Consider the following 72,089-nt stretch of genomic DNA (forward strand, 5'->3'; position numbering starts at 1 on the left):
AGCCAGGAAGACCTACCTCTGCCTCCATAGAATGGGTCAGTACGTGATCCAGTTTCAAACCCTGGCATTGGAGTTACGTTGGAATATTGAGTCTCTTGTAGTCGCCTTCTGGAGTGGTCCATCAGACAAAATCAAGGACGAGTTAGGAGCTGCAAGTTTCCACCAGAATACCATCTAAAATAGTGTTTACATACACAGAGCTGATGAGGCTGAAAAGGAAATACCTGATTATCTTGTTTAATCTATGTTATGGTTAGAAAGTAGTTTAAGTTATAAACAGTCTAGGAATGCACAATATGCATTCTGTGAGCAATCTCATTTGCTTAGTTTTTACTTTGGAGATATCTATATCATCTCGCCAAACTACAGTAGACTCTCAAGTCTCTGTTTTCCAGTTGTTCATATGAATCAAATAAATAACACACATAGGAACTTATATAATAAATAATGTACTATGCACAAGTTTGCTGTAACCCATAAAACTGGGTAGGTGGGTAAAAATTAGGGATGTGCGCCGACCCCCTTGTTTTGGTTTTGGTTTTGGAACTGTATCTCCTTCAAGGTTTGTGATCTGGATTTGATTTTGCAAACCACCTTCAAGTGTTTTGGTTTTGGTTTTAGATCGGATTTTTTTAAATAAAAAATAGATAAAATCTTAAAAATCAGCTAAGATCATGTCATTTATGCAATCCAAAACCCGAAATTCGGATTTAAAATCCGAATTCCGAACCACAAAAAGATCAGAACTGCGACCCAGATTTACCCGGAACTCCTCAGGATTCACGAAATTTGGGTGGATTCGGATTCCTGGAGAACCAAGCCGCACATCTCTAGTAAAAATCATGTAAGTACATAGGTGGGGTGCTCACAACACCCCCCAAAAAACAAATAGTTGCACGTGATACGTCTGAAAATAGATTAACTGTACATAATCTACAGATTCACTAGACCTTTACCAACAAGAAAACAAAATCTTATAATATTAAATTTTGTGAAATACTAAAGTCTAAGAAATTACAACATTTTTGAAATTATAAATCACTCAACATAAATAGAAAATTGAAAATAAAGTTTGAAACTGAAAATAACATTTATAAAACAATAAAATAGTAAAAAAAATCAACCAAATGACATAAGAACATCAAATATATAGCACAAAAACATCAAATATTTGGCACAAATACATCAAGTAAATGGCACTATTACAATCACACCTCTTCAGTTGAGCTACTTCCTTCCTCATTTTGCAAACAAGAGTCACAAAGCTGTTTTATGTGAGACATACACATGAATTATTCACATTTGCAAAAAAAAAAAAATCTATTTTTTTTTTTGTCAAATTACACATTGTCCAAAAGAGAGAGCTGGACGAGGAATTGGAGGTCTTGGGGGAGGCTGTCTGTCCGTCTCTGAAATTTTGGCATACTTGGTTGCCCTCTCCTTCAGCAATCTGGGAATATTTGTCATTGAAGCGCTTTTCCTCACTTAAGGTGTCAAATGTTCTAGTCCCAATCCCCTCAGAAATTTTCTACAATTCACTTTTGTATCATGATTATTTTGCCAAGAAGATAACTTGAGCATTGACACCTGCAATGTCCAAAATTCTGAAAAATATAGTCAGTGGCCAACGCTTGGTCCTTCTTGCAACGGAATAAGTTGCGCACATCTCGTCAAACGTATCAACTTTGCCTTTAGTTGTATTGTAAAATGTGATATTTGGCTTTTCGTCATCACCAGTAGTCGGATCATTATAATCAGAGCCACGACGCATAGTGGAGAAGAGTAACACGTTCCTAACCTTTTTTTTGGCACGTACAACAAAGCCATGATTTGGTTATTGTAAGCAAAAATTGTACTTTTCACTTCTCTTCTTTTCACATCAATCGTTGAGGCAACTGAGGCATGTTTTTTATGTAAAGTCCCAACCAGGTATAGCTTGTTTTGCAAAATCTCCTCTGTAATGCTACTGAACCAATTATCTACTGTCATATTTCTACCGATTTCACTGCTTGCGATGAGGTTAGCAATTTCTGAGTAAGGTCAGACCTTGTGCAAGTGTGCGTGAGGCTCCAATTGTACTCGATGTTACAGATGGTTTTGCAGTCTCGCTAAGCATTACGGATGTGTGTAAGGTAAGGTGGGCGTCCTTATGTTAGGCTGCGATGGCATACCAATCGCAATGGATTAGCGTATCATCGCAGTGAGACTGCGTGCATAATCGCAGCCGCAGTTGCGATCTGTACTGAATCAGGCCCAATGTTTTGTCTTCCTGTCTTGACGATTTAGGACCCGAAGTTTTATTCCACATTGTTTTCTTGTTTTTACCTATCATGAAGCCTTGGACTGATGTGTCAGACCATTGCTCATTGTCTGAGCTATCAGATTGTTCACCTTCACTCCTTTCATGGTCCTCTCCACCAGTATCAAGATCATTTGAGCCACCAGACCTGTCGCCTTCACTTCCATGGCCTTCTTCACCATAATGTAGATCAGTGGTCTCCAACCTTAACTGGGGCGTGAGCTACTTGAGAAAAATGAGACGTCTTGAAGAGCCACATTAACACAGTGATAAAGGGTACTATTTACTAAGCTTGATCCCACACCCCCTTCAAAGTGCCCGATCTCTACTGTGATGCTCATGGAGAGTGGTCAGTGGGGAACAGGGTGCTGCTGGATGGTTTGTGCAGGCAGAACACAGTGTTTGAACAAGTCCCACAACCCCTTTCAAAGTGGCCGATCTGTAAAGTACCTCTGATGCCTGTTGAAAGCTGTAAGGGTGGGCAGGGTGCTGCTGGATAGATTATGCTGGTGGGACAGTGGATGGTCTGGTCCCACACCCCCTTTTCAAAGTGCCTAATCTGTACCTCTGATGCCTGTTGAGAGCTGTTAGTGGGGAGCAGGGTGCTGCTGGATGTATTATACTGGTAGGACAGTGGATGGCCTGGTCCCACACTCCCATCAAACAGTGCCCGGTCAGCGCTTAACGTCGTCAGCGGCGAGCCTGCTGGCAGGGTCTGTCATGCAGTGCGCCACGTGACAAGCACATTATATGCGCAGCTTGCGCGGCATGAGGTTAGCGCCATAAGGCAGCTACCCTGTCGTGCTACCGCCATCGCCATAAGGCGAGCTACCCAGATTGTGGCAGCAAGTGATGGGTTGGCGACCGCTGATCTAGATTATTTTCAGATCCATCAGACTGCTGGTTTTCCCTCACATGGGTAGCTTCATCATGTGAGACTTTATCTGGTTCATCGTCATCCGTTGAGTCTACATAAATGTCACCATCTTCTTCGCAGACTTCCATAATTTACTTCCTCAGCTTTTTCTGTTCTTGTTTGTATGACAGGTTACTGTAAAGGGAGCTGTCATGCAAAAACATCAACACATTACACCGAATTATAATAATCAGAAAATTGCAATACCAAAAAAGCATAATGAAACTATGTACCTGGGATGTTCACAGCACCCTGCTCCTAATTTCAATTCACAGAGAAAAAAGTATAGCAAGTGGAATGGCTTTGGGTACAATGACATATACTATAACCACTAATTGATAAATAGACAGTAACATGGCAGTGTTGCCACCCACATTTCAGAATTACCTACAATTTATGACCATGGAGTGCTGTGACCACCCAGCATACCCAGATAACAAAGAATTGGACATTGCTTCATTTCCTAAATTGTACCAAATAAATGACAACTAGCGTCCGATTCTTTGCCAAGCTTGGGAAGTAGATGCTTATTATACAATACACCGGGGTGGGCTGGGCAAGTGGGTAGGGAGGCATCTGCCCCCAGGGTCAGTACACTTTTAAGCATTTGAGCCCACAGCCAGGAAGCAGGCAGAGAATGATCCCCAGCCAGCATTCTTACCAAAAAAATCAACCTTTTGTGTGTCGATCTTTTGAACCTGTCAACCATTTGACACTGTCAAACTTAGTCCATGACGACCTTTTAACTGTCGACCATGTCGACCTTAAGACCCTGACTACCTATTGCCTGTCGACCATCTGGTGTCGACCTATTAGCTGTCTATCTATACACTGTTGATCTTTTATACTACACCCCTGTAATTTATACCATATGTTCGGATGTTACTAATCATCCTCATCATTGCCCAACAACCTATGCACCTGGAAACACAGTGTATTTACGCTTACGACCATCTCTGTGGCTTGTAGTTCCGTCAGCGCATCCTCACTGAGCGTTATCTACGTACGACTCTGCCTATTTTGTACTTGTGTGCACTTGATTTACGCCCATTGTGCTGTTGCTCTGCACATGTAGAAATGCTTAGGCCGTTTGCATGCATTTGCACCCAGGCTAAAAGTTACCAGCCAGCCCCTGTTATACACTGACTTTGTGGTCACTTTCTTCTCAAAATCATTATAAAGTACTTAGGCCCTGATTCAGAGCCGCTCGCTCTGACCAGAGCGCTCGCTCTGAATCAGGGCCCTCCTCCATTAAAATGGAGCGTCCTTCTGGACGCTCGTATAGCTGTGGGTGACCACCCACAGCATATACGAGCGTCCAAAAAGATGGTTCTGTTCTTGGACTCTCCTTTTCTCCCTATATACATCCTCTTTAGGTGAACTCATTAACTCCTTTGACCTCCAATATCATCTGTATGCAGATGATACTCAAATTTACCTTTCCACCCCTGAGCTCCTTACCCGTATCTCCAACTGTCTCTCTGCTGTCTCTTCATGGATGTCCCAGCGCTTTCTTAAACTTAACATGTCTAAGACTGAGCTGATCATCTTCCCACCCTCTTCCACTACATCACTTTCCACAATTTCATTATCTATTGATGGCACAACTATTTCCTCTAGCCCCAAAGTGCGCTGTCTTGGAGTTATCCTAGACTCCTCCCTCTCCTTTAAACCGCACATTCAGCACCTCTCGCAGTCCTGCCGTTTTCACCTAAAAAATATCTCCAGGATTAGACCCTTCCTCACCCAGGATGCCACTAAAACCCTCATCCACTCACTGGTCATATCCAGATTGGACTACTGTAACCTTCTCCTAGCTGGCCTCCCAGTCTCTCACCTCTCTCCACTACAATCTGTTCTCAATGCTGCTGCTCGGCTCATCTTCCTCTCCAGACGTTCTACATCTGCTTCCCCTCTCCTTCAAGCCCTACACTGGCTCCCCTTCCCCTTCAGATGCCACTTTAAGGTTCTTACATTCGCCTACAAAGCCCTCACCAAATCCTCTCCCGCATACATTTCTGACCTTCTCTCCCTTCACACTCCCGCCCGCCCACTTCGCTCAACTTATGCATGCCGCCTCTCTTGCCAACTGATTACTTCCTCCCACTCCCGCATCCGAGATTTTGCCCGTGCTGCTCCCTACCTTTGGAATGCTCTCCCCATCAGACTCTCCACCTCTCTACAAATCTTCAAACGGGCTCTCAAGACCCACTACTTCATCAAGGCCTTCCAGCACTCATCCTAACCCACCTCATGCTCTTTCCTTCCTATCTTCCCCTTCTGTGTCACGCCTGTCTGTCTGCCCCTCCCCTTAGAATGTAAGTTCTTACGAGCAGGGACCTCTTCCCTCATGTGCTTCTCTTTACATTTTCTTCTACTCTCTACTCCCCATAGGGCACCTAACACGTGACTGCCAACTCCCGGCAGCTTATTGTGAGTGCTTTAATCACTATTTCAGCAATGTATATAAGTTGTGTCCTTGTCCTGCACTGTAATGTACTGTAAGTTACTTGTTTCTTGTTCACCTATTAGTTCTATGTACTATGTAAGGCGCTGCGGAACACTTGTGGCGCCATATAAATAAAGGATAATAATAACAATAATAATGGTCGCGATGGTCTTGACCATCGCGACCATCGGACTTGCGAGGGAAACCCTGCGGTCGGGTTTCCCAGCCACAAGCCCTGGAGTGATTTTGGCTCTATCAGAGCCAAAATCACTCCCACTGACATCACTAGTGATGTCAGTGGGGCCGGCTTCAGACGGTAGGCGTTCCCATGGGAACGCCTCCATCTGGCCGCCACGCCCCCGGCACGCCCACCAAAGGGGGCGTGCTATCAGTCACCATCGACAGCACGCCCCCTTTGGTGCGAGACCAGCTTGGCTGTCGCAGTCCGGGTCTCGCGCATGCGCACGACGGAGCTCCCGCCGTCGTGCGCATGCGCAGTGGGGACCATCGACCCACTTGCGAGCGTGCTGCCGCTTGCGAGTGGGTCTGAATGACCCCCTTAATGCTGTAATCCTGATTATCTTGTACAATCTATGTAATGGTGTGCAGTGCTTAATCTATAATCTGTCCAGGCAGGAATACTACTCCGGTCTCTATCAGGGAGCTATCCTCCTTTACTATTTGTGTTTTGTAAAATCTGATCACTAATGTGTTTATATTTAGATGGATCTGAGATTTAATATTTATGCTGTTTCTTTAAATGCAATTTTTACCTGTTCTGGTCACTTTAACTCAATGTGATTTACCTAATAAAATATATTTATTTAAAAAAAAATAAACAGTCCAGGCACGCACAATACGCCTGCTGTCATTTCCTTAGGGCTGGAGGTATTTATATCAACTCACCAAACTGCACTAGACTCTTGTAGGGTTGGGCAATAAGCGACCCCCCCAGCTGTAGTAGAACTACACATCTCAGCATGCCATGCCACAGTTTTGCTATTTGGCCATGCTAAAATTGTTGCAAGGCATGCTGGGATTTGTAGTTCAACACCAGATGAAGGCCCGCTTATTGCCCAACCCTGTATCTAATGTCTGTTTTGCAATTGTTCATACGAAGCAAATAAATTACAGTTAAAAGAAATTATATTAAAAAAATGTTGTAATATGAACAGGTTTGCTGTAACCTGTAGCAACTAATCTGACATTTCCTTAATTTCCTAAATTGCACCATAATAATGACAGCTAGGTTCTGATTGGATGCCGCAGCTTACAGCACATTCATTAAAGGCAGAGTTGTATACATTCTGTGGTGCACATGTCCCCTATACCGTATATGTTCAGTTGCTTATAATCATCATCATCAGTGCACATCAGCCTACACTTTTTGCAGAAGGTGCACCTGGAAACACGGCATACGTCCAACGCTGTGGCCCATAGTTCCGTCAATACATCCTCACAGAACTTTATCTACGTGAAACTCAGTGTAGACAGAGATATGTGGAGAAGCCAAGAGAAAATACAGATAGGAGCCATCCGAAATCATGCACGGCAGCAGGGTTGGTACACAGGGGGTCAGTGGCTCCCATGACTGCCCCTCACCGCTCCTCCCATATGTGCTATAAGACTTTGTGACATTACAGAAGAGGATGACGAAAGCTGGGTGCAGCGCGCAACTCCAAGCAGCAGGTTGCCCTCCCAGGTACCCCACAAAGTGGAGGCAGGTTCCCCCAGGTGGTTGGATATGATATGCGGACAAACATGTCAACATTCATCATCTGTAGACAGTGATGAAATTTCAACATGTTAGAATGTTGACATATCGTCCTTGGTGGCCCAGCAGTGACTTACCTGCTCTCGATGGCTGCAGCAGCTTCAGCAGCGTCTTCCAGGTCTCGGTGATCAAGTGACTGTGACTTCCGGGTTAGTCCTTCAATGTACGGGTGAGTATTCCTCCTCTATCCCTAACTCCAACCCTTCCTCCCCCCCGCAGCCTATCCCAAACCTTAATGGCCACAGCCTACACTAACCCTAACTATCTGACGATGACACGTTGCCTATCAATATTTTAACAATGTCAACATCATAATTGTCGACATTGTGGTGTTGACATTATGAATGTCGACATTGTCATTGTCAACCTTTTGAAAAAAAGATGTTAATTTTGTTTTAATAAATTGGTAAGCAGGGGTTTGAGAAGATTTTCTTTCAATAAAAGTTTATTTAATAATAGTATCTCTGTGTGTGATTCCATACATTAAATTCCTGGAGTGAACCCATATCACCCAGCTAGTCACCTTTAATGGCCCCTTTTTCCTTAGAGCGAAAGGTGCACACTGGCGGCACTCGTTTGGTGTTAGACCTGTAGTCCTGGAGGCATCAGTACAAAGACGTTTTAACAAAGCAACATCAAAAGTCATGTGAATCCCCATGGATACCAAAAACCTAACCGAAAGTAAACTTGATTTATCTCATATTTACCTATCCTCACATAACATGCGGGAGACTCACGATTTTTCATGTAGTCCCTCGGACCCACGGAAGAGAATGAGGATCTCCCCATTCCTTCCTAGGGAATTTTGCATCTGAGTGTGTGTGGGGGGGGGGAGGGGGGAGTACGGGGCCAATATGAGACAATTCTATGAGGATCACAGGGCTCAATGACAAAAAGCACCTGGCTGCATCCCTCAGTGCCCAGCTGCATCTCCTCCAGGCTTCTCACAGAGAGGAGTTAAAAAGTAGGCAAGTAAAATGTATCTTCTAAATAATCTTTTAAGTTCCTATGTACCTAAATCCTAATTTTCCCAAGAGTTGCCGCAACCTGATATTTTTGGTTTATTTCACCAATCTTAAACTAAATATGCCTACAATGGCAATCAGCAAAAACATTAAATTGAGCAACAGAGAGTGCCAAAGATAACATAATCTTTTTTTCATATAGCCTCGTGAACATCAGACAATAGCATAGAGAATGAGGAAACAGTCCATTAATACGGTAGAGAGGTGAACTATAAGTCTACCACTAGAAGAAATATGAGAGGATTTATTGCGAGCAAACTCCGTCCATGGCAAAAATTTCACCCAATCATTCTGTGAATCAAAAATATAACAACTCAAGTACTGTTCTAAATCTGATTGGTTCATCCGGTTTGACAAGAGGCCTGTGGATGACACGTGCAAGAGAATGATAGATTAATGTCTACATTTAAATAAAGCACACTCCAAAATCTGGAAATAACCTAGGTACCTCCATCTAAAACACTATTCTCTAAATGCTATGTAGTCTGACTATGAATATATTTCTGTGAACCGGCATTAGCTCGGCAATTAAGCCTGTAGATTTAATTTTAAAGCAGAGATCATTTAAATCATTTCCGCTTTCGATCTAAATGTAATTTGCACTCTTTTACATTTACCCCAATATGTTTTAGAAAAAGTGAAGCCAGAGTTTTAGTAGAATGTAATTCAGTGAGAAGCACAAAATTTGATTTTTTTGCAAAATTGTTGTAGCACTACCCAATGGTATTAAGTTCTACAATACAGTCCATGGATATATGTGTCCATGGCCTATGGTTATTGGTAAAGGTATCAAGGGAATAACCTAGAGTTTTTATTCCTTACATTGTCCTCAGAAACAGTGAGAAACTTCATAGTATTATATATAAAATAGGGCCAACATAGCACTCAGGGCAATAATGTAATAGCCTTGAAAATACTAGGTTGACCCAGGAGTTGACTTTCATGAGCCTCAGACAACACTGCCTGAGGGATGTCTATTGAAATAAAAAGAAGGTCTGAGTCACAGTTTTTACTTTATTGAAGAACCAGTCCTGTTGTTTTGCTGGACTGACCATCGCACAGCTGTCAAACTCATTGCTGAAGTATTTTCTATATTTACAGACCGAAGTATTTTCTATATTTACAGACCGATTCTCAGCTTCATTCTTGTGTATCTGTTAATGTATTTCTATAAACCAATAAAAATGTACTCAATTTAAAAAAGTGTATCTGCTGATAAGCGACCTCCTGACACTTTACACCTCATTGTGTTGTAGTCAATGTGTGAAATTTGTACAAATCACCAATTATTATTACTACTATTATTTCATCATCATCATCATAGTAGTACTTCCACACTCATTTTTTTTCTAAGAACACCAAAATTATTGTTGGATCATTGTAACTGCAGTAGCTGCACTTAATTTTTTTATTTTACCTGTCAGTTTATGCCTTTAAGTAATGAGGCATTATTACTCTACCAGGGACGTTTAGGAGCCTGTCCTTTGAGCTCGTAGAATCTGACCAGAAAGATCCCTAGTTAGAGTGGGCCGAATCTGGGAACGAGGAACAATTGGAATTATTATTTCATGGACTGAACCGTGTTCTTTAGCATCAGTTCGGTGTTCCTAGACCCTGGTCTGTATGTAATTATGAAGTCAACTCTCGAAAAAGAAAAGAACCCAAACTGCCTGCCTAGAATTCAACCTTCTAAGTATACGTATATTGCAGACTGTTATGGTCAGATCACAATAAGATTTAAAAAAAAAACTTGAACCAGTGTCTGCACTCTTCAGAGGCCCATTTATTACACAAAAGTTTTTGATTCCGGCAACAAAAGTATTCTCTGCTGGAGAAAAGATTATTGAAGAGACAGTACAAGAATGTAATTTATTATTCTTACAACTATTCGGTTGGAAGAAGGGCTCAAAGCCCCAATGTCTGATTCACATACCTCAACAGTGAAAAGTAACTTTATGTCAGGATGCTGAAGAACAGGGGCTGTACTGAAGGCTGTTTTGAAGGAACTGAAGGTGGACTAGGCCTTAGGTGACCATTCTGCGAGATCAGCTCCTCTCCTAGAAAACTCACTAATAGGAGCTACACTACTAGAAATGCATTTAAAAATGCCTCTAGTAATGAGCAAAACATAAAAATATTTCAGTCGTTTTAAAATTGGTAGGAAGGGCCCAATCCATGATTGCTTGTAGCTTTGGATGGTCCATGGTAAAGCCAGTCTGGGAAATACTATACCCATGAAAAGAATAATCTTTTACTGCAAACTCACATTTCTCCAGTTTAGCAAACGTCTGGTCTTTCTTGGACTTCTGTAAAAACAAGAATATCATCAAGGTATATGACTAACCCCCAGAAAATCCCTAAAATCTCAGTAATAACAGTACAAAAAATACTGCTGAAGCATTATGTCATCCGAAAAGCCTAACTATTCATAATGGCCATTATAGGTTTAAAGTCAGTTTTCCATTCATCATCTTCATTGATGCGAATTACATTATATGCACCTCAGATCAGTCTTAGAAATGACACTAGCCGGTTTGGTATGATCAAACAAATGTGAAATCAGAAGTTATATATTTATTTTTAATCGTATTCTAATTTAGACCTCTGCAATCAATGTAGGAGGCCATGCCCATATCGTCTACTATAGACAATAAAGAACTCAGCATCTGTAAGGGATGTAGAGGTTCTAACAGATGTATTTCCCAATTTTTCCATGATAAGCATCTCTCCTTGTCCTACAGTCAGGGCTGGGAGAGAGTGGGTACAATTCTTCTCAGTTTATCCTCCTTAATTAATTACTGATAATTCACAACACCATGTTCTCTCAACAATATTAATTTCTACTAGATGTCATCTACTAGATGACACACTAGATGTGTGTCAGCACTAGGGAGTGAGGGCACATGTTCAGCACCAGGGAGTGAGGGCACATGTTCAGCACCAAGGACAACAGCCTAAGCAGCCACCGGAAGTGCGCCATCTTACTACTCCTCCAGCATGAAGCCACCGGAAGCTGTCTTGCATAGACACACTACGTCCCAGCCTCACTCCGCCAGCTGGGGCTGTGCCCGGACCAGTCACAGTCCGGTTATTCCAAGCTCACGCGGCCACTCTGATCCGGGTACTAGCGGGCGTGCTGACGTCACGGAGTTTATAAGTAGGCGTGTCCTGCCCTGTCCCAGCGACTCATCTGTCACACAGCCGGAGCTGCAAAGAAGATGGCGGTGCGAGTGATGCGCGGAGCGGACACCGGGGACAGGGGCGGCCCGGGGAACCCCGCAGCCAGGGAGCACGTCCAGGCCGTCAGCAGGGATTACTTGTCCCAGCCCAGGCTCAGTAAGTGTCACCGGGAGGTGTAACGTGGGCTCAGCTCCGGTGCTCCCCTAGCAGAGGTGCAGGGAGAGTGGGAGCAGGCACTACAGGGGGTGGAACAGCAGGGTAACCTGCTATAAGGACTGACAGGGAATATAACACCAGATGCAGTGCCCAGCATCTATCTAGATCGGTCTGTCTATATATGTGTGTATGTATATATATATATATATATATATATATGTTTTGCACAGTCTAATATCCACTCTATGCATGCAATATCTATTTAGATCTGCTGTGTACAGAGCTGGCTGGCCCTTGGCATAGGGTTGCCGCTCGATGCCCGTTACCAAACGGACCTTGACGTCATCCGTTACTATCCAAATGGACATAGCAACCTGTGGCGAGCGAAGCGAGCCACCATGCCCGAAGTGTGGCGGCCGAAGCAAGTTTCTACTATTGGCGGCCAGATACTACAGTTGAGACAAAATAATAGCGCTGTCAGGGCATGGAACCGCATTTCTGCCCTCACAGACGTCACGTCTGAGTCCTTAGCTGAAGGGGAAATAAACTCAACCCTTGGCATAGGCCATATAGTCAATTTCTTAGGGCGCCATTGCTCCAGGGGGTGCTCAGCAAGCATAGCTGCCGCCCCCGAATTGTTCAAGGTTCTCTGGCTAAAATCTTGTTTATGGCACCAAATTGGTCAGGGGCAACTCTGGCTATGTATCTCCTATCTGTTTAATGTATGCTATGTGTATGTAACTAGGGGTGTATGTGGCTATTGTATTGTGTAGTCTCCGGGAGTGGAAGAGGGGGGCTGAATCTTAATTTGTGCACGTTGGGAGCAGGCTAATGCTGTGCAGTAAATGGCCTGCACCTATTGTTATCTCCATAATAAGGTTGAATATTTTTGTTACGCAATCCTGAATTCCCCAGTCTCTTGCTTGGTAGATGTGTTTTACACTGTTTAGTATCACAACACACAGTATCACTTTTATGTTTATACTAAGTTGTGTTTCATGCTCCACCGTTTTATGACTCTGAGTAGTATACACATGAGCGGTGTAAGTTTATAGAGGGTAAATACAATGCTACATGTTTCATTTGTCTAACTGTATATTAGTTGTAACATTCAGTGTACAGCTGGGAATGTATCCTTAGGTATAGCATGTAGTTGGGAATATATCCTTGGGCATAGCATGTAGTAGTGTGTAGCAATGTATAGCTGGTAATCTATCCTTAGTTATAGCATGTAGGGTATAGCTGGTAATGTATGCATAAGGGGCCTATCCATTTAACAACATGAAAGTCTGAATGTCCAGCGTTGAGGTGCGGGCACCGCACTGAAAGACGTTCACTGAACGTCTTCAGTGCAGGAGCCCAACCTCCCTATCTATTAACATGTGGAACCTGACGATCGTTCTCAGGTTGACCAGCATGTTCGATAGTCGGGGTCGGCAAGGACCCAGCGTGCACGCGCATCGCTGGTCCTTGCCGGCTATCCACTTGCAGACTTTCTGTATGATCCGACTAAAACCTCCTGGTTTTGGTCGCATCGTGCAGAAAGTCGGCAAATGGATAGCGTGTAGGGTATAGCTGGTAATGTATGCTTAGTTATAGCATGTAGGGTATAGCTGGTAATGTATGCTTAGTTATAGCATGTAGGGTATAGCTGGTAATGTATGCTTAGTTATAGCATGTAGGGTATAGCTGGTAATGTATGCTTAGTTATAGCATGTAGGGTATAGCTGGTAATGTATGCTTAGTTATAGCATGTAGGGTATAGCTGGTAATGTATGCTTAGTTATAGCATGTAGGGTATAGCTGGTAATGTATGCTTAGTTATAGCATGTAGGGTATAGCTGGTAATGTATGCTTAGTTATAGCATGTAGGGTATAGCTGGTAATGTATGCTTAGTTATAGCATGTAGGGTATAGCTGGTAATGTATGCTTAGTTATAGCATGTAGGGTATAGCTGGTAATGTATGCTTAGTTATAGCATGTAGGGTATAGCTGGTAATGTATGCTTAGTTATAGCATGTAGGGTATAGCTGGTAATGTATGCTTAGTTATAGCATGTAGGGTATAGCTGGTAATGTATGCTTAGTTATAGCATGTAGGGTATAGCTGGTAATGTATGCTTAGTTATAGCATGTAGGGTATAGCTGGTAATGTATCCTTAGTTTTAGCATGTAGGGTATAGCTGGTAATGTATGCTTAGTTTTAGCATGTAGGGTATAGCTGGTAATGTATGCTTAGTTATAGCATGTAGGGTATAGCTGGTAATGTATGCTTAGTTATAGCATGTAGGGTATAGCTGGTAATGTATGCTTAGTTATAGCATGTAGGGTATAGCGGGTAATGTATGCTTAGTTATAGCATGTAGGGCATAGCTGGTAATGTATGAAGCTTAGTTACACTGGAATTCATTGTGAAAGCTTTCTAACATCATGTGATCAGCTGTATCACATGTCTTCCTCGTCATGTGACCTCCCAGCTCACCCTCATGTCTACAATTCTATGGGCAGCTTATTGTGAAATTCTGTATGCTGTGACAAGTTACATTTTCAGATATTTCTTTTTTTTTTTTTTTTTCTTATAAAATTATTAGGTAAATATTTGTGCCTCTGATGTTTAAGCAGTTGAATAGTTTTTCCCATTCTTTTCTGCAGTATTAAGTTAAGGCGGCCTAGTTAACAAATGTTTTATTTTCTGTATTTTATCCATAGAATGCACAACCTATGTTTGCTACGGGTAGCAGTCCCGAAGCCGTTGGACGTAATCCCGACCGCCGGCTCCCCGAATGTCTAATCCCGGCAGGGAGCATGACACCCGGCTTACCCATCGGACAGCCACCGGGGGGGGGGGGGGGGTGTTAGGTTAGGGGATCCCGGGAGGGGAGGCTTAGGGTTAGGCATGTATGTATCCATATTGCTGGGTATATTTTTGTCTTTAATGAAAATATCCCAGCTATGTACAAAGGGGAACTCGCAGGGACAGAGGTTGCGGTAACCGCTGTCCCAGCAAGTTATATTCCCGGCGTTTAGTAGAAATCTTTCACAGAAGTGAGAGACTCCTCTGGGGGAAGCTGACACTGTGCACGCACACAGTCAGCTTCCGGAGCCAGTTGGGAGCTGCAGGGGAGAGATTAAAAGATCTCTCTCCTGCAGCTGGATCCTCCATAGGCTTACATTAGTTTACATCTGAAGATCATGTAAACTACTGTGGCTAAACTCCAAAAAGCTTCGCTTTTTGGAGTTTATTACATACGATTCAGTTCATAGTCCCCATTGATAATAATGGGTACTGCGATCTGCAGTGCTAATTAGCACTCTGCCAGAGATTTCTGTGAAATCTGTATTGTGACATTAGTACATAGGAACAATACATAAAATTATGCAGAAACTGCAGTTCCTGCATAATTCTTTGTAAAATCACCTCGATACATAGGCCCCTAAATGTATAAAGCATAATATTAAAATAGCAAATTACATCAATCGTGTGGTAATCTGTCTAATGATCAGATAATGGCACCTGCTGTGGATAACTATTAATGGGCTCGATTCAATTGGACGCAAATTAAATAGTGTCGTGAGTGAGCTCCTGGAGCTATACAATTCAGCGCCCTGTTAAGGATTACTTCTCGCACCGAGCAGAAATCCGACAAAAGTACAGGCACGATGCTGTTTTCTTCCCTTAGCGCCGCGAAAACAGCATCGCACTGGACAGTTTAGTCGGAGAATGGCCATTCTCACGACTAAACGCCCTGTTTAAGGCGTGAGGGGTGGGAGAACGGGCATTCTCCGTCCTAACAGCGCACAGAATTGAATAGCTCCTGGAGCGCCCTCCCGGCGCTATTTAATTTGCGTTCATATGAATCAAGCCTAATGAATCTCTTAAGATAATTAAGGTGGTTGTCAGTTCTTAAACAATTTGGCACAGAATGTCACTTTTTCATGCATGCACAGTTCAATCCAAATGATGGGCAGTGTCCCGTTATTGGCATAGCCTGGTGGAACTATGTGAATGAAGATATACTGTAGTCAAAGTAAATGTAAACAGTGGTGTCCCGCTTGGCTGCAATGATTCCTAAATGTTTTTGCACCTTGGTCGTTTCTCAAACCTCCTTTTGTTGTTAATACCGTACCTGGGTTTTTCTTCTTGTGGCTTAGTGATTGGAGCTGGGCTACAGGAGTGGTATAAGTACATTACTCAGTGTGGGCAGTGTGTAAGTGGGCACAGTGTAATGTCTGTACACACAATGGGGCAAGCAGAGACAATGACATGCATGGGGCAGTGTAATCTCAGTGTGGCTGAGGCAGAACTGGGGTATTATATGTATATAATGTCACTGGGGGGTCATACAGATCAATGGGAAGCAGCAGAGGAGTAGAACTTGGGGCACTATATATATATATATTGTTGTGTTAAAGGGATTAACAATTTGGAATGGTGTGATGGCATGTAAGTGATCTGAGGGACTTATGGGGATGTCTGAGGGCATGTGGGGGGATCTGATGGGCGTTTTAGGGATATGTAAGGTGATCTTATGCCATGTAGGGTGGTCTGAGGGACCTTCAAAGACATGGCGGGGTCTTGGTGTATTTAAGGGGCATGTGGAGAGGTCTGATGGCTATTTAATAGATGAAATAACAATAAATAATAATGGGACCCAGAAACAATAGCGTAGGACCCCACATTTTTTAAATGTTGGGTCCCTGGGACCCTCATAATTTGTGTCTCCGCACGATCACTGCTCTTAACTCCCCTTACACTGGTTCACTCCTTGGAGCCCATTAATCATTGTTTATTTGCGGCTTAACCCCCGAAAACACCAGTTTTCGGGGGGTAACCGCAAATATTAAGTTTCCGCCAGATGTATCACAGAGGGACCGCAGCAGATAACTCTGATACCTGCTGCAATCCCTCCATTCCTGCTGGCAGCCGCTTCCCCCATAGGTTTCTATGGGGGATGTGATGCTGCCATATTTACCAACTTCTGAAATGTGATGTATTCCAGAGTTTGGTCCCCGCAGCTAGCGCCATCTGATGGTGTTAGCCCATTGTAGCCAATGGGTTACACATGGCGAAACTTACCGGGAGAGGGTTCCTTAGGAACTCTCCCCCCGGCGATGGTGGCCACACGTCTGCAGTCAGCAGGACTGCGCATGCGCTGCAACTCCCACAGCAGCCCGGGCACATCGCAGGGACGGGCTCCTTTGCTATTTGTACTGTATTGTCTTATTGTTTTGCTCTCTCTACGGCGCTGCGGAACACTTGTGGCGTCCTATACATAAAATGTAATCTATATTGTAAGATCTTTACTCTACTGTGGCTTTGTCTCAGGATAAATAAAGTAAAGGGGGGTATCCACTTAGCGATTTAACCAAGCGATTGCACGATAACGACGTCATTATCGGGCAGTCGTTTGCAAATCGCGCATGCATCGGGCATGTTTTGGTCGGAAGCGACCAGCAATGCGCGTGCCCGCTGGTCGCTTCCGACATTGCCCGTTCATGCTGGTAAACCTGACGATCTGGTCAGGTTCAGCATGTGCGGGGATGAGGGATGTGCCTGGACTGAACAAGTGAACGTTCAGTCTAGGCACATCACTAGATATACAAACGAGAGCACAATTGCAATGTCGTAATCGTGCTCTCGTTTGTATATCTATAAGTGGATACCCGCCTTAACACACAGTGCAAAGTAAAAATAAGTTCCAAGTACTTGATGCATCAGGTGGTTTTTATTCTAGTCAGAGCATCACCCCAAAAACAGAAACTTTGTATGACCTGTGATCCGTTGTAGTCACTGACTAGTCTGCCTGTAAAATACTGAGCACTGGTTTGTGCCTACTTAGGCTTGCCTGTCTCATGTACAGGACTGTTTACTCCAGTAATGTAGAGGAATGTATGCTAACATCGGCTGTGATGTCCTCTGTTACTGCAGGATCCTGTATTATAGATAAATGGGTGACCTGCTGCAAGAGAGGCAGGTGGGGGTCTCTGTACCGTGCACGGTTTATGTATAGGGAGGGTTAGTGGTCAAAGTCCCATGACCAGTTTCCTGGAAAAATGAGGATTTCATCTGTGGGTGACACAACAATTAGAGAAGAGGAAATGAAATCTCTGCTGGGGAGGAGGGGATGTTACATCCAGAAGCACAAAGATGTGTAATACACTGAAGTGCCAAAAGTCATGGGATAGCAGTATGTAAAGGTAGGCGGCGTCACTGTACTGTGGCATCTTGGAAATGCCCAGACCTGCATGAGTTGTAACCTGACATCTCATGAGTCAGTTTGAACACCGGCTAGGCTGCTCATGGCAAGTTGATGTGAATTATCGCAGTTGAATGGGGCATGATAGTGGGTGCCCGACGGATGTGACATTCCATTTCCGAAGTTGTGCGGACATTCAGCATTCCTTGATTGACGGTGTCACATGTGTACTGGGAGTACTTTATGGGAGGCATTACCACCCACAGTGGAGTGGCCGACCACGGGTGCTTAGTGATCGTGACCAGCGGCGTCTGGCCAGAATTGTCCATGGTAACAGGCAAGCGACACTGGCTCAAATCACTTCGACATTCAATGCAATAGGTACTGGACGCATATCCAGCAGGTCAGTGCAGTTGTGTTTAGCTTCCATGGGATATAGGAGTAGAAGACCCCACCAGAGTGCTGCTGTTAACACTGACACCGGACACATCGCCTCACACAGGCTCATGAAGTCGCTAATTGGACCCTGGAGGACTGGCAACCTGTGGCGTGGTCCGATGAGTCACAGTTCCAGTTGTTTTGTGCTGATGGTAGAGTTCGGGTGTGGTGCAGATCCCATGAGGCCAAGGACCCCAGTTGTCGTCATGGCACTGTGCAGACTGGTGGTGGTTCCATAATTGTATGGGGGTGTGTTCACGTGACATGGGTTGGGTCCGCTGATCCACCTGAACAAGTCATTGACCGCTAAACGCTACGTTGCATTGCTTGATGACCATTTGCAGCCCACCATGAACTTCATTTACTCCCACAACGATGGAATATTTCAGCAGGATAATGCACCGTGTCATCCAGAATTGGTTAGAGAAGCATTCTAGAGACTTCTGACGAATGGTGTGGCCACAACGTTTATCCCACATGAACCCAATCGAGTGTTTTCGGGGCATGGTGGAGAGGTTTATTCGCATCCAAGATCCTGTACCAACAAATATTAGGGAGCTGTGGAAGCTATTCAGGATGCATGGGTCATTATCTCTCCGGAGGTCATTAGTCCATTGTGGAATAGATGCCAGGGGCTCCTATACGATACTAGGCGTCTATCCCATTACTTTTTGTCACTGCAGTGTGTGTGTGCGTGTGTATGTATGTATGTATATATGTGTGTGTGTGTGTGTGTGTGTGTATATATATATATATATATATATATATATATATATATATATATATATATACACACACACACACACACAAAATGAACCCTTATATCGCGCGTACACTGGTTCAGCTGCACCAATTAGGTGGACCTCTGCTGGTAGAGGACATAGAAATGGAGGAGAAGGAGTACCTTTGGTGCGCTACAACTTTGAGTATTAATTGAATAGAAGAAATTTCCACCACTTAAAGGGATTTATTGCAATATTAGCTGTTGGTCAAACACAACCTTCTAGTTAGTCTTGAAATCACCATGAGTTTATGTTTTGGATATTGTTCCTAAAATAAAAGCCCTATGGTAGCCCATAATTCTTATTCCTGAATATTTTATTCTTGGTATATCAACAGAGGTAAAAATATAAACAATTTACAAAACAAATAAATACATAAATAGCATAAAACAACTTTTAGTAAACCTGCCCCAGTACAGAAGGATAGATGTTATCTGCCACCTACACCTTTACAGGTGTGAGCTCTTAGGTGGACTTCTTATGTGGTAGGTGCAGGTTTTTCAAAGCATTGACCCTACGCGTTTCGTCCACCTATGGGACTTCATCAGGGGTAAACACAAAAATGGAACTGGTCTGAACAAACACTTGATGATATGGAACTGGTTAGAACACTCAGTAGTATAAGCTTATTTTCTGTCCCTTGATAGGGAGAAATTCCTAGAAAGGCTTTTAAAAGCCAAGTAGTTCTCATAAAGATTTACTGGAACGATTAGATGGATGTTTCTCAACCAATAAATGTAACCAGATTCCTTAATAGCAATTTAAATTTGAAGATGCATCATATACTCCCAGTGTGTAAAAATGATGAGACCCAGTGCCAAGCAAGTGGTAAAACTCTATTCAGTCCAATGAAGTGTATGTCTCCCTCTGTTAGCAGTAAATGTGCGCTCAGGCAGCCATAAGGTTGTATTAGGTTTTGACTCCTAGTGGTTATTTTCTTATATGCAGCAATGAAGTAGACCGGGTTGAAGGAGATGCAGTTGCGTAGGGTGTCCACTGGGGCTGAGTTGTCAGAGCGCTGTGGCTGTGCAACACATGGCCGGGCAGTGGAACGCATAGTTGGAACGCATGACGTCATCAGATGCATCCGGAGCATAAGATGCTACTGGATGCACCCGGAAGTATGAGAGCCCCGGCGTGGTCCGTGGGGGGCACACGTCGAGGTGGAACGCATGACGTCATCAGATGCACCCGGAGCACATGGTGTTTCCGGATGCACCTGGAAGTATGAGAGCCCCGGCGTGGTTTGCTTGGGACACACGTGGAGAGCACCTGGCTGCGGAATATGTAAATTGATTGCGTTGTTGAGCGCGCATTTAAAGTGGTTTGAGGTGAGTGACACTTTTAGTTTACTCGGGGTGTTACAGGTGGAGATGCTGTGTTGGTATGCTGCAAGTCTCTAACGGCCCAATAACAAAGGGACCGAGGTCGACAGACTAAAATGAGTATTCCTACACTGATTTTTTCATTATGATGGATTGCTTATGGAAGTTTTTTGGTTGAGTAGCGTTTTACCTACTTGTGCCAGAAGTTTAGACTTTTCCTACACTGGGTGGTGATGAAGATATTTTCTGCATTTTTTAAACAATTAATGTGGATTTAGGCTTTTCAATATTGCATCTTAGCATCAGTTTTTTCTGGAAAAAGTGTGCCCTCTTTTCTTGGAAAATATATATATATATATATATATATATATATATATATATATATATATGTATATATTTAATGTTGTTTTTTTTTTTTTTACTAAACTGAATAACTACAACAGTATCTGTGTTCAAGCATTGAAGACTCCTGAGTACATGTGTTGTGATTTCTTGATATGACAAAATGGGGATACTGGTATAGTGTTCACTCTAGCTCCGGCGGCAGGCAGGGCGCCGGAGCTAGAGAGGGCAACCTTGTGCGCGCGCCCGAAAAGGGGGTGTGGTCATGAAAAGGGGGCGTGTCTATAAGACGCGTCCCCTTTTCATCATACTTGGGGGCGTGCCCGGCACTTACGGACACGCCGGGCAGCCCCCAAGAGCTGCAGAAAGGGAGAATAGATGCCCGGGCGCATGCGCCCGTCACCGCACGTTTCTCCACCCTCCGGACACTGCGTCCCGCGGGTGAGGGCAGGGCGCTTTTTGCCCTCCTCCTGGAGGGCAGGGTGCTTTTTGCCCTCCAGAAGGAGGGCAGGGCGCCGCGCCCCGCTAAAACAGCTTAGTGGGAACGCTATGGTATCTAAAAGACTGATAATACTTTGGACAAATTTTTATGCTGACTGTACCCAGCCCTCCCTAACCCTATACCCTATTTCCCTATTGGCTTCACCTACACTGCTCCTAAGTTCTCTGAGAATATTACCTGTTGCTTTATTATCGATACCTGGTATAATATTGATTGTACCGGTCTCCCACTCATACACCTGTAGTAATATACACTACGGTAGCACTGCATTGACTACATACCATTACCTTGCTATGGTTAATATAACAGTGCTTCCTTTATGACCACTGCTATATTAACATTAGAGATTGTTTACATGGATTCATATTTGTGCTTCTCGATGTCTCTTGATTTAAAAATAAAAAAATAAGTCTGAAACAAATCAGTCACTCCTGGATCTTTAATGGTGTTAGTTGGAGGAGGTGTGTAAGTAGATTAAAGCCTTTCTGTACTGAGCACTGGGAAAACTTGTTTAAAAAAATTACATTAGTAATAAAGACAAAATCCTTTAATGCAAAACACCTTTAGGTTTTATTCAGGTAGCAGCAATGGCCACAAGGTGCGACCTACGACATAGGGGATCGCAGGAAGATCTGGGATGTTGCTGTACTGTAATTATCAGTGGTGTACACGGCCCCACGTCATCAGTAATTGTATACCCTGCTTCATTATTTTGCCTCCTGAGCAGTACTGGAAATAAAAGTTCTGTAGTTTGTGCATTCCGCCAGGAAAGTGTTCCCATATGTAATGAGCAAATGCATAGCAAGTCATTCTGAATGCGTCCATTGTTACAGCATCAGCAGATCATATGTAGATAATGATGAGCTGGGAAGTTGTCTCTCAGAGAAGCTGCAATCATTTCTGGCCAGCGCCGTCCCCCATCTGGGAATATACTTCTCTGGATCAGTCATTAGCTGAATTTCAGCATTCTAGTCTGATGCAGGACATACACCAGTGGTCCCCAAACTTGCTCCTCAGGGCACCCCAACAGTCCAAGTTTTAAGGATATCCATGGTGGAGCACAGTTAGAAACATAGGAACATAGAATTTGACGGCATGTAAGAACCACTTGGCCCATCTTGTCTGCCCCATTTTTAAACATATTGTTACCTCAACCCTTATTGATCCTTACTTCTTCTGAAGGATATCTAGCGTTCCCGCTAGGCTGTTTTAGCGGGGCGCGGTGCGGCGCCCTGCCCTCCAGAAGGAGGGCAGAAAGCGCCCTGCCCTAACAGCCTGCGGGAGCCGTCTTCACCCGCGGGTCGCAGTGTCCCACGGGTGAAGAAATATGCGGTGACCCGGTCACCGCTGGAGAATAGACGCTGGGCGCATGCGCCCGGCATCTATTCTCCCTGTCTGCTAGGCTTGGGGGCTGCCCGGCGTGTCCGTAAGTGCCGGGCACGCCCCCAAGAGTGACGAAAAGGGGACGCGTCTTATAGACACACCCCCTTTTCAATGACCACGCCCCCTTCCCGGTCGCGCGCGCCTTCGGCACGCACACGAACATGCCCTCTCTAGCTCTAACTCTAGCTAGAGTGAACACTAGATATCCTTATGTCTGTCCCATGCATGTTTAAATTGCTCTACTGTCTTCGCCTCTACCATCTCTGACTATTCCACTTGTCCACTACCCTTTCTGTGAAGTAATTTTTCCTCAAATTTCCCCTGAACCTACCACCCTCCAGTTTCAGAACATGTCCTCTTGTTCTAATACTTCTCTTTCTTTGAAGAATGTCTCCTTCCTTTACCTTGTTATAACCCTTTATATATTTGAATGTTTGTCATGTCCCACCTTTCCCTTCTCTGCTCCAAACTATACATATTAAGATCTTTTAGTCTTTCCTGGTACGTTTTGTGGTGTAGACCTTGCACCATTTTAGTTGCCCTTCTTTGTACTGTCTCTAATGTAGTAATATCCTTCTGGAGATAGGGCAGTTGGTGTAATCAAAATGAATGAGGTATTAAGTCACCTGTGTTCAATCATGGATATCCTTAAACCCTGTACTGTTAGGGTTCCTTGTGAATAGAGCTTGGTGCTATATATCTGTTATCCTATGTGTTTGTAGATTATGTTGATGCTATGTGACATGTATCTCTGTAATGTACTTTTTTTTTTTAGCTTGAATCGGATGTCACGCAAAATTTAAGCTGGCACAAGTAGTTTCCCCCTCCCCCACTCCCTACCAAGTAGCCCAAACCTTGCTCTGTGAGAGCTTAAAATAGCCAGCAATCCTCATTAAAGTACCTATTGGCTGCTGTATGTGTAAATCTGATTCACTGGATGGTCCCATGTGATTCTCGCATGTGTCCTGGCCACCAAGTACCTGGCTCCTTTCAAATTGACCACAGTTCTGCCGTTGGGGCCCAAAGAATAAACCCAACCACTTGGGCAACTTTATGACGTCTGTTTCTCAAGACCATTGGATACTGTAGATTACAATGTGCGTATTGTCTTTGTGCTGACCTGCCTGTCTTTGTTTTACAGCTTATCGCACAGTGTCTGGAGTCAATGGGCCTCTCGTCATCTTGGACAATGTCAAGGTAGCTATTGTTTTGTCCTATTTTATAACACAGGAAATCTGAAACTCATTTAAGCTGCCCATATATGCAGTGCTCTGATCACCAGTTAGGTTGTGTCAGACTAAACCTTCCCACAGCGTATATATGTACCCTAAGCATATACGAAAACTATATTTTTACTCCCTTTCTGGATGTTACCTTGGAGGCACCATTTCTTCCCCAATGCATCCACCTGCAGTAAATGTATGTAAATAATGCAGGTAGGGTTGGGGGGGGGTTTAGTTTCTTGCATTGTATTCATATAACATGCTAGTGTGAGGCATGACCGTGCTGCCGGTGGATGAGACCTACTGTAGTTTTGACAAATGCATGTTATGAATGAGTACAGAAGTTTAGTTTGCAGAACATAACGTATTTGAAGCCAGTGGACGGGGCCTCCTTGATTAAATAGTTGACCCGTTCCTATTCTCTTTGCCTCTCCCTTTGTCTCTGCCGACAATAAAAATGTCACCAACGTTTGATTAGACTTCACGCATGGTCACCCCAAGTGTGGAAAATGTAGTTCTCTTTATGTAAGAGTTTGGAAAATGTTTCTAAATATACAATAGTTTCCAGTGTTCTAAGGCATCTTGCAAATATGTGTGACATGCCTCATGCAATGTGCAGATTAATGCAGAGCGATTCTGTATGTACACATAGGTGGTGCGAGAATTTCAGGCAATGCTCCAGCTGTTCCCTCTACTGGGCCTAATACAGAGTTCCATTTATTTTTACAAAACGACGATCAGAATCAATCAACGTGGATGTTGTGTTTCTGTGGCTTAAATCACACATTTACTAACAGACATTTTGATTTTGTTTATTATTAAATGTGATTTAGCCCCAGATACACAACATCCATGTTGTTCGATTTCTGTTTATTTGTTTTTTAAATTGATTTTAAATTTATTAAAATCGAGCGTTGATAAATATACCCCATAGAGTTCCTTTTACAAAAATAAGTAAGCATTATAAAAAGCCGTAAAATGAGATTGTTCTCTCCCTTTTTTTTTTATTTTTATACAGACTTCTATACTTCACATCCACATTTAATTCCCCTTAAGCCATAACGTCATTCATTTCTCTCCCCCGTTTTTTTTTCCATTCTCCCATATTTCCTGCTCATTCTTTTTTTTCATTTGTCTTCTCACCTGTTTCTGTGCCGTCTTAGTTCCCCAGGTATTCTGAGATTGTGTACCTGACCCTCCCTGATGGTACAAAGAGGAGTGGGCAAGTGCTAGAGGTCAGCGGGTCAAAAGCAGTTGTACAGGTAAGACCACCCTCCTTCATAGTTATACCCGTCTTGTCTCTCAATATAAAACCTTTTTTTTTAAGAGTATACAACCAATGTTTCATTACTTTAAAATCCATCTTATGATTTGCTTTACTAGCAGTCTTGAGAAGTATAGTCCCGTGTCTGAGATCTGCTTCATTAAAACGTTGCCACCTTGCAGTGATTGCTGCAACTTGTGGTTCTCCAACAAGTGTCCGATTCTCATCCTACGTTGTCCTAGGTTTGAGTGGTTATAGTGATCTGACTTGTTTCCCTTCTCCATCTGCATTGTCTCTCCCCCCTGCAGGTATTTGAGGGAACATCTGGAATTGATGCCAAAAAAACCTCCTGTGAATTCTCTGGGGATATCCTAAGGACTCCAGTATCTGAAGACATGCTGGGTATGTGCATACTTTACATGTTGCTCCATTAAAACTACACTGGAGCCTAATTTACATTACATAGTATATATGTGTGTGTGTAACATGTACCCCGGGGTTTTCATGATGTCCTTTCTTCATTCTCTCAGGTCGTGTGTTTAACGGCTCAGGGAAGCCCATTGACCGAGGGCCTCATGTGTTGGCTGAGGATTATCTGGACATCATGGGTAAGTAAGGCTCTCCAAATCTTATATCCTATGTCATCTGTGACCATGGCGAGGGTAACTCTGTTTAAACTCTGCTTTGTCAGTTATATTGAGTGTTGAATTTTAGAACCCAGTCATTGCTGTAGACTTACAGAACTTCTTTGGTTTACTTATTAGTATTTTCTATATGGAAGTACCTGCATGCCTGACTTCACATGTACTGTTCCCCCTGCAGGGCAGCCCATTAATCCCCAGTGTAGGATCTATCCTGAGGAGATGATCCAGACGGGGATCTCTGCCATTGATGGAATGAACAGTATTGCTCGTGGCCAGAAAATCCCCATCTTCTCAGCTGCAGGTCTCCCTCATAATGAGGTGAGCGGAGGGATCTTATACAAGTAGAGAAGTGTTTTTATTTTTTATTGGAATAGAACAGCTTGCGTCAAAGGACCACTATATATCAAATGCTCCCTTGTGTATAGTGGTTACTTATAACATTGGTAATACAGTATACCTTTTGTAAAAGCTTCTGGACTTTAACATACAGATGTGCCCTCTTGGCGTGTCTGGTCCCGTGACACGACAATGCATCTAGTAGCAACGTGATGTGACTAGGACGCACCAGGAGAATGTGTGGATTAATTTGATATGTGACGCTTGTATATCTGTGTGTGACTGAATCAGCATGCAGTGTGCTACGATGCAGCGTACGTAGCTTTTTCTACTTCAGGGTCCATAAAGTATCCACAGGATACCTTGGGGGGGGGTATAGGTGTGACGTCAGTCGCAGGGCACCAAAGAGTTAAGCTTTCAGCCTCCCAGGATGCACTAGGTCCCCCTCCTATACCCCGCCCCCGAGCCAAGGCACCTCAGTTTAGTTTGGTGCCCAGCCAGAGTCGGGTGCACCTGTTGGAGTGGGGGCTAGAAGAGCCCCTGAAGCTTTTTCTTCATGCAGCTGTGGCTGCACATCTGGATGAACAGCATGGACAGTCAGTCCTGACGTCCATGCTGTCTTCCCTACACCCCGCCGGTACCAGAACGCCGGTACTGATCCGGGGATGCTGGTGGGCATCTGGGGTCACAGCTAGCGGTGACCCCAGATGTTCCGGACCATGGCCGGATTCAAGGGGGACAGAGGTAAGCAGCGGGGTCCCGCGGTGGGTCCCCGTTGATCACATGGTCCTAAGTCCCCAGGCAGGGGGCTCCCTGGGGACTGGCTGCAGCGTGGAGCCAGGCGACCAACCTGCGCTTCCACTACCCCCTGGGACAGTGGACCGCAGCAGAGCGGTAGCGCTGCGGCGTCCCAGGGGTTAAATGCATGCCAGGGGAGCGCGCCTTCCCTGTCTCACAGCCGGCGCCTCCCCCGCTGCACACAGCCCTCTCTGCACTGTGCTGACTGGCCCTGTGTCAGCGCTCCTCCCCCAGGCCAGCCTTCTCTCTGCTCCTTGGCGGCCATCTTTTCAGAAGCATGGTGAACGCTGCTGGAAGCCTGCATTGGAAGCATCGTGGTCTGGGTCCCCCCGCATACCTCTCCTCCGCTGTGGTCAGGTCTGTGTATGCAGCGCTGTGTCCTACCAGGCCCTGTGTCTGTGTAGTTGAGTGATCAGCGCTGTTAGTGCAGGAATTGATTTTCTTTGCATTGTATGTGACTGTGCTAGCGCTGCTGCCTGTAACTTTTCTCCTCAAGACTGTCAGCTTTATTACTGTCCCTGTTCTTTCTGCTAAGCCCTTGCGGTGCGGTGCTGCAGGGTGGTCTCTCGCCTATTTAATATATAATTGGTGAGAGGGGTCACATACGTGGTGCCATCATGTCTGAAAGTGATTTTCCCCTCCAGCTACAGTGTACCACGTGTAAAGTACCGTTAGCGGAGGGGGAGGGTAGCGCGGAGGGCCTTTGCCGGCAGTGTTTGTCCATGGCGCGGCCTCTTACGGTTACAGCACTGGTACAGGAGCCGCCCTGGGCTTGTTTCGCTCAGGCGCTAACAGCTTTAGTGGGCCAGTTAGCTCCGCAGCCCGCGTTTACTCCGATGGGTACCCAGCAGTCTGTGGTGTCGTCACCCATGCAGGGTTTCCCACGACAATTGGTGGTACCCCACAGTCTCCCTATTTCCCCGCTCCTGGTTTCTCAGGAGCCAGCGTGGGTTAACTCCCTGACGAGTTCTGTACAGCACTTGTCGGATGTGTTGCAAGGGAAGTCTGTGATGCGGCCTCATAAACGGCTGTTGGCGTCTCTGTCCGCTCCTTATGAGGATGACGAAGGGACGTCTGATGATGGGGAGATTCTGGATCCTTACGATCAGGAACCTCTCCATACTAAGGATGCTGATGCTAAGTCCAAAGTATATATTCCTGGACTTATTCGGGCGGTCCGCACAGCCTTGGTGATTGAGGACGAAGTTCCCCCAGCGGCTAAGTCTAAGTATGCCTTTTTCAAAGACGTGAAGGGCGATGCCACAGTCTTTCCTCTTTCGGGTCAGTTGGTGGACCATTTAGAGGAGGCGTGGAAACAGCCTGGCAAAAGATACCAGCCGCAGAGACGCCTGGCGGTGGCTTATCCGTTCGCGGATAATTATTTTGCTAAGTGGGAATCCCCTCCACAGGTGGATTCTCACGTGACCCGTCTTGTCCGTAGTGCCACATTGCAGATGCCATCCATGTCCTCCCTTAAGGATGCTACGGACCGCAAGGTAGAAATCTGCCTGAAGTCCGCTTATTCCCTTGCGGGGGGGGGCAGCACGGCCAGCTATGGCCATTTGCTGGGTTGCCAGAGCGATGGAGCGCTGGGCGGATTCATTAGAGGCTTCTTTTGATTCCGACTGTCCGGCCGAACAGGCGGAGTTGATTGGCAATCTCCGTGATTCGGCCACCTACATCAACGAGGCGGCTCTAGACATTAGTACTCTGGTGTCTAGAATTTCTTCGGCAGCGGTAGCTGCTCGTCGCACCTTGTGGCTGCGATCCTGGAAGGCGGACGCAGATTCCAAGAAGGGTCTGGAAGCGTTGCCGTTTACCGGAGAAGTTCTCTTCGGTCCGGATCTGGATAAGATTGTGGCCACGCTGGCGGCAGCCAAATCGGCTTGTCTCCCGTCGGCCGCTGCTCCTTCTGGTTCTGGACCATCGTCCTTTCGGTCATCTAGGGCCCAGGCAGGCCCAAACCACAGTCGTTTCCTCGTCAGGCTGGCCCTAGGAAATCGGTCAAGCCCCGGAAGCAGGCATGGAGTACCAGACGTCCGGCCCCCAAGCCAGATGACAAGCCTGCGGCCTGACGGTCCGGGTCTCCCTTTGGGGGATCCCAGGGTGGGAGGCCGCCTGCTGCAGTTCGCCCAGTGTTGGTCGGTCACTACGACAGACACTTGGGTTCTGGAGGTGGTCTCCCACGGGTATGCCCTCTCCTTCCGGCACAGACCCCCGACTCGATTCTTCACCATGGGTCTACCATCAGACCAGAACAAGGCTACGGAGCTGCGGAAGGTATTGCACACTATGCTCCAGGCTGGAGTTATAGTGCCTGTTCCATTCTCCCAGAGGGGCCAGGGTTTCTATTCAAATCTTTTTTTGGTACAGAAACCCAATGGGTCGTATCGTCCGATTCTCAACCTCAAAGCACTCAACAAGTCTTTGCGGGTACCGAAGTTTCGGATGGAGACCCTACGGTCCATCATTCTGGCGCTGGAACCGGGGGACTACATGGTGTCATTGGACATACAGGACGCTTACCTGCATGTCCCTATTCTTTTGCGCCATCAACCGTTCCTCAGGTTTGCAATCCGCAGCGACCACTTCCAGTTTCGGGCGTTACCTTTTGGCCTGGCGACAGCACCGCGTGTTTTCACCAAGGTGATGGCGGTCATGGCGGCTTCTCTGCGGCTGCAGGGAGTCCGCATGTTGCCGTACTTGGACGACCTGTTATTGGTGGCGGGATCTCCAGAGCTCCTGTTACGCCACTTGGACCTGACCATTGCCCTGCTGCAACGGCACGGCTGGCTAATCAACTGGCAGAAGTCCACTCTAATCCCGTCTTGGAGCCTTATTGGACTCGGGACAGCAAAAGATCTTCGTGACGGAGGAAAAGATCTCTGCTTTGCAGTCAAGGGTGCGCAGTTGTCTGCACAGCCGCCGGGTGTCTCTACACTCGGCAATGAGGTCACTGGGCTCCATGGTGTCGGTGTTCGACATGGTGGAATATGCCCAGTTTCACTCCAGACCTCTGCAGCACCTGATCCTGTCAAAGTGGAACGGGCTGCCTCAGTCTCTGAAGTCCCAGACGATTGTGTTCACCCCGGAGGTTCGCCTGTCCCTTGCTTGGTGGTTACAGACGACTCGCCTCAGCGAGGGACGTCCGTTCTGGGTTCCACATTGGGTCCTGTTGACAACGGACGCCAGTCTTCTGGGCTGGGGAGCAGTTTCGGGTCCACATCTGTTCCAGGGCAGGTGGACGCCGACAGAAGCGGAGCTTCCAATCAATATCTTGGAACTCTGTGCGGTCTTCAATGCTCTCCAGCAGGCACATCGGTTTCTCCAGGGTCACCCGGTACAGGTCCAGTCGGACAACGCTACCACCGTGGCCTACATAAACAGGCAAGGAGGAACCCGAAGCCGGGCGGCTCTCGTAGAGGTGTCTCGGATCCTGGTTTGGGCGGAGCGCAATCTTCCGGCCATATCAACGGTCTTCATCCCGGGAGTGCTCAATTGGGAGGCGGACTTTCTAAGTCGCCAGGATGTTCATCCGGGGGAATGGTCCCTGCACCCGGACGTTTTTCAACTACTGGTGGACAGATGGGGTCTTCCAGAGATCGACCTCATGGCGTGACGGCACAACAACAAGTTGCCGGTGTACGGGTCTCGCACAAGAGACGAAGGGGCGTCTCTGGTGGATGCTCTGTCCGTCCGGTGGACGTTCCGGTTCGCATACCTGTTCCCTCCGGTCTCCCTTCTTCCACGGGTAATCCGGAAATTCAAACAGGAAGGAGGGACGCTCCTGTTGATAGCTCCCGCGTGGCCCAGACGGCACTGGTTCTCAGACCTTCAGGGTCTGTCCGTGGACAGTCCTCTGCGGTTGCCGCTACGACCGGACCTCCTGTCTCAGGGTCCTTGTCGTCACCCGGACCTGACTCGGCTGTCTATGACGGCGTGGCTGTTGAGACGGCCATGCTGAGGTCCCGGGGGTTTTCCAGCTCTGTGGTGCGTACCATGTTGCGAGCTCGGAAACCGTCTTCCGCGAGGATATACCATCGCGTGTGGCATACATTCTTCCAGTGGTGTCGACCGAGAGGTTATGCACTGCGGGAGTTTCGTCTGTCTCGGATTCTCGCCTTCCTGCAAAGCGGGACTAGATCATGGGCTTCGCCTTGCTTCTTTGAAGGTACAGGTTTCGGCCCTGTCTGTCTGGTTTCACCGTAGGATTGCTACAATCCCGGATGTGCGCACCTTTATGCAAGGTGTTGTCCGCATTCAGCCGCCCTTTGTTCCACCTGTGGCGCCTTGGGATTTGGCTGTGGTCCTGAGGGCTCTCCAAGGACCGCCGTTTGAACCACTGGGATCAGTGGATCTTAAATGGCTAACAGCTAAGACTGTTTTCCTTCTGGCTATTGCTTCGGCCAGACGTGTTTCTGAGTTAGGGGCTCTTTCTTGTAGACCCCCTTTCTTGGTTTTTCATGGGAACAGGGCAGTACTCCGCACTCGGCCCGAGTTTCTTCCCAAAGTTGTTTCCCAGTTTCATGTTAACGAGGAAATCGTTGTTCCGGCCTTTAACTCACCGGGTCTTTCCGTGGGTGAGGCCTCTTTGGATGTTGTGCGGGCCTTAAGGACTTATGTTGACCGCACTTCTTCGTTTAGGAAGTCGGACGCTTTGTTTGTCCTCTATGGCTTCCGTAAAAAGGGTTGGCCTGCTTCAAAGCAAACTTTGGCAGCCTGGATCCGTATGGCTATTTCTGAAGCTTATCTTCATGAAGGCCTACCGGTTCCTCCTTCTCTGAAGGCTCATTCCACTAGGTCTGTGGGTCCTTCGTGGGCAGCTCGACGTGGTGCCTCTGCAGTCCAGATCTGCAAGGCTGCTACGTGGTCCTCTGTCCATACCTTCGTGAGGTATTACAGGTTTGACACCTTTGCCTCTCAGGATGCTTCCTTCGGGCGGCGGATTCTCCTTTCTGCACAGGAGCGTCCCCACCCTTAAAGGATACTGCTTTGGGACATCCCCAAGGTATCCTGTGGATACCCTATGGACCCTGAAGTAGAAAATATGAGATATGGTAAGAACTTACCCTTGTTATCTCTATTTCTACGAAGTCCATAGGGTTCCACAGGACTCCCGCCCTGTCGCACCTGTGCTGCAGATGGGCTTTGCTCTGGTTACCGGTTTTCCGTCTCCCTCTGGTGAGAATGTGATTCTTGTATGTGTCCAGATCTTTGTTTTCTCTCTTCCTTCTCCTCCTCCGGCCTATGGCTTGGTAACTAACTGAGGTGCCTTGGCTCGGGGGCGGGGTATAGGAGGGGGACCTAGTGCATCCTGGGAGGCTGAAAGCTTAACTCTTTGGTGCCCTGCGACTGACGTCACACCTATACCCCCCCCCAAGGTATCCTGTGGAACCCTATGGACTTCGTAGAAATAGAGATACCAAGGGTAAGTTCTTACCATATCTCATATTTTTTTCCATGCCAAGTTCCGTTTTCAGTCTGTCGCACACAGATATACAAGTGTCACATATCAAATTGATTAGTCTACAAGGCATCCTAGTCACATCACATTGCAAATTAGATGCATCTTTGGCAAATGAAGACGTCCCATGCTAGCAGAGTTACACGAGACCTTGAGTCTCACTCGCGACAGGCAAGTCGTGCCGTGTGACATATTGAGGCTAGGTGTATGAGGACACATCTGTATTTGCAAAAAAAAGAGAATCACGGACAATAAGTTTCTCCATACGCCCATCAGACTATCTGGCAATTAACACATTGGATCAGGATGAGGTAACACATTAGATGCCCAATACCTGCTGTTTTGAATGAATACTTTAAGCATGAAGGGGTTATATATGTTCTCATGTTGACTGGCCGTCTGTCCTATCAGATTGCAGCACAGATCTGTCGCCAGGCAGGCCTGGTAAAGAAATCAAAGGACGTTATGGATTACAGTGAGGATAACTTTGCCATTGTGTTTGCTGCCATGGGGGTAAGTAACTGAATATAGATGGCAAACAGCGTCTGTATTCCTGACTGTAGTCTTCTCATTTCTATATATGTCTCTCTTCCTCCTCCAAGGTAAACATGGAGACAGCTCGGTTTTTCAAGTCCGATTTTGAAGAGAACGGGTCAATGGACAATGTGTGTCTCTTCCTGAACTTGGCAAATGACCCCACGTAAGTGCAGAGCCTGAATTCTGTTAAATAAGTCTTGATATGTGTTTTGAGACTGTTTTAGTGCACTGCACCCTGTGCAGCTAGTGTTGTGCCGATGTGGTCTAGTTTCTACTTCTCCTGTACTGCTGGCTGATGGTCTTTTGTCACCCACAGCATTGAACGCATCATCACACCGCGCCTTGCTCTCACAGCCGCGGAGTTCCTGGCCTATCAGTGTGAGAAGCACGTATTGGTCATCCTGACTGACATGAGTTCTTACGCTGAAGCGCTGAGAGAGGTAACGTCCATTATAGCAGCATTGGCATCAAAAGAAAACTGTTATAGGCTCTTTATATAAAGAGTAGTGATGCAGAGGTGGAGTTAAAGAATCAATAGATTGCGTTACGCTAATCATGTAGTGCATCTATTTCCTAAATATCCCATACACAGTTTATGGAACAGTGACATCGCTGTGCCAGGAGGCCACTTTGTGTATGTGATGGGTACTTAAGGGGGCAGATTTAATTACTACTGTGCTGTGTCCACGCTGTTTCATCCGTAGGGCAAAGTGGCTACAGCTATCAGAGACCCCCATGCAGCAGTTAACTGGAGGGTGCCTTGTGGCTGGTCTCTAATTACTAGCTCTGTGCTAGACTGTGTAACACAACACGCGGGTAATTAAATCTGCCTCAAGGGCTGATAAAAACAGCAATGGGGTGAATGTAACGTTAGAGTTAGGAGTATAGGAATATAAATTAATTTTTTGCCAAATATTTTCTCGGAGATGGACCATAAAATGTTACTCAACACAATGAAAATTCAGCGCTCATTGTCACCGATGTAGAATCATGGGCAGCTGCCTGCATAAAAAGGGTGTCTGACAAAACCCTTAGAACAGTATTTATATAAGAGATAACAATGCCACGCTCATCCATATAATAGATATATATCTTATAAGTTCCTACTAAATAACTGATTAACGCACCACAATTGTCAAAGGACATATGTATCCTCCAAGTAAAACGGTACTATTCAATGGTATATCATAACTCCTAAGACAGACCCCAAAATGGCACTAGGGCATTTGGGATTTGGTGCCATAGTGTACAGGGGACCTATGTGTGTAATGCCTTTTCTGCTTCCAGGTATCAGCGGCCAGAGAAGAGGTACCTGGCCGGAGAGGTTTCCCAGGTTACATGTACACTGATTTAGCCACAATTTATGAGCGAGCCGGGCGTGTGGAGGGAAGGAATGGCTCAATCACACAGATCCCTATCCTCACCATGCCCAATGATGGTCAGTATTTATGATCAGTGAATAGCCCCCTCCTGTGGAAGCAAACAATGATGATATAGGGGAGAGTGTCTTTGGAGTTATAATGTTATTAAATGCTTGTGTCTTACAGACATCACCCATCCCATCCCTGATTTAACAGGGTACATCACAGAAGGACAGATCTATGTAGACCGACAGCTACACAACAGACAGGTGAGTGATGATAATGGACCATGTCCTACTGGCTTTGCAACCTGACACTGGTGGTCATTAATGTACCTGTCGTCCTCAGATCTATCCCCCCATTAATGTGCTGCCCTCACTCTCCCGTCTGATGAAATCCGCCATTGGTGAAGGCATGACTAGGAAGGATCATTCAGACGTGTCCAACCAGCTGGTGAGTCCTCTGTTACCGTTCGGTAGTGCTACTCTCCAGACAATGTATCTGTATTACTCAGCAAGTACAGGAAAAGGTCCCCTCTTCATGGGAACAGTTACTGGAGAATTCTTGCCAAAAGTTTCCTGATCTTGTTAGAAAATATATACATGTATATCCATTACTAGTCAGTGGACTTGTTTTTTTTTGTGTAACTTGATTCTACCACATAAATGTGCTTTGGTTACAGTAAGCTACATTACCTGCCAGATCTATATTGATGCCTCCATAGGGAGATGACATGTTGGTCATATCACTGGGAGCTGAGCGTAAGACACAAGTGTACTTTTGTTGGTTGCTCATGAATCTTCCTACAATGGGCACATGGTGACTCCATGATAACATGGAGTCACCATTCTCTCATGTAATATTCTGTGTGCCAGATGTGTAATAAGTCATTGTCTCGTTCCCCAGTACGCCTGTTATGCCATCGGGAAGGATGTGCAAGCCATGAAAGCTGTGGTAGGAGAAGAAGCCCTGACCTCTGATGATCTTCTGTACCTGGAATTCCTGCAGAAGTTTGAGAAGAATTTCATTGCCCAAGGTGAGTTTAGTCTTAAGTGGTGGGAGTCTCTGTGAGCAGTGATGGTTCAGGCAGGGAGGCTGACGGCTAGTGTAGATCATAAAGTCCAGCCTGCTAGTTGTTGGTCATAAAGGAAACTGTCTTTAGAAGCATATTAACTTATACCTTTAAAAAAGAAAAAAAAAAAACTCCCATCGTTCCTGAGGTTACACCAAAGAGAGAAAGATGCATGAGAATGAGGCACTCTAATCCGTAAAAGTATTATTAAAAATTCACTTTTCTACTTCAGGGTCCATAGCGGGTCCACAGGGTTGACCTTGGGGTATAGCTTGGATCTGGATCCACGGGCACCATACAGTTAAAGCTTTAGCTCCCAGGATGCACTTGGGTCCTCCTCTATACCCCGCCCCAGAGCCACAGGCACCTCAGTTTCAGTTTGGTGCCGGCCGAAGTCGGTTGCACTGTGCAGTGGGGCTGCAGGAGCAGCCCCATAGCTTTATTTTTACAGAAGAAAAGTTTTTTTTTTTTTTTTTTTTTCTCTTGTTTTACACTTAATGCAGCAGCATAGGACTGTCCTTCTGGACGTCCATGCTGCCGCTTCAACACCCCGCTGGCGCTGCGACGCCAGTACTGCTCTGGGGATCGCAGCGGGACCCCGGAGTTATTCCTAGCATGGCTCCGGGACCTCCCTCTGACTGCTGCCGGACACTACGGGGAACAGGTAAGCCGCGAGCAGCGCTCTTAGCGCCGCTCGCGGGGGTAAATGCAGTCAGTTGCCGCCGGTCTCTGGGGACAGACCGGCGGCGCTAGTAGCGGCGGCGGGCTCCCCCTCATGCAGGCATACCCCGCGCTTCGCTGGACCACCAGGGTATAAGTTCCGGAGGGGAACCGGCATCCCTGGGGTTAAATACTAGCCAGGGTAGGCAGCCTTCCCTGGTTTAGCGGCTCCTCCCCTCAGCTCAGCGTGCCTTTTCTCACGTGTACTGGCGTCGCTGAGCTGCTCCTCTGCTGGCCACTCCTCCGCAGAGCTCTCCGGCTAACGCAGGCTCCCAGGCAGGTGCATGGTCAGGTCCCCCTGTGTACCGCTCCCCTACCTAAAGGACAGTGTACACAGCGCTATAACTTCCCCCAGACACTGAATCTGGGTGGTTGAGGGCAGCGATTGGTGCAGTAAGTACAATCTTCCTGCAGTGTATGTGACTTTGCTAGTGCTGCTGTCTGTACTCATTTTCTACTTGCTGTCAGCTTATATCTATCCCTTTGCTTCTCCTATAGCCCGAAGGTGTGTGGGGGAGGGGCGTTTTTCTATTAACCTCACTTTTATAAATCATGTATTTGTGAGGTCAGTCACATACTGTTGTGTGCTACACAGTACCATATTTTTGGGCCTGTTTGTGCTGCATGCTGGTGAGTGCGAGGGTGTTAACACCGTATGTCCTCTGCTGATAAGTATTTATTGTATAATTACTGTATCATGTCTGATGAGGAGACTGAGCACTCCGGGGCTCCTGTGTTGCTTTCCTGCAGACGCTGTTCTGCTGGTGTTAATGGGAGGATTTATCTCAGGATGGTCTTTGCGGGCAGTGCCAGCTGGCACCAGGCCCCTCTATACCCCCTATGCAGCAGGACCCCCATTGGGCGATGTTTTCACAAGTGCTGACATCTATTGTAGATGTCGATCCCTACAGTGACCCCTTCTGGGGCATTGTCCCAGCACTCTATCTCCCATTCCCCGGATATTCCGCAGGTATTGCGGTCTCCCTCCGGGGCCCAGACTGTGACAGTATTCGGGGCTGCCTGTGTATGTCCAGCCTCCCCCTGTATCACAACAGTCTGTAGGGCCTTTTCAGGGCTTCCCTCAGTCGGCTCCTCCGTCTTGGGCGGATGTTCTCTCCAACTCGGTACAGAGTTTGGCGCCTTCATCCTCGACTTTTCAGTCATTTTTGCAGGGTGATGTGCCACAGAAGGCGACTAAGCGGCCTGTTGTGAGTTTACTCACTGCGCAGGTATCAGAATCGGATCCCTCTTCAGATGATGGAGAGGTCCATGAGGATTCTGATTTGGATGCGGTGGGACCGGAGGTTGAGCCTAGGTCCTCCATTAATGTTCCAGCATTAGTTAGGGCGGTGCGGGCTATTCTTAATATAGAAGAGGAGGCACCGGTCCCTAAGTCGAAGTTTCCTGACTTCAAGAAAGCAAAGGTTACTTCTAATGTGTTCCCTCTGTCCGATCAGTTGGCGGATCATATGGCGGCGGCCTGGCAATTACCCAGCAAAGAGATTCCAACCGCAGAAAGGGTTGGTTTCTCATTATCCCTTTCCTGAGGATCATTGCAGGAAATGGGAGACTCCACCAGCGGTGGATTCATGTCGCTTGCTTGGTTAAAACCGCTACGCTACCATTGCCGTCTATTTCCTCTTTAAAGGATCCAACGGACAGGAAAGTGGAGATTTGTTTGAAGTCGCTCTCCGGAGCGGTGGCGCGCCCGTCCATGGCCAGTTCCTGCGTGGCTAAAGCCATTGAGAACTGGGCCAAAGCCTTGGAGGATTCTCTTACGGACGGTGTTCCGGATGTTTAGAGAGCATTAGTGGCACAAATGAGGGATGCCGATTCCTATATTGGGGAAGCGTCATTGGACGCAAGCATGTTAACCTCTAGAGTTTCGGCTGCGGCTGTGTCTGCTCGGAGATCCTTGTGGCTGCGGTCCTGGAGGGCTGATGCGGACTCTAAAAAGGGTCTGGAGGCTCTCCCCTTTAATGGAGATTTGCTATTTGGTCCAGATTTGGTCAAAATAGTGGATACCTTGGCTAAGTCCAAGTCTGCTTTCCTCCCTTCGGCTTCTGCGCCGGCTAGGGTGAGGAGCACTGCAGTTCGGTCCTTTCGGGTTCAGGGTAAGGCCAAGGGCCAGTCCTTCCCGAGACATTCAGCGACCAAAGCCTCATCCAAACCCAAGAAGCATATGGAATGCTTGGCGCCCCTCTTCCAAACAGGAGGATAAACCTGCTGCCTGACGGGACGGGCCTCTCCCTGGGGGACCCCAGAGTGGGAGGCCGACTTCTCAGATTCGCCCAGTGTTGGTTCAGTACCACCACGGATGCTTGGGTTCGAGAAGTAGTCTCTCAAGGGTACGCCCTGTCGTTTCGGTGCAGGCCGCCCCACCAATTTTTTTGCACGAGTCCTTCGCTGGACGAGTCCAAAGCTTCGCATCTCTGTTTCTGGTGCAGAGACCCAATGGGTCTCATCGCCCTATTCTGAGTTTGAGGCCTCTGAACAAGTACCTCCAGAGTTCCCAAGTTCAGGATGGAAACATTGCGGTCCATCATCCTGGCGATGGAACCGGGGGACTTCATGGTCTCCCTCGATATCCAGGACGCCTATCTCCATGTGCCCGTGGCACCGGCACATCAGCGGTACCTGAGGTTTGCTAGCCTAAACCAACACTACCAATATCGGGCGTTGCCTTTCGTTCTTTCCACGGCTCCGGGGGTTTTCACCAAGGTGATGGCAGTCATGGCTGCTCACCTTCGGGGTCAGGGTATACGGTTGCTGCCGTACCTGGACGATCTGCTGCTGCTGGCGAGCTCCCCGGAGGTGCTTCTTCATCATCTCCACCTGACAATTGCTTGTCTTCAAGCACATGGGTGGTTGATAAATTGGAAGAAGTCGTCTCTGATCCCATCTCAACGGATGGTCCATCTGGGAGCACTTCTGGACTCCAGTCAACAAAGGATTTTCTTGACTCTGGAAAAGGTATCCTCTCTACAACTGAGGATACACGGTTGCCTAAGCAGTGGCAGGGTGTCAATACATTCGGCAATGAGTCCTGGGGTCCATGGTGTCGACATTCGACATGGAGTTCGCCCAGTTCCATTCCAGACCCCTGCAGGGGCAGATTCTTGTGGAATGGAGCGGGTTGTCCCGCCGGATACGATCCCAGATACTGGTATTGTCCCCGGAAGTGCGCCGGTCCTTGGCGTGGTGGCTGCAGTCAGCTCATCTCAGCCAGGGTCGCCCCTTTTGGATTCCGGACTGGGTTCTGCTCACGATAGATGCCAATCTCCGGGGTTGAGGGGCAGTGACCGGCTCGTTGTCTCTTCAGGGCCGTTGGTCGGCGGAGGAGGCCGTCCTTCCCATAAACATTCTAGAGCTACGGGCAGTGTACCGTGCTCTTCTGGCGTCAGGCACCGTTCTTCTCGGAAGAGCAGTTCAGGTGCAATCAGACAACGCCACCACGGTGGCATACATAAATCACCAGGGAGGAACTCGCAGTCGAGCTGCGATGTTGGAAGTGTCCCAAATCCTGACTTGGGCGGAGTGCCACCTTCCAGCAATATCGGCAGTCTTCGTCCCGGGAGTCCTCAATTGGGAGGCAGACATCCTCAGCCGTCACGACGTGCATCCCGGGGAATGGTCGCTTCACCCAGAGGTGTTTCAACTTCTCGTGGACAGGTGGGGACTGCCGGAATTGGACCTGATGGCCTCTCGTCACAATTACAAGTTGCCCATATATGGCTCAAGGACAAGGGACGCAGGCGCAAGCCTAGTGGATGCGTTGTCAGTGAAATGGTCGTTTCACCTAGCGTATCTGTTTCCTCCAGTCTCCCTGCTCCCTCGGGTACTCAGAAAGATCTAACAGGACGGAGGCACGTTTCTGCTGGTGGCTCCAGCTTGGCCCAGACGTCCTTGGTACTCCGATCTCAGGGGCCTGTCTGTAGACGCTCCGTACCTTCTGCCTCAACGTCGAGATCTGCTGTCTCAGGGTCCCTGCCTTTACCCGGATCTGGGTCGACTGTCTTTGACGGCGTGGCTCTTGAGACAGCCGTCTTAAGGTCCCGGGGCTTTTCAAGCGCTGTCAACAGTACCATGCTTAGGGCACGTAAACCTACCTCTGCACGGATTTACCACAGAGTGTGGCACACTTTCAGTGGCGCGAGTCTAGAAGCTATGACCCTCGGGTGTTCAGAGTTTTCTAGGATTTTGGCATTTCTGCAGTCAGGTCTTGACCTGGGCTTACGGCTTGCTTCCCTAAGAGTTTATGTATCGGCCCTGTCAGTGTGGTTCCAACGAAGGATTACCACACTGCCTGACGTTCACACTTTGTTCCAAGGTGTTCTGAGGATCCAGCCTCCCTTTGTGCCTCCAGTGGCTCCGTGGGACTTGGCGGTGGTTCTTCGGGTCCTGCAGGGACCTCCTTTTGAGCCTCTTGAGTCGGTTGACCTCAAGTGGTTAACACTTAGGACTGTGTTTCTCCTGGCTCTTGCTTCGGCCAGGAGGGTATCCGAGTTGGGGGCACTTTCCTGTATCCCCCCTTCATGAGTTTTTGCCTAAAGTGGTTGCTAAGTTCCACATAGATCAGGAACTTGTGGTGCCAGCTTTTCAGGTTCCGGGTCTTACGGCTGGCAAGGCTTCGCTGGACGTGGTCCGGGCTCTCAGAATTTATGTTGAACGGACGGCCTCTGTTAGGAAGTCCGATTCGTTGTTCATCCTCTTTGGTTTCCATAAGAGGGGTTGGCCTGCCAACAAACAAACTTTAGCCCGTTGGCTTTGTTCTGTTATTAGGGAGGCTTATATGCAGGAACGTTTGCCTGTTCCAGCCTCGGTTAAGGCTCATTCCACTCGGTCTGTAGGCCCTTCTTGGGCTGCTAGACGTGGTGCCTCCGATGTTCAGCTGTGCAAGGCAGCCACTTGGTCTTCAATTCAGACATTTTTGAGGTTTTATGCGTTTGACACCTTTGCCTCTCAGGATGCATCCTTCGGGCGCAGGATTCTCCTTTCTGCTCAGGAGCGTCCCCGCCCTTAGTTGAACTGCTTTGGGACATCCCCAAGGTCAACCCTGTGGACCCTGAAGTAGAAAACAAGAGATATGGTAAGAACTTACCTTTGTTATCTCTGTTTCTACGAAGTCCATAGGGTCCACAGGGCGCCCGCCCTGACGCACCTGGCTTCAAATGGGCTGTGGTACTGGTCACCGGTGTTTCCGTCTCCCATTTCTGTGAGTATGGTTTCTTGTGTGTTCCAGTCTTCCTTCTCTCTGTTTAGTCTCCTCCTTCGGCCTAGGCTACTTACCAACTGAGGTGCCTGTGGCTCTGGGGCGGGGTATAGAGGAAGACCCAAGTGCATCCTGGGAGCTAAAGCTTTAACTGTATGGTACCCGTGGATCCAGATCCAAGCTATACCCCAAGGTCAACCCTGTGGACCCTATGGACTTCGTAGAAACAGAGATAACAAAGGTAAGTTCTTACCATATCTCTTGTTTTATAATTATAACACAAAAAAATGGCTTATTAGACTCCTGTCTGTCAGGAATTCCTGAGGTTACAAATGTATGATTATGCTGCTGTTTGTCATCTGGCCACCAGATGGCAATGTTTTATTGGTGTCTAGAAGATTATATTTAATTTCAGCACAGCATAGCCATTATGTAAGCTCAGTGCTTGGGGTAAATGTGCAGAGAAATCTTGTAAGGTGACAGTACCTTGTTTTGTATGCTTGCGACTGACCATTCACATCTGGGTAGACTGGAGGACTAGAACAGCGCACTGTGGACCATATTACCTTACTGTTTCCAGATAAATAGACACCTACATATTATTATCTTGTAATTATGCTACTATATTACAACATGGAGAAGGCAGTATATTGTCTATTTTACTTGACATTTCCAGAAAGAGCAATATGTTTATGTAATGATCCTATTACTATGTTATTATATTGTAACTTGAAGACATCAGTATATTACCTATCTTACTAGCTCATCTCTTTTGGAGAAATAGATAGATTGATGTAATGATTATGAAGTATAATCTTACTATTACAATCAGCCAGCGCTCATCAATTGAGTGCTGAGTACGATACGCGAGTTAGTATAATAACCGGATCATTAGGATAATCCTATAAAGTAGGGAGGATGTGTTGTGTAGGGATACTCTGATCGCTTTGCAATCAAGTCATACCGCTACTGTATGATAGGGCGACATGGGAAAGTGCTGCTTAAAATGAATGATTGGCATAAGAAGTGACTTACGACCAGATCACTACGATAACCAAGGAGAGGGGTTATGTGCACGAGTAGATACTCTGATTAGCCCTCAGGATTATACCATACAACTCTTCCTCGATTATGGCATAATCTGATTGGCCCTCAGGATTATGCCATATAACTATTCCTCGATTATGGCATAATCTGATTGGCCCTCAGGATCATGCCATAACTATTCCTCGATCGGTGGAACAGGGAACCTCCCGATTCGTCACTAGCAGACACACATCCCATTTAGAAGCCAGTCTGGTTGCCTTGATAATGCGGACAGCAGTGAAATGCGTTTGTGTTCCTGCTGTGCACCGCTTCACTCCCATCCTGATGTGTCTTTCTAAATGGTAAAAAAGAAAGTTGGCTTAGCCTGTAAGGGCAAAAATAGTTAGTGTGATTGTAGTTCATCATACCAAGTAATTTTGCACAAACTGGGCAGAAAGGTGGTGGGATGATGGGTGATGAAAAACAATGTAAAATATAACCAAATTTCTACTTCAGGGTCCATAGAAGGTCCACAGGGAGACCTTGGGTTATAGGTGATGCAGAGTCATTCGGGCATCTTACGCAGTAAATTTTTCTCCCAGGATGCAATGGGTCTCTCTCTATACCCCGCCCCCGGAGGCTCCTCGGTTACGTAGCAAGCCAAAGGTTGGAGAAGGATAAAGTCTGGAGGCTCCTCAGTTTCGTTGGGTGCCCGACCGGAGTCGGGTCACTGAACACGCAGTGGGGCTGTTGCTAAACAGCGCCTGAAGTTTTGAAGATTCTTCTAGTGCGGACAGTCCAGTGGAAGTTCTCACTGTCATGTCAGCACCCCGCTGGCGCCGAGACGCCGGTACTGATCCGGGGATCTCGGCGGGCCTCTGGGGTCTTGACTAGCAAGGACCTCGGAGGAACCCTAAACTGCGGCCAGATGCTACGGGGCAGCAGGTAAGGAACATACACCGCGGTGGTGCATGCCGAATCGCAGTCTTTTCCCTCCAGGGCTGGGGACTCCCTGGGGTTGACAGTGTGTGGAACCGGGCACTGAGTCCTGCGCTTGCACAAAGCCACCTGGGACAACGGGCTGGAGTTGGCGGCAATGCTGCAGCGTCCTAGGGGTTAATCACTGGCCAGGGGAGGCAGTCTTCCCTGTTTTACAGCTGGCTCCTCCCCCGCTGCACAGCGCGCCTTTCCACTGTGGTCTGGCTGGCCTGTGACAGCTTCCTTCTTTCGGCTCCACCCCCCATGAGTTCTTCGGCCATTCTCCTAGCTGCAAGTCGCAGATCTCGGCGCGGTGCGGAGTACGGGTCCCCCTACATACACTGATCACCAACAGGAGGAGAGGTATGTAGCACTTTGTCCTACTAGACGCTAAGTCTCTGTAGTTGACTAGTAAGTGTCATTTAAGTGCAGGTATTGTTCTGCATTTGTCTGCGACTGTATGGTAGCGCTGTCTTTCTGAGTTTCTCTTTCTAATAACTGTCAGCCATTTTATTTGCTATCCCTGTACTTATTCTGCCATTCTGACCCATAGCACTGGTGGTGTGCTGGTGTGGCTATTATACAGTCACATCTATAGAGCGGTATCCTCATCACTATGGCTGGCAGGGAGAGTGCTATGCCTAGTTTGGCTCCTACTAAACTGCTCTGTAAAAAGTATACAGCAGTGTTAGGGGAAGGGGACATAACCTCTGAGGAGTTATGTTTGCGGTGTTATACCACTCCAGGTCCCTCTGCGGCTTCTGGCACTCAGCAGGAGCCGCCATGTGAATGCTTTGCAAAGGGACTATCGGCCATTGCGGGGCATTTGGCAGGCCCTCCTGGGTTTCCCCAGTTTGGTTTTCAACAGCAGCAGAACCTGCTGCAACAGTCTGCACCCATGCAGGTTTTGCCTCCTCAGTGGGTTAATACATTTCCCGCTGTGTTGCAAATTGTGACTGAGGTACGGCATAATGTTGCACCCGTCAGTAGACCAGCTAAAAGGGTCCTGCTGGCATCAAAATCTACTGTGTGTGATGACAGTGATGTATCATCTGATGATGGACTGCTCCCTCCTCAGGAGGCAGAGTCCAAGGCAAAAATATACATTCCAGGTTTGATACAGGCTGTGAAGGCAACCCTGATCATTGAGGATGAGCCTCCTGCGACTAAGTCTAGGCATGCATATTTCATGGGAGAAAAAGTGACTGACTATATTCCCGTTGTCTGATCAACTGGTGAATCACTTGGAGGTAGCTTGGGAAACGCCAGGGAAGCGTTATCAGCTGCAGAAGTGTTTAGCCTCTGCTTATCCTTTTGCTGAGAATTATTTTACTAAGTGGGAGACTCCACCAGTGGTGGATTCCCATGTCACGCGCTTGGTAAAAAGCTTGACGCTACCTATGCCTTCCATGTCGTCCCTGAAGGATTCTACAGGAAGGTAGAGGTCTGCTTTAAATCTGTTTATTCCCTTTCGGGGGGCTGCGGGCAGACCAGCTATGGCCATCTGCTGGGTGGCTCGGGCTCTGGAATGTTGGGCTAATAGCCTGGAAACATCTTTAGTCCCAAATGCTACCAGAGAACAGCTGAATCAGGCAGCATTGGATGTTGGCTTATTAAATGCCAGAGTTTCTTCGGCGGCCATTGCAGCTCGCCGCTCTTTGTGGCTCTGTTCTTGGAGGGCAGATGCGGACTCCAAGAAGAGGTTGGATTGTTTGCCTTAGGACGGTAAAGTCTTATTTGGCCCCGATTCGAAACAAGATTGTGAACACCTTAGCAGCAGCTAAGTCTGCTTGTCTGCCTTCTGCTCCGGCCCTTTCGGGGGGACTCAGACTCTGTCCTTTCGGACCTATCGGGCCCCAAGTAAAGCTAGTACTCAGTAAGGCCGACTTCTTCAGTCTGCCCAGTGCTGGTATCAAACTACCACAGACACCTGGGTGAGAGAAGTGGTCTGTTGACGGTACGCCCTCTCCTTTTGCAGACGGCCTCCCTATCAGTTCTTCTGCACAGGCCTCCTGTTCAACAAGGACAAGGCTTTGGCTATTCACAGGGCAGTACAATCCATGCTCCTGGTTATTACTCCAGCCTTTTTCTGGTTCAGAAACCGAATGGATCCCACCGACTTATCCTCAATCTCAAGTCCCTGAACAAGTTCCTCAGGGTACCTTACTTCAGGAGGGTGACTTTGTTCCATTGTACTAGCTATGGAATCTGGGGATTTTATGGTGTCTGGATATTCAGGATGCATACCTGCATATTCCAATTGCTTCAGCTCACCAACAGTTTCTCAGGTTTGCTGTGTCTCAACAGCATTTCCAGTTTTAGGCCTATCTACTGCACCTTGAGTGTTTACAAAAATTATGACGGTAATGGCAGCCCATCTGCGGCTGCAGGGGGTTCACCTGTTACCATACCTGGACGACCTCTTGCTGTAGGCAGGGTCTCCAGAGGTTAAATGGTGATCACGCGCTCCTGGATGTAGTAATAAGCAACTTTCTTATAAGTGGTCAGACACTTGGCCAATTAAGAGTTAAATTATGTAAAAGAAGCACTATATAAATAAATAATGAAATATGTTTGAGATGTACCAGCGGAGGCGAAACAAACAAACACTCAATGCATACAATATGCAACAATAGATGTTTAAAGTGCTTTCTGTGAAAGGTTAAATGTCCTGGAAATCAGTGAAAACCCGTGACTGGCGCGGCGGTGAAGACAGGGTGTGAGAACCGACCCTACCTTACCCTATGTCCCTCCGTGCGGGGCTCGCTTGGTCCGGGCTGCTGCTGTTGAATCAGCTGTGCGCCTGCTCCGTTCACAGCTTGTATAAGTAAACGGTTCGTCGGGGCAGCGTCCTTCTGTAATGTCCCTGTGACCATCTGTTAGCTGACCACCGCTTTCCTGGGGAATCCAATCTCCGCGCTCACTGGCTGGTGACGTCAGTCGGGTTGTGAACACCAGCGGGTTTCATCCTTTTGGACTTTGTCAAGGTGTCTCAGGAAGGCACTTCTTCTCCTTTTAACCCTGTGTTTGCATGTCGATTGGCTCATTCGTTCTGTCAATCAAATATGCCATTTATCCTGCATTTGTTTTAGCTGGGTCTGGGAAAAAAGGGGGCTAAATCATTGCCTAGTGTGCAAATCCTTGGGTGTATATACGCAATAAAATACCTTTTATTAAGTGCAAATATTAAAATTGTTAAACGATGATATTGAAAAAATTGTATAGTAAAAATCTTTGGAATCATAAAATATTTGAGGTTTTTTTCACAGATTGCTAGCAAACACATTGTTACATTGTCAGTAGAAACTTTCTTGTTACACCTCATGCTGGATTGTATCAAATGTTTGTGTGAGGCAAAATGGTAAGACAATAATACGGATAAGTGGAATATAAGTAAAAAATAATAAATAATAGTCAATAAAATATATAGAATAAATACATATAAATTATATAAGATCTTTTCATCATAGTCTCAAAAATGCTCCTAAATCGAAATCTATATTCAGTCCTTTTGGGTGTAGTGTTCCAATTTTATAGATCCATTCTGTTTCAGACCTTGAGATTTTTTCCAAATACTGACCACCTCGCCAATCTTTCATTATGTTCTTGATTGCCATAAACTTCATTCCTTTTGGGGTTTTTTGGTGATGTGTCAAAAAATGGCTGGACACGCTGTGTGTTGTTGTTACACCTTTCTGTATATTATAGATGTGTTCCCCAATTCTTGTTTTAAACTTCCTGATTGTGCGGCCCACAAACTGGAGTCCGCATGGACATTCCAGTAGGTAAACCACACCTTCTCCAGAGGTACTTCACCACCACCTGTAACTGACGATATCTGTAATACAGATGCATGGATGGTTGATCAATTGGAAGTTGTTCTCCCTGGTCCCATCCCAGAGGATGCTCCTTCTGGGAGCTCTGTTGGATTCCCAACAGCAGAGGATTTTTCTGACCACAGAAAAAAATCTCCACTACAGACGCTAGTACGCAGATATCTCCACAGTCACGTAGTGTCCATACACTCAGCCATGCAGTTCTTGCGGTCCATGATGTCGACATATGACATGGTGGAATATGCCCAGTTTCATTCCAGGCCTCTGCAGAAATGAATCCTCTCCTGATGGGACGGATTACCACATCAGATAAGGACACAAAAGATGATACTCTCTGGAGGGCGTCTATTTCTGGTGGCTGCAGACGGGCCACCTAACCAAAGAGGACCCCTTTTGCATGCCAGACTGGATCCTTCTAACAATGGACGCCAGTTTCCGGGGTAGGGGCGCAGTGACAGGTCCACACTCCTTTCAGGAGAGGTGGACCCCAGAAGAGTCTGCTCTACCGATCAAAATATTGGAACTTCGGGCAGTCTTCAGGGCCCTACAACAAGCAAGACTTCTACTTCACGGAAAGCCCGTACAAGTTCGGTCAGACAACGCCATGACGGTGGCTTCCATAAACCATCAATGAGAAACTCTAGGTCCGGCAGCTATGTCAGAGGTGTCCCGTATCCTGACATGGGCGGAAGGCCATCTACCAGCCATATCGGCAGTGTTCATTCCAGGAGTGCTCAATTGGGAAGCGGACTTCCTCAGTCGTCACGACGTGCATCCCAGGGAGTGGTCTCTTCACCAAGAAGTGTTTCAGCTCCTTTTTGGACAAGTGGGGCCTTCCGGACGTGGACCTCATGGCCTTTCAACACAATCACAACTGCCAGTTTACGGGTCCAGGACAAGAGATGCCAAGGCTCTCTTGGAAGATGCTCTGTCAGTCAAATGGACCTTCTAATTTGTGTACCCGTTTCCTCCAATATTCCTCCTTCCTCGAGTTATTCGGAAGTGCAAATAAGGAGGCACTGCCCCTGCTGGTGGCTCCAGCGTGGCCCAGACGTCACTGGTACTCAGATCTTCTGAGTTTCTCCATCGACCCTCTGTTGCTATTGCCTCAAGGACCTTGCCTTTACCCGGACCTGGGTCGTCTTTGAGGGTGTGGCTCTTGAGACATCTCTCCTAAGGTCCAAGGGTTTTTCCGGTTCTGTGGTTAACACCATGCTCAGAGCACGGAAACTTGCCTCTGCCAGGATTTACCACAGGCTCTGGCACACCTACTTTGAGTGGTGTCGTCCCAGAGGTTACGACCCCCAGGTGTTTAGGGTATCCCGAATTTTGGCTTTCCTTCAGGTGGGTTTGGAACTTGGTCTCCACCTTGCTTCCCTGAAAGTGCAGGTCTCTGCCCTTTCTGTGTGGTTCCAGCGAAGGATTGCTCCTCTTACTGATATCCGCACTTTCCTTTAAGGGGTTCTTTGCATTCAGCCTCCCTGTGGCGCCTTGGGATTTGGCTGTTGTCCTTAGGGCCCTCCATTTGAACCCCTGGATTCAGTGGATCGCAAATGGCTCACTGCTAAGACAGGTTCCCTTCTAGCTATTGCCTCAGCCAGAAGAGGGTCTGATTTGGGGGCTCTCTTCCCGCTTCCCTTTTCTGGTTTTTCACCAGGACAGGGCAGTGCTTCGGACTCGCCCTGGTTTCCTTCAAAAGATGGTCTCAATTTCCACATTTATGAGGAAATTATTGTGCCAGCCTTTAATTCCCCTGACCTCTCGGCAGGTGAGGCCTCTTTTGATGTGGTGCTTGCCCTCAGGATTTATGTGGACCGTACCAGTTCCCTTCGGAAGTCAGACTCCCTGTTTGTCCTCTTGGGTTTTCACAAGAAGGGATAGCCAGCCAATTGGCAAACTTTGGCAAGGTTGCTTCGCATAACTATCTCTGAGGCTTACACTCAGGAGGGTCTTCCTGTGCCGCCCTCTGCTCATTCTACCAGGTGTGTGGGTCCTTCATGGGCAGCTCGCCGTGGTGCCTCGGCTCTGCAGCTTTGTAAGGCGGCCACATGGTCTTCTATCAAGACCTTTTTGAGGTACCTTTTTATGCTTTTGGTACCTTTGCCACTCAGGATGCTTCCTTCGGGCGATGGATTATCCTTTCTGCACAGGAGCGTCCCCACCCTTGAAGGTACTGCTTTGGGAAGCCCCAAGGTCTCCCTGTAGTCCTTCTATGGACCCTGAAGTAGAAAAGTAGAGATATGGTAAGAACTTACTCTTGTTATCTCTTTTTTTTTTCTACGAAGCCCCCAGGGTCCACAGGGCATCCTTCGTGACGCACCTGTGCTTCAGATGGACTTCACTCTAGTCACCGGTTTTCCGTCTCCTTCTCTGTGCGAATGTGATTGAGTGTTCCAGACTTTTTCATCCTCCTCCGGCCTTTGGCTTGCTACGTAACCGAGGAGCCTCCGGCCCGGGGTCGGGGTATAGAGGGAGACCCATTGCATCCTGGGAGAAAAATTTACTGCGTAAGGTGCCCGGGTGACTCTGCATCACCTATACCCCAAGGTCTCCCTATGGACTTCGTAGAAAAAGAGATAACACGGGTAAGTTCTTACCATATCTCTTATTTTAACTATAAAAAAAAGAATGAAACTTAACTTACCTTATGTAGTGCGTAATTCACCTTCAGCCAGACCTGGAATATGAAATTACATAAAACACAATATCATAATGCAATAATGTTAGAGGATGATAAATCATTAGCTCAAAATGACCTAATTGTCCCCTTTTGTATGTGAACAATACATATAATAGTAGGACAATAATAGAGATAAAAACATTTTTAGAGCATAAGAGTGTAAAATAATCCAATATAGGTGAATCGCAATGTCATAAAATAGTCCAAACTACGGACTCTTCCTAGAAAAGTGAGCCAAACGAGCGTATGATATAAATTGAGAGATTCTGGACATTACTCAATCAGGAAGCCCGAGGAGCTTTGACAGCCAACGCGTTTCGAGACTTTCTTCCTCAGGGAAGGGATGTGGCCTCTATGGAAATTAATTCTTAAATAGCTGATCTATCAAATGCTTATTTCTGATTTCAGAGTTTCCAGAACTGGAAGTGACGTTTTTACTTCCAGATTTAGAGAACATAAACATTTGGGCTATTAATGTATAAGTGATTGTGGATAAACTAAAATTAAAAATGAAATAGTAATGCCTGAAGTGTTGTAGACCGTGTATGGTCTATGACATGCGGCACTGCTAACCAGAAGTGTCATACCGCCGAAACTTCTGCAGGCCACGTGGTGCAGCCAGGTAGGAACTCTTGTCGCTCAATGTATGTATATTATCCTTGCTGATCGGAAGTGACCAAACTTCCGGTCGTGGTCACACAAATTTTAAATTGTTGTGCTCCACAGCATAGACCATTCTTTTTCTATGTGTAGCAATCATACAAGATGTCTGTGTCCTAGAGAATGGGTGACGTGGCTTTTGGTGATTACAAAAAGGTGCAGCGGTAGGCGCAGTTTATTTTTATTTTTTTGTATTCTATTTTGCAGTGATCTAATACTTGCAGATGTGCTAGCTTACTAGAGATCACCATTAAAAGTGATCTGTTACTACAGTGGTGCATAGCAGACATGGCTCAGCTCCCCCCCTGCACTGGTCTTGTTGCCTCTATGCTGGCAGAATACAGCCCTAACTGTGTGGATTTTGTGTGTTCTCACCTGGTTTGCGTGGGTTTCCTCCCACAATCCAAGATCATACTTGTAGGATTAATTGGATTCTTAAAAAGAAATTATCCCTATCTTCCGCCTCCTGCGACTTTCTGCCTCTGCGGAGGTGATACTGGGAATAGTGGTTCTCCTGCTGACTTGGGTACTTGTTCATCAATGGAGGCAGTTTGTTATATTAAGTAACTGTTTCATCTTCTCCTCAGTACTTCTGTCACTCTTGCTTTATTATCGAGCCCCACTATTCCCGAGCGGACTTTCCGGCTTCTCTCTTCATAAGAAATGTGGCCTCTAGCTCGGAGTGTATCCACGTCCAGTTTACTTTAATTTATTGGTGTCTTCATGTCCACTTGCAGCTTATTACCGTACTTCAGGTTTATGGTTTCCTTCTGTGCTTAGCTATGTATTAATAACTTCTGGCTGCTGGAAATGACAAAGCTGTGATGAGCTCTCATCGTGATCTCTACTGTTCTATAGACGGCAAATTTGTGACAAATGTAAGAGACCAGACAAACACCTGCGTGGTATGAATAGATGTTTGAAAAGCACAAAGAATACAGGAACAGTAATGCATGATGATTGGTGAAGGTTGCATGAGGGCATGCACAAGCTATTTGTTTATGTAATGGAACCGTATTGCGCACTGTTTTTACAGAGAATGTTTTAGTCATTTACATTGTGCCTGAGCTCTCAATCTAAAACCTGTATCACACACACCGGGGTCCATTTAGTCAGCAGTAAATTAACCTACCGGTATGTTTTTGGGCTGTGGAAGGAAATCTGAGCATCCAGTGAAGAAAAACAAGATACAAGGATTTATTTGTAGGCCACTTAACTGCCTTATTTTTCACTATAATCCCCTTGTAGATGTACACACTTAGACTAGCGGTCGTGGATCATACATATCCCTGTCTTGTAGAAGTCAGCTTCTTGTATCCCCAAAAATTGATCGACTTCAATGATGTCATCGTTTGTGGCACAAGGGTGACCACCAAGCTCGCTCTTCAGCTTGGGGAAGAGGTAGCAGTCAGAGGGTGCCAAATCAGGTGAATAAGGCAGGTGTTCAAGCAGTTGGAATTCACAATTCTTAATGGCTGTCATGGCCACCAGTGACTTGTGAGCTGGAGCATTGTCTTGGGGGAAGAGCACCCCTCTTGTCAACTTCCCACATCGATTCTTCATTTTTTGTCGTAGCTGCTTCAAAAGATCAGCGTAGTATGTCCCGGTGATGGTTTTACCCTTTTCAAGGTAGTCCACCAGCACTACTCCTCCTGGATCCCAAAAGATGGAGGCCATCACCTTTCCAGTCGACAGTACTGAGTTCACCTTCTTTGGGATCCCTGATTCTTCCACTGTTTTGATTGTTCTTTAGTCCCAGTTTGGAAGTGATGCACCCAAGTCTCATCCATGGTTACAAATTGCTGAAGAAACCTCTCAGGATCAATGGTAATCAACCTCTTGTCATTACTGATCAACTTCTTGTGATCAACACTAAGAAGTTTTGGGATCCATCGAGCTGAGACCTCTGTCATTCAGAGTTCGTTGTGTATAACGGCACATTCCTGGGAGATACAGATGTTTGGCAGAGTAACTCTGTTATTCTTTGATTTTTCAATATCATGTCATGGATTTTGTCAATGGTTTCTTGTGTGGTAACGGTGACTGGCCTCTTGGGACGGGGATCATCTTCGAGGCTCTCCCTTCCTCCTTTACTTTCTGATGCCCATTTCTTAAACATGGTGTAAGGAGGAGCAGCCTCCCCTAGTGTCATAACCATTTCCTCATGGATCTCTTTGGGTGTTAAACCCTTTATGACGAGGTAGCAGATGACTGCGGTATGAGCAGTTATGTCCATTTTTTGAGAATCTGTCATCCTGCTCATACCAAATGTCTAAAACAAACACTGTTATTAACTTAACATTTGTTATGTAATACTAAAAAGTAAAATTTTATGTGAAAATAACTGTTTAGCACATTTCATTGTATCTTAGGCCACAACATTTTCAATCACCCCTTGTATTAAACCAGACTCGCTCACAAAACAGGGTGACTGTTTCAGTGGGGCACTGCGCCCTACCAGATTTTAAAAGGCTAAAATGCGCCCTGTACTTATAAAAGCACCACGCTGATCACAGCCCGACGCCTCCCTGTCCTTGACATCCCCATAGCTGGCTGTAGTGTTGCAGGGGGGGTTGGGATGGAGCAGAGGGTGAATAGATGGTCATGCGCATGGCATCCTTTCACAATATAGGTAGAGCTTGGAGCAGCCTAGCATCTCCATAAGTGCTGGGCATGCCCCATAGAATGATAGAAAAGATGCATGACGTGAGACCTCACCCCTCAGGCCACACCCACATTTTGGACACGCAGAGATGTGCCCTTCTTGATTGGTACCCGATCAATAAGCTACAATAAACACTGAGAGCCGTATTCAATTTGTTTAGCACCCGCGATACTTTTTCGACCCCCGGATTTCCACCTACTTTGCAGGCGGAAAAGTATCGCGCGCGTGCCCGCATATCCCTGTATTCAATTTGAAAGTACAGCGAAAACGGGACCCGGCGAAACTGAAACAAGCGGAAAGTCCTGTTAGATTTGGGGAAATCAGCCTGACACCCCTTAAAAGATGCTCTGCCATGGGGGTTCCCTATGGTACCCCCCAATTTGGCTTGCTGAAGGTATTTAGTGTTTTTAAACGGGCTCAATAGTTGCTAAATAGCGTTTTTGCATAAGTGGTAAATAGTATTCTGGAGATTTTTTTGCAGAAAATAACTTATCCCCGCAAATTTGGGTATTTGAAAATGGGGGCCAGCATATTTTAAAGTTGCTAAAGTTAATTTTAAAAAATCGTGAAAAATCCACCTGCAATGAAAAAAACAACTGGGGCATACTTGGGGACCCCCCTGGAGTCTAGTTCGCTAGCTTTTAACTTTGTCCTCTAACTTTTTTTTTTTGCCCCCAAAATAAAAGTGATTTTTTTGGGGGGGGTGTTTTGTGTTTTAAAAAAATTTGGGACGCAGTTTACCTTTGGGGGACTTTCTTAAGGCTGCAGGGGGGTTCCCGCAACTTTGGACCCCAAAACCCCAATTCTGCACTTTTTTTCCGCCTGCTATTCATAGTCAAAACTTTTTCGCCTATTACATTGCATTGACTTTCCGCCTAGGCGGTAAGTCTTTCAAATTGAATGCGGCGATACTTTTCCGCCTGGCGAAATTTACATAATTGGTGAAACTTTTCTGGCTTTTGGCTCCAAATTGAATACGGGCCTAAATTGTATGTCCTTGGTAGTAACACTCACTATAAGAGCCAGTCCGCCTCTGGAAGCAGCGCCAGCATAAGAACGTTGTCACTAGATTCACGGATTTGGTCTTCATGCCTGAGCAGTCACCCACAAGCTTCAGCTCGCCAAGCACACTACCAAGCATTGTCTGCAGGGGTATAAAGTCTCTGGCACAATGGAAGTGACTCTTCACTATCTGGCTATCTGATGGGCAGTTCTGGATTTGGCATATGCCAGGCTGTGAAGTTTGGTGGAGGCAGAATAATGGTCTTGGTCGGTTTATAGTTATTTGGCCTGGGCCCCTAGTTATACTAAAGCATATAATGACATTCTAGAGAACTCTGTGCTTCCATCTTTGTGGCAACAGTTTGGGAAGGTGTTTTCCTGTGAAAACATTATATGGGCCCTTTGCACAAAGCAAGAACCCTCAAAAAGTGATTTGATGTAAAAGAGCTTTACTGACCTGCACCCTGACCTCACCATCTTGGGGATGAACGCTGACTGTAGGCCACCTCACTAATGCTCCTGTGGCTGAACGGATGTGAATCCCCAGCAGCAGTTTCCTGAAGGCTGGTGGAAATCCTTCCCACAAGAGTGGGGTCTTATAGCAGCAAAGGAGGGGGCCAACTTCTCATTAATGCCTATAGCTTTCCTCATCTCTGGCCCTATAGTGTATATTTGGGCAGGGGTTATAGAAGTGCATCTGGTTTTAGACATCAACTTTGACAGACGTGCTGGTTTGATGAAATGTCCATATTGAGGAAACCTGTTGCTTTCATGTGTTACAATATTTGTATTATAGAAATGACTGGTTTGTGTGCACTAATTGCAGCTGTATTATTGGGTCAGCTGCCCTCCAAGTGCCAAAGATTTGCTGCTTCCAATTGTATTTTGAAATGTCCCTGATTCTTCTGGTCACGTTACTGACTGCTGCCTGTATATTGCTGATCAGCCTGACTTCATCTCTGCTATCATGTCTTTATAAAGCAAAACAAGTCTAATCCAAATGCCCTCTGCACTGCATACGCCAGGGAATGTTTCTGAGTTGTGTTTTTTTTTTTTTATTAAATTTCTAATTTATATCCCCAATAGTATAATATAACTACTGCGGTGCTCCTTCACTCCTTCCACTTACTACATTGATTGGGCATTCTACTGAGCTAAAGCAATATAATACAGCTCACGTGGAGTCGAGGCTGCGGTGCAGATTAGCGCAGGGCACACGAGGCAGTTATGCTGTAATTATTGTAATTATTTATTTACATTTGTTTATGAATCCACTCTGAAGAGGGACCGTGGTGAGTGGTTCTGCGAGTGCAGATGACTACACAGTCACTGGACTGTACACGGACACATCGCCGAGAGCAGTCAGCCCAATGGACAATACATTTTTAATGCACAAGAGTAGGGGGCATCAAATGATATATACATTTTGCTATTGATATCTTACACTATTTGTCTATGTGCTCCGTTTAGTGCTAGAGCTGTTTCTAGATGCCCCTAAATAGGGCTGCTCCAAACCTGCTGCATTTGTCATAATGTATGAATATGCCATGACAATACCGCCTAAAACAAGCAGCGTCCTGATTGTGTGCATTTATGTTGCCAAGTATACATTATGTATGGCACATGATATTTCATTCTGAGAGCTTGTACTTTTTCGGCAGTGAAGGCGTTAAGCAGAGTTTGGTAGCGGGGTGGCTCCGGGTGGTCCTGAGCTGTCACCCATTATCGCTGCTGCTCCTACTGTTCAGCCCTCCTTTAAATAGCTTGCACAGGACTGTCATGTGGGGGAGGTGTATGTGTGTGGGTGGCAGTCAGTTGCCTTAGCAACGACTGGCTCGTAAAGGGATAATGGCAGCTTTGGTACATATGGATGGGAGCAACAAGGGCACTAAGGGGGTCTGACGTGGCCCGGTATTAACCCCTTACATTCTAAGAGAGCATAGGATTGATGCCTGGTTTTTAGTAGGAGCATGCGGTTCTTACCTGCTACCACATGGAGGCAGCACATAGCAAAGTTTTAAAAGAAGTTATGCAACAATTTAGTAGGTGCTTTCACAAGAGTGACAATATGACTCAATAAAGCGATATTTCACATGTTCTAGCCAGGCATGATGAATATGACCCATTAAACTGGACATGGTGGCATTGTCTCATTTAATCGCGTGGGGATGTAATTGTTTGCGCCACCTTCAATGTTATTTACGGGTTTTATCTTTCCTATGCTCCCAGTACACTTATCACACTGGTTTTCCTCCCTTTTAGGTCCATATGATAACAGGACCGTGTATGAGACGCTGGACATCGGTTGGCAGCTGCTTCGTATCTTCCCCAAGGAGATGCTGAAAAGAATCCCGGCAAGCACCCTGGCTGAGTTCTACCCCCGAGATTCCTCTGCCAAGCACTAAGATCCTTCGTTCCCACCCGCCTTCATTCTGCAGCCACCCCTTTCCCCTCAGACTATGGGCCCCAGTGATGGAGCAAAGCAGAAATGGGTTAATATGTGTAATGGAAAGGGTCATTTAACATGAAAATATATTTTAAAACAAAATATTTTTCAAGTTAAACAATTGCACTTCTTTAGCTGGGTTTACTGTTTTATGAAGATTAACTTCCGAGCATATTAATGGTTGCCCTACACCAGGCTGTGTAATATTGGCAGTGTGATATCACAGCACTGAGTGTACCATCATTTTGTTCAGACCTGGAATATCTCGTATATAAGATACGTTAAGATATTAGTAGAGTATTTTAAATTAGAAAGCCACTCCATGGTCATTTCCTGGGTTAGACATGAAGCGGTGACAGACTAGTCCTTTCCCAGGCACGCTTGTGGCATGTATGTATTTATTGTGCAGTGATGTGCACATGGTTTAGTGTCCCCTGCTCGTGAAGGTTTACATGTCTCTGCTTAGATGCTACTTCAGGCTGGAAGTAGAGAGATGAAGATCGTTCTTAAATTCTAATCTAGGCTGCTTGTGGCTGTGTAGTTGGTTTAGAACTATAGGGTCTATTCGCTCAGCTTTGGAGAGAGATAATGTGGAGAGAGACAATGTACCAGTCAGCTCCTAACTGTCATTTTTCAAACACAGCCTGTAAAGTGACAGGAGCTGATTGGTTGGTACTTTATCTCTCTTCACTTTATCTCCAAGGCTTAATGAATAGAACCCTTAAGAATCTAATCATGCCTTGCCAGTCATAGACCATACAGGGCCTTGTAGTTCCTCAACTGCTGGATGGGCCACCACTACATTCATATGTATTAGTCTATACGTATACTTACCGAAAATGGCTGTGGGGTGTATGACTGAACTTTGGTTCCTCCTGCCTTGTATGGTCTTGTGTTCAGTGATCTGTCTTTTACTTTCCTCCACCCACCCACATTAATTTATGTTCCATTTCTAAATCCAGCACTCTTTCCCGCAGATCTCCAGGCTGCAATTCTCTTACCCGTGGGGTTAATTTGATGTTTGTGAACTTGTTGCAATAGTTTGTTCTGTAGACCATTCCATCTGTCAACGGTGTATACATTTATTGAAGATGATATAAATAAATATGTAATGTTACATGGAGTACTTTGAGTGTTTTATTGTAGTGCAATGTAGATAGTGGAGCTGTGACATCCCTGTATAGAAGGCACTAAGGCAGGGGTCTTCAACCATGGCCCTCCAGCTGCTGTGGAACTACACATCCCAGCATGCACTGCCATAGTTTTAGTATGCTGTTATAGCAAAAAGGTGGCACTGCATGCTGGGATGTGTATTTCCACAGCAGCTGGAGGGCCAAGGTTGAAGACCCCTGCACTAAGGAAAACCGGTGGCTCAAATGACTGTCTCTGGCAAAGCAGAACACAAATTAGGGCTTACATTCACTGGTTTATGTTTGTGTTGTGAATTAGCTGCAGGTTTTATGCATGTAAACTGTTTTAGTTTAGGGATTTGTGGTCCCTTTTGTAACACAGGCTACTTGTTCGGAGCCTCATATCACTAAGTTGGACTGGGGGAGTTTTGCTGCTCACTACTCCCACTTGCCCGTATTCCCCCTAATTATATCATGACCCTTCCCCTGCAGCCCTGTCCTCGCTAACACAATTACCCGAATGGATAGGCACTCGCGCCAAAGACCGAATACCCCCCCTAGGAACAGCGCGCACTCCTGATTCTGTGACCATTGTTACAGGGTACAGGTTCTGTTACCACCCTTTTTAATACCGAAGACCACTTCAATAATACGGAGATAAGAACTGTATATGTGCTCTTACCCTGCAAAAAGGTCTGAAATACCCGTTACCAACAGGATCCTCTCTTTCTTTATCAGTGTCACATATATTGTACATATATGTAAAGTCACTTACTCCAGCTGTGTCAGTCTGATAGGGTTCCTTACACTCTTCCAGATTTGTTTTCCAGGACCTAGCCTGTATCTCTGAGAACATAATGGAGGCATTGCTGGTTCCTGCACATGATCTGATGAATGTGACAGGGGCTGCATGTACTGGTACAATGCCTTTTAAATTAATAGCATTATTTCTGAGCATCACTCGTTTGTTTTCTCCGTTTTAATAATGTCCGGAAATCGTTTATGGCAAAATTAAATATTTATAGAAGTATATTACAGCTGTGAAGAATCCACACAAAACACTGCAATTCTTATTATTTCGGAAGACCCCAAATGATGAGCTAAAACAGTATAGAACAGCGCTGTGCATAGATGGAGTTAGAGAACCCTTTGTTGGTTATTCATTTATGGCAAAGCCCATGTGTTGCTAAGGTAAGTTACATACCTAAAATAATGGTTAATGAATATTTTATGATTTCTACTTCAGGGTCCATAGGGTATCCACAGGATACCTTGGGGTATAGGTGTGACGTCAGTCATCGGGCACCATAGAGTTAAGCTTTCAGCCTCCCAGGATGCACTAGGGTCCCCCTCCTATACCCCGCCCCTGAGCCAAGGCATCTCAGTTTAGTTCGGTGCCCGGCCGGAGTCGGAGGCACCTGTTAGAGGGGGGCCATGAAGAGCCCCTGAAGTTTTCGTTTTGCAGCTGTGGCTGCACATCTGGAAGTACAGCATGGACAGTCAGTCTTGACGTCCATGCTGTCTTCCCTACACCCCCGCCGGTACCAGAACGCCAGTACCGATCCGGGGATGCTGGTAAGCATCTGGGGTCACAGCTAGTGGTGACCCCAGATGTTTAGGACCATGGCCGGACTCAAGGGGGGCAGCAAGGTAAGCAGCGGGGTCCCGCGGTGGGTCCCCGCTGATACATGGTCCAGAAGTCCCCAGGCAGGGGGCTCCCTGGGGACTGGCTGCAGCGTGGAGCCAGGTACTAACCTGCGCTTCCACTACCCCCCTGGGACAGCAGGACCGCGGCAGAGCGGTAGCGCTGCAGCGTCCCAGGGGTTAAATGCATGCCAGGGGAGCGCGCCTTCCCTGTCTCACAGCCGGCGCCTCCCCCGCTGCACACAGCCCTCTCTGCAACACGCCGACTGGCCCTGTGGCAGCGCCCCTCCCCCAGGCCAGCCTCCTCTCTGCTGCTCGGCGGCCATCTTCAGAACGCATGGTGAACGCTGCTGGAAGCCTATGATCGGAGGCATCGTGGTCTGGGTCCCCCCGCATACCTCTCCTCCGCTGTGGTCAGGTCTGTGTATGCAGCGCTGTGTCCTACCAGACTCTGTGTCTGCATAGTTGATTTCTCAGCGCTGTTAGTGCAGGAATTGAGTTTCTTTGCATTGTATGTGACTGTGCTAGCGCTGCTGCCTGTACTTTCCTTTCTGACTGTCAGCCTTATTACTGTCCCTGTTCTTTCTGCTAAAGCCCTTGTGGTGCGGTGCTGCAGGGTGGTCTCTCGCCATTTCGAAAAATTGGTGAGAGGGGTCACATACTTTCTACCATCATGTCTGAAAGTGACTTTCCTCTCCGGCTGCAGTGTACTACGTGTAAAGTACCTTTAACGGAGGGGGAGGGTAGCGCGGAGGGCCTATGCCGGCAGTGTTGGTCGTTGGCGCAGCCTAATACGGTTACAGCACCGGTACAGGAGCCGCCCTGGGCTTGTTTCGCTCAGGTGCTTACAACCTTAGTGGGCCAATTAGCTCCGCAGCCCGCGTTTACGCAGATTGGTTTGTCCCAGCAATCAGTGGTGTCGTCACCCATGCAGGGTTTCCCAAGACAATTGGTGGTACCCCGCAGTCTCCCTATTTCCTCTCTCCCGGTTTCTCAGGAGCTGGCGTGGGTTAACTCCCTGACGAGTTCTGTACAGCACTTGTCGGATGTGTTGCAAGGGGAGTCTGTGATGCGGCCTCATAAACGGCCGGTGGCGTCTGTCGGCTCCTTAGGATGACGAAGGGACGTCTGATGACGGGGAGATTCTGGATCTTTCCGATCAGGAACCTCTCCGTACTAAGGAAGCGGACGCTAGGTCCAAGGTGTATATTCCTGGACTTATTCGGGCAGTCCGCACAGCCTTGGTGATGGAGGACGAAGTTCCCCCAGCGGCTAAATCCAAGTATGCCTTTTTTAAGGATGTGAAGGGTGACTCCACAGTCTTTCCTCTTTCGGGTCAGTTGGTGGACCATTTAGAGGAGGCGTGGAAACAGCCTGGCAAGCGATACCAGCCGCAGAGGCGTCTGGCGGTGGCTTATCCGTTCGCGGATAATTATTTTGCGAAGTGGGAATCCCCTCCACATGTGGATTCTCATGTGACACGTCTTGTCCGTAGTGCCACATTACCAATGCCATCCATGTCCTCCCTTAAGGATGCTACGGACCGCAAGGTGGAGATCTGCCTGAAGTCCGCTTATTCACTTGCGGGGGGGGCAGCGCGGCCGGCTATGGCCATTTGCTGGGTGGCCAGAGCTATGGAGCGCTGGGCGGATGCGTTGGAGGCGTCCTTCGATTCCGGCTGAGCAGGCGGAGTTGATTGGTAATCTCCGTGATTCGGCCACTTATATCAACGAGGCGGCCTTAGACATTAGTACCCTGGTGTCTCGAATTTCTTCGGCAGCGGCGGCTGCTCGTCGCACCTTGTGGTTGCGATCCTGGAAGGCGGACGCTGATTCCAAAAAGGGTTTGGAGGCGTTGCCCTTTAACGGAGAAGTTCTCTTCGGTCCAGATCTGGACAAGATTGTAGCCACACTGGCGGCAGCTAAATCAGCATGTCTCCCGTCGGCTGCTGTCCCTTCTGGTTCAGGGCCATCGTCCTTTCGGTCTTATAGGGCCAAGGGCAGGCCCAAACCACAGTCTTTTCCCCGACAGGCTGGCCCCAAGAAATCGGCCAAGCCCTGGAAGCAGGCCTGGAGTACCAGACGTCCGGCCCCTAAGCCAGATGACAAGCCTGCGGCCTGACGGTCCGGGCCTCCCTTTGGGGGATCCCAAAGTGGGAGGCCGCCTGCTGCAGTTCGCCCGGTGTTGGTCAGTCACCACGACAGACACTTGGGTTCTCAAGGTGGTCTCCCACGGGTATGCCCTCTCCTTCCGGCACAGACCCCCTGCTCAATTTTTCACCACGGGTCTGCCATCAGACCGGAACAAGGCCACGGAGCTGCGGAAGGTCTTGCACACTATGCTCCAGGCTGGAGTTATAGTGCCTGTTCCATTCTCCCAGAGGGGCCAGGGTTTCTATTCCAATCTCTTTTTGGTGCAGAAACACAATGGGTCGTATCGTCCGATTCTCAACCTCAAAGCTCTCAACAAGTCTTTGCGGGTGCCGAAGTTTCGGATGGAGACCCTACGGTCCATCATTCTGGCGTTGGAACCTGGGGACTACATGGTGTCATTGGACATACAGGACGCTTACCTGCATGTCCCTATTCTTTTGCGCCATCAACAGTTCCTCAGGTTTGCAATCCGCAGCGACCACTTTCAGTTTCGTGCGTTGCCTTTTGGCCTGGTGACAGCACCGCGTGTGTTCACCAAGGTGATGGCGTTTATGGCGGCTTCTCTGCGGCTGCAGGGAGTCCGCATGTTGCCGTACTTGGACGACCTTCTCTTAGTGGCAGTATCGCCGGAGCTCCTTCTTTGTCACCTGGACCTGACTATTGCCCTACTGCACAGGCACGGCTGGTTGATAAACTGGCAGAAGTCCACTCTAATCCCGTCTCAGCGGATTCTGCACTTCGGAGCCTTATTGGACTCGGGACAGCAAAGGATCTTTGACGGGGAAAACTGCCTTACAGTCGAGGGTGCGCAGTTGTCTGCACAGCCGCCGGGTGTCTCTACACTCGGCAATGAGGTTACTGGGCTCCATGGTGTCGGTGTTCGACATGGTGGAATATGCCCAGTTTCACTCCAGACCTCTGCAGCACCTAATCCTGTCCAAATGGAACGGACTGCCTCAGTCTCTAAAATCCCAGACGATAGTGCTCACCCCGGAGGTTCGCTTGTCCCTTGCCTGGTGGTTGCAGACGACCCATCTCAACAAGGGTCGTCCGTTCTGGGTACCGAATTGGGTCCTGTTGACAACGGACTCCAGTCTTCGGGGCTGGGCTGCAGTTTCGGGTCCACACTTGTTCCATGGCAGGTGGACTCCGACAGAAGCAGAGCTTCCAATAAATATCTTGGCACTCCGAGCGGTCTTCAATGCTCTCCAGCAGGCACATCGGGTTCTCCAGGGTCGCCCAGTGCAGGTCCAGTCGGACAACGCTACCACCGTGGCCTACATAAACCGGCAAGGAGGAACCCGAAGTCGGGCAGCTCTCGTAGAGGTGTCTCGGATCCTGGTATGGGCGGAGCGCAATCTTCCGGCTATATCAGCTGTCTTCATCCCGGGAGTGCTAAATTGGGAGGCAGACTTTCTCAGTCGCCAGGATCATCCGGGGGAATGGTCCCTGCACCAGGACGTTTTTCAACTGCTGGTGGACAAGTGGGGTCTTCCAGAGATCGACCTCATGGCGTCCCGGCACAACAACAAGTTGCCGGTGTACGGGTCTCGCACAAGAGACGAAAAGGCGTCTCTGGTGGATGCTCTGTCCGTCCGGTTCGCTTACCTGTTTCCTCCGGTTTCCCTTCTTCCACGGGTAATCCGGAAATTCAAACAGGAAGGAGGGACGCTCCTGTTGATAGCTCCCGCGTGGCCCAGACGGCACTGGTTCTCAGACCTTCAGGGTCTGTCCGTGGACAGTCCTCTGCGGTTGCCGCTACGACCGGACCTTCTGTCGCAGGGTCCTTGTCTTCACCCGGACCTGACTCTGCTGTCTTTGCGGTTTTCCAGCTCTGTAGTACGTACCATCTTAAGAACTCAGAAACCGTCTTCCGCGAGGATATATCATCGCGTGTGGCATACTTTTTTTCCAGTGGTGTCGACCGAGAGGTTATGCACCGCGGGAGTTTCGTTTCGGCCCTGTCTGTCTGGTTTCACCGTAGGATTGCTACAATCCCTGATGTGCTCACCTTTATGCAGGGCGTTCTGCGAATTCAGCCGCCTTTTGTTCCACCTGTTGTGCCTTGGGACTTGACTGTGGTCCTGAGGGCTCTCCAGGGACCGCCGTTTGAACCACTGGGCTCAGTGGATCTTAAATGGCTAACAGCTAAGACTGTTTTCCTTCTGGCCATAGCTTCGGCCAGACGTGTTTCTGATTTAGGGGCTCTTTCTTGTAGACCCCCTTTCTTGATTTTTCATGGGAACTGGGCAGTGTTACGCACTCGTCCTGAATTTCTTCCCAAAGTTGTTTCCCAGTTTCATGTTAACGAGGAAATAGTTGTTCCGGCTTTTAACTCACCTGGCTTTTCAGTGGGTGAGGCCACTTTGGATGTTGTGCGGGACTTGAGGACTTATGTTGACCGCACTTCTTCGTTTAGGAAGTCGGACGCCTTGTTTGTCCTCTATGGCTTCCGTAAAAAGGTTTGGCCTGCTTCAAAGCAAACTTTGGCAGCCTGGATCCGTATGGCTATTTCTGAAGCTTATCTTCATGAAGGCCTGCCGGTTCCTCCTTCTGTGAAGGCTCATTCCACTAGGTCTGTGGGTCCTTCGTGGGCAGCTCGACGTGGTGCCTCTGCAGTACAGATCTGCAAGGCTGCTACATGGTCATCTGTCCATACCTTCGTGAGGTATTACAGGTTTGACACCTTCGCCTCTCAGGATGCTTCCTTCGGGCGGCGGATTCTCCTTTCAGCACAGGAGCGTCCCCACCCTTAAAGGATACTGCTTTGGGACATCCCCAAGGTATCCTGTGGATACCCTATGGACCCTGAAGTAGAAAATATGAGATATCGTAAGAACTTACCTTTGTTATCTCTATTTCTACGAAGTCCATAGGGTTCCACAGGACTCCCGCCCTGTCGCACCTGTGCTGCAGAGGGGCTTTGCTCTGGTCACCGGTTTTTCCGTCTCCCTCTGGTGAGAATGTGATTCTTGCGTGTATCCAGATCTTTTTTCTCTCTTCCTTCTCCTCCTATGGCTTGGTACAAAACTGAGATGCCTTGGCTCGGGGGCAGGGTATAGGAGGGGGACCCTAGTGCATCCTGGGAGGCTGAAAGCTTAACTCTATGGTGCCCGATGTCTGACATCACACCTATACCCCAAGGTATCCTGTGGAACCCTATGGACTTCGTAGAAATAGAGATAACAAAGGTAAGTTCGTACCATATCTCATATTTTTTTGCAACATTTAGCATGCCAATTAAGGATAGCACATTTCCCACTGAATTGGATGTCATGCTGGGAGATGCACTAAAGTCTATTTGATCTGGGCATGTTTAAGTAGGGTAGCATGATGTTAGAGGGGGGGGGGGGGTACCTGTTCAGGGCTTTGAGTGAGGGAGAGGATTCTGAGATGGGCAGGGAGCCAGTGAACCTGGTTGCTGTGGGGAGAGAGAGGGCCATAAAGATTTAGAGTAAAACGATAGTACGAAGCCCCACCAAGAAGGAAATGGGCTAGCCCCATGATCCTTACAGACTATTTCACATATTCACCCCAACGTTCAACACACTTGGCACAAGATTTCTGGAGTTTCTTTAAACCTTCCAAAAACAATTCTGAAGTTTGATCACTCAAATACTGCTCTGCTGCTGATATCCCCTCCAAATCATTCTTCGCTTTCAAAGGTTTTTTTAAGGTTTGGGAACAGGCAATAGTCTGCTGGAGCAAGATCTGGTGAGTAGGGAGGATGAGGTCTATGCACTCAAACCCCAAATCCTTCAACAGATCCATTGTCTTGCCAGTCTTGTGAGCAGGCACATTGTCCTGCAAAGAGAGAAATACATTTCCTCAGTGTTCCTTTTTTCCTTAAACACATGCTTTAACCTGCACAGCAATTAGAATAGTATTCAGCATTTATTGTTTGGCCCTTTGGGAGATAGTCAGTCAGTAAAATGCCTTTTGAGTCCCAAAAAACCATTGCCATCGCCTGTCCTTCAGACCTTTTGAGTCTTAAAGTTCTTTGGCCGTGGAGGACTCAAGTGCCGCCACTCTTTTGAACCGTTTCGTCTCTGGATTGTAGTGATGAAACCTGTTTCATCAACAGTGACAATTGTTTCAAAATATCATCACCAGATCACTCCAAATGCTGCAAAACCAAATTGGAAGTGTCCACTAGTTTTCGTTTCTCGTAATGGCTGACTTTTTTTCTTCAGGGTCCATAAGTGGTCGACAGGGATACCATGGAGAAATGTGGTTGGAGTGATCCAGGCACCAAATAGTTAAGCTTTCAGCTCCCAGGAAGCCCCTAGCCACAGGCATTGTTTTTGGTTTGTGGCAGGATTCACACACCTTTATAACTGGGACTGCTCAGGCAGTTCCAAGCTTTTTTTTTTTTTGGTTTATTTTTACTACAGCACAAGCAGCGCTAGGCGTCCTAAAGACGCCTGTGCTGCTGCTCCACCTATCTCTGCCAGCGCCACAACACCAGTAACCGTACTGGCTAGCGGTGATGCTGGGCCCCGGAACTGCAGCCGGAAGCACTGGGATGCAGGTTAGGTGGTTCCCCCGCTCGCGGGGAACCACGTGAAAGTCCATACCTCCAACTGTTGGAGACCTGCAGGAGGTTGCTGTAGTGGGGCGACCGGTGCGTCTGCTCCCCCTGTAGACCACTGGGGCAAGTGAGCCTGGTACCAGGGACAGTGGCGGCGACAATGTTTATAAAGCCAGCACACCTGGGGGGTTAATACAGCGTGGGGGAGGAAGTCTTTCCCCAGAAGCTCCTCCCCCAGCCCAGATGCTGATACAGCTGAGGCTTTCCCGTGTCTGGGTTGCTCCTCCTAGCCTCCTCTGTATATGAGACGCCCAGCGACCGCTATCAGAGCTCTGCTCTCCTATTTGGGAGAAACTGCAATAGATGCTGGACTCCTGGCTTCTAAAGCATCGTCAGCTTCGGTTGTTGCTCGTTAGAGCCCTTTGGTTAAGGTCCTGGAAAGCATATGTGGGATCCAAGAAGGCTCTGGAAACCTGCTTTTTGGAGAAGAATTGGTTAAGATAGTGGCTACTCTAGCAGTCTCAAGATCTGCAGGTCTGCCAACAACAGCTACATCAAAGCCTAGGCAGTCCTCTTTTCGGTCCTTTCGCCCTCAGGGAAGAGCAAAAGGACAGACTTGCTGTAGACAGTCTAGTTCTCGTAGGGCCACCAAGCCGCAAACTAAGAGGTCTTGGCTGATCAGACGTCCATCTTCCAAGCCGGATGACAAACCCTCCGCCTGATGGGACGGACCTCCTCCTGGGGGATCCCAGAGTGGGAGGCCAACTTCTTCATTTTGCGGACTCCTGGCATCAGACAGACACCAGGGTTATTATTCCAATCTGTTTTTGGTTCATAAATCAAATGGCTCTCATCGCCCTATGCTGAATCTGAAAACTCAAGTTTATCAGTGTACCCAAGTTCCTTATGGAGACTCTTCGGTCAATTATTCTGGCAATGGACCCTGGGGACTTTATGGTTTCCCTGGACATATAGGATGCGTATCTGCATGTGCCTATTACGCCATCCCTCCAACAATTTCTAAGGTTTGCTGTTCTGCAACATTACCAATTCTAGGCACCAAAAATAATAGCTGTTATGACGGCCCACCTCAGGCGTCGGGTAGTTGGAATACTGCCATACTTGGATGATCACCTGATATTGGCCCAGTCTCATTTCCAGTGTGCCATTGCCTGCCTACAGATGCACGACTGTCTTATCCCGGCAAGGGTGAAATGCCGGGTGTCTAGATGTAGACGCCCGCATTTCCCCGACGCCAGGAGACCGGCGCCCGGCATCACGATCGTAGTGATACCGGGCGCCGCACGGGGGGGGGGGGGTTAGGTTTAGGGCTCCCGGGGGGGACTTAGGGTTAGGCACCCCCCCGGGAGGGTTAGGCTAGGGGGAGGGAGGGTTAGGGTTAGGCACTTGGGGGGGGGGGGGGGGCAGTTAGGGTTAGGCACCCCTAAGGAGGGTTAGGGGGGTTAGTTTAGTGGATACTTACCTATCCACGATCGGGATTTCCAGCGCTGTCGGGCTTTCGCTGCATCGCACTCTGCTCCTGTCGGGCTGCCGCTGACAGGAATCGACGGTATATCATACCCATTCCAGATGCACGGCTGGGTCATCAATTGGAAGAAGTCATACCCTTTCTCGAATACAGTGGATGTTACATCTGGGGGCACTTCTGGATTCTCGGACACAAAGTGTGGTTCTGCCAGGGGACGAGATTTCGACCCTATAATTGCGAATGCGCAAATTGCTAAGCAAGCGAAGGGTATCCATTCTATCAGCAATGCTCGTCCTGGGGTCAATGGTATCCACCTTCGACATGGTGGAATATGCTCAGTTCCACTCCAGGCCTCTGCAACAATTGATTCTCTCCCAGTGGAATGGGCAGTGTCATCTAATGCGGTCCCAGAGGATCCTTCTCACTCCAGAGGTTCGGCTCTCTCTTGTGGCTACAAAGGTCTCATCTGGACAAGGGTCACCAATTTTGGATTCCAAATTGGGTGCTCCTCTTCACGGACGCCAGTCTTCGCAGATGGGGGTCGGTAATAGGTCATCATACCTTTCAGGGAAAATGGACAAATCAGGAAAGTCACCTGCCCATAAACATACTGGAGTATCGATCGTGCAATATATAGAGCGCATATCCTGGCACAGGACCTCCTCCAAGGCCTGCAGGTCAAGAACCAGTATGACAACGTGACCACAGTAGCCTATCTCAATCATCAGGGAGGTATGCAAAGTCAAGCAGCCATGAGGGAAGTGGCAAACATTCTGATCTGGGCAGAACGTCATCTTCCGGTTATCTCTGCAATATTCATCCCGGGATTCCTCAGCTGGGAAGCAGACTTCCTAAGTCATCAGGACATACGCCGGAGAGTTTCAACTCTTGGTAAATAAAAAAAATGAGGCCTACTAGACATAGACCTCATGGCCTCACGTCACAGCCACAAAGTCCCCAGGTACGGGTCCAGCACTAGAGATCCCTCAGCCGACTTTGTGGACGTGCTGGTGGTGAGGTGGGACTTCAAGCTGGCATACCTCTTTCCTCCGATTTCCCTCATCCCAAGGGTCCTCAGGAAATTCAAGCAGGAAGGCAGCACAGTAGTACTGGTAGCTCCTGCTTGGCCCAGGCGCCATTGGTTCACCAACATACGGAATCTATCCATATACACTGTTTCCTCTTCTATGGCCTGTTCTGATAGCGCAGGGTTCCTGCTTGCACCTGAACCTACCTACCTTGTCTGTCTTTGACTGTGTGGCTCTTGAGTCTTCCATCTTAAAAGCCAAAGGTTTCTCCAGCTCTGTGATTCAGACGAAAGCTTTCCTATGCCCGCATCTATTACAGAGTTTGACACTCCTTTTAATCAATGGTGTTCCCACAGAAAGTATGACCCAAAGGTTTTTAGGGTTCCTGGGTACTTGCTTTTCTCCAGGCTGCGTTAGACCTCGGTCTCCACCTGGCTACCCTGAGAGTACAGGTTTCTGCGCTGTCAGTTTGGTTCCATTGAAAAATTGCTTCTCTGATGGATATTAGAACACTTTTTCAAGGTGTTCTCCCAGTTCAGCCACCCTTTGTCCCACCAGTGGCACTGTGTGATTTGCCTTTGGTTTTAAAGAGGCTACAGGCTCTCCCATTTGAACCCCTGGGCTTCAGTAGATTTGAAGTAGTTGACAGTGAAGGCATTTTTTCTCCTCGCTAACTCCTCTAATTTGGCAGCGCTCTCATCGCTCTCCCTTTTTGATTTTTCCCAAGGATAGAGCTGTTCTCCGTACATGGGCGGGTTACCTTCCTAAGGCAGTATCCTGTTTTCATGTGAATTAAGAGATTCTGGTTCCAGCCCTCCAATCGTCAGACCTTTCTGTAGGTGGATCCTCCCTGGATGTGGTCCGTGCTCTCCGTATCTATGTGGATCGTACAAACTCTTTTAGAAAATCAGACGCTCTTTTTGTGTTGTAATGGTTTTCACAAACTGGGTTGGCCAACTAACAAACAAACTCTGGCTCTATGGCTGCGCATGACTATCTCTCAGGCCTACAAGCAGGCTGATATCCAAACACGGCGGCAGCGCATTCTACTCGGTCTGTGGAACCATCGTGGGCGCTTCAACGTGGTGCCTCTACTGAACAATTGTGCAAGGCAGCGATGTGGTCTTCTGTCCACACCTTTCTTAGGTTCTATGCCTTTGACACCTTTGCCTCTCGGGATGCTTCCTTTGGGTGGCCGATTCTCCTGCTCAGGAGCATACCCACCCTTAGGGGAACTGCTTTAGGACATCCCTATGGACCCTGAAGAAGAAGAAATGTTATGGTAGACTTACCTTTGTTAACTCTTATTTTTTTTCTTCGAGGTCCACAGGCCACCTGCCCTGACGCCCTGGCTACATTGGATAATTTTTTTTCTTACCCCATAACCCTGCCCCCAATATTATATCTTTACCCCTAACCCTTCCCTCACTGTTCAAATAGAGAAGCCACACCAACTGCCAGTGATGTTTGGCAGCACTTGGGATGACAGTTGGTGTTTATATATGAACTGTGCTACAGCCACGATGAGACAGGCAGGACACGGCACAGGGGGAGGAAATACTTAGGAGCCGAATTTTGAAAAATCCCTGTTTAGTGGGTCATGGAAGGCATATACTCCCCGATTATTATGTTTCTAAGTCCAGGGGTTTGGGCTGGGCTTGAATAAACTCTAAACCAACTGTAAAAATGCTGATGTGACACTACCCAAAGGAAGTACCTGGAGGAGACAGAGGTGCGGAAGGAGTAGGCGTCTTTAAGCAGGTACATTTTGCATTAAATACGCTATGAAGCAGTGGTTCTCTACTCTAGTACCCCTTACAGATGGGGTTGATGTATCATGCAGTGAAAAAGTAGAGAAGTTGCCCCTAGCAACCAGTCAGCTTCTACCTATCGTTATATAGATTGTACTTGAAAAGATGTCAATGCTGATTGGTTGCTATGGGCAACTTCTCCACTGCTCCTTTTCTCCACTGCTTGATACATCAACCTCCATGTTTTGTGGATTTCATTAATCATTATCCTGGGTCAGTAATCATCACCTCTGCTTCTACAAATACTTTAAACATGACCCTTAATGGGTATTTGAGGGTTGGAGTTGAGAACCCCTGCTATGTACTAAGCTTAGTAACCAGCCAATCGTAAATTGCTATACACCTAAATGAGGTGACAGTTTAATTAGTAGCAGGTTTTTTTTTTTTTTTTGTTCTTTCCTTTTGAACTTAACAAGCAGTTACATCTTTTTCGAAACTAATTAAGGAAAAAGGTCGAAGTGAGAGAATTGGTGCTATGGTGAGATGTCAGCCGCTAGCAAATGAGTATGTGTGAGTCCCTGTGTGCAGGAACGCCGTGTGGCGTGGAATGAAGGAATGACTCCCAGCGGGGAGAGGCAGCATCCTGGAAATCTAGTTCAATCTTCCTCTAAGTGCTAATAATACTGTAGGTGGAGACTGATGAAAAATTATTTTGTTTATCGAAAACCTTTATCATTTTGCTGGAAAAAGGATAATTAAAAAAAAACTAAAACGACAGGTCCTGTGCTTGTTACTATTGAAGTCTTCTCACAGTACAGATTTCTGTTAGTGAATCACTGAATAATTAAAACAGATTTCCCTAAAGTTCCTAAGACTGCACAGGATTTTAGTCACCATCATTCTATAGTCTGGCAGATTACGTCTTACCATTGGATTGTCCATTTGTATTCTAGGAGCATTGTTTGATGTTATACATGAGTCCACCCTTATGCCTCCCACCCACACAGACCCCATGACTGACACAGAATAATATACCCATTCACTTTGCACTTTTGTCCTGGTAAAATCCAGAGTCTGTGGAACGGGGTTTCGACCTATGATTGACCAATGGTTTCTTGATCAGAAATCTGCATAGAATATCCCCACAGCCAATCTGGGTCAGACTTGGGAAAATCCCAGGTTATAACTAGGCACATGGACCCCATTACATAAATACTGTTTTGTGTTTTTCCGGGTTCTTGGCTCGATGAGAAAACGGGGTATTAGGTAGACACAGAACACAGTGTTGGAGAATACCAAGGCGGAAACAACAGCTTTGCAGAAATAACCCAGCTACATTCCTCAATGTTTATGAAGAAAACTTTTCTAATGCTTGTGGATACTGGAATAATGTTCTGTGGATGGATAAGTTCAATATTAAACTGTACAGCATGCATGGCAAATATAACGTTTGGCGAGAACTAAACGCTTTTAAAATAGAGGAACCTCATCCCTAACAAGAAGCATTGGATAGAGCTCATTGGCGTAGCTATAGCGGATGCAGGGGGTGCCATTGCTAAGGGGCCCAGAGTCATAGGGGGTCCCAGACACCGGTTACATATTTGTCTACCACGTTTGCTGGCTAAGTAATTTGGTCTTACCTGTTATCAGGCCTAAATGGAGTGACATTCC

General features: G+C 47.1%; 1 protein-coding gene across 1 annotated transcript; it reads left to right on the forward strand.

Annotated features, from left to right (window-relative positions):
• The first annotated feature begins 11,544 nt into the window (after window positions 1-11,544).
• On the forward strand, window positions 11,545-57,815 carry ATP6V1B2 (ATPase H+ transporting V1 subunit B2). Its single transcript, XM_088443393.1, has 14 exons — window positions 11,545-11,799; window positions 23,910-23,965; window positions 25,155-25,253; window positions 25,564-25,657; window positions 25,786-25,863; window positions 26,078-26,217; window positions 32,909-33,010; window positions 33,100-33,197; window positions 33,351-33,474; window positions 34,322-34,472; window positions 34,582-34,664; window positions 34,744-34,848; window positions 35,302-35,431; window positions 56,509-57,815. The coding sequence occupies exons 1-14, from the start codon at window positions 11,682-11,684 to the stop codon at window positions 56,649-56,651; spliced, it is 1,521 nt and encodes a 506-aa protein (XP_088299519.1). The 5' UTR covers window positions 11,545-11,681; the 3' UTR covers window positions 56,652-57,815.
• Window positions 57,816-72,089: the final 14,274 nt, after the last annotated feature.

This window comes from Taudactylus pleione, unplaced genomic scaffold (assembly GCF_031769625.1).
Source record: "Taudactylus pleione unplaced genomic scaffold, aTauple2 ptg000329l, whole genome shotgun sequence".
Classification (NCBI taxonomy): domain Eukaryota; kingdom Metazoa; phylum Chordata; class Amphibia; order Anura; family Myobatrachidae; genus Taudactylus; species Taudactylus pleione.

What these genes read in the sequence shown, in the direction of transcription:
- ATP6V1B2 (XM_088443393.1), top strand. Translation starts at nt 11,682, where the DNA reads ATGGCGGTGCGAGTGATGCGCGGAGCGGACACCGGGGACAGGGGCGGC. An exon ending in AGTATCTGAAGACATGCTGG is followed by an intron (nt 25,658 to 25,785) that starts GTATGTGCATAC and finishes TCATTCTCTCAG; the next exon opens with GTCGTGTGTTTAACGGCTCA. An exon ending in GGATTATCTGGACATCATGG is followed by an intron (nt 25,864 to 26,077) that starts GTAAGTAAGGCT and finishes TTCCCCCTGCAG; the next exon opens with GGCAGCCCATTAATCCCCAG.